The 72,089-nt window shown below is 39.2% G+C and overlaps 3 protein-coding genes and 1 long non-coding RNA gene across 14 annotated transcripts in view; 2 read left to right on the top strand and 2 right to left on the bottom strand.

Annotated features, from left to right (window-relative positions):
* The first annotated feature begins 9,649 nt into the window (after positions 1 to 9,649).
* On the top strand, positions 9,650 to 19,830 carry LOC131137094 (carbohydrate sulfotransferase 11-like). 2 transcript variants are annotated; one of them, XM_058084636.2, is made up of 4 exons: positions 9,650 to 10,152; positions 16,997 to 17,073; positions 17,163 to 17,327; positions 17,828 to 19,830. In XM_058084636.2, the coding sequence occupies exons 1-4, from the start codon at positions 9,954 to 9,956 to the stop codon at positions 18,506 to 18,508; spliced, it is 1,122 nt and encodes a 373-aa protein (XP_057940619.2). In that variant the 5' UTR covers positions 9,650 to 9,953; the 3' UTR covers positions 18,509 to 19,830. The 2 variants fall into 2 exon arrangements, with proteins under 2 accessions (XP_057940619.2, XP_057940620.2); XM_058084637.2 differs by having other exon boundaries at positions 17,166 to 17,327.
* Positions 19,831 to 20,050: 220 nt separating this feature from the next.
* Positions 20,051 to 29,539, top strand: LOC131137096 (uncharacterized). 7 transcript variants are annotated; one of them, XR_013630088.1, is made up of 9 exons: positions 20,051 to 20,207; positions 20,426 to 20,586; positions 22,856 to 22,961; positions 23,056 to 23,842; positions 24,375 to 24,468; positions 24,617 to 24,683; positions 26,006 to 26,120; positions 26,270 to 26,406; positions 28,376 to 29,539. It is a non-coding gene; the product is annotated as an uncharacterized LOC131137096 (long non-coding RNA). The 7 variants fall into 7 exon arrangements; XR_013630091.1 differs by having other exon boundaries at positions 23,709 to 23,842; XR_013630089.1 differs by having other exon boundaries at positions 22,856 to 23,842; positions 24,267 to 24,468.
* On the bottom strand, positions 20,820 to 50,305 carry LOC131137091 (solute carrier family 41 member 3-like). 3 transcript variants are annotated; one of them, XM_078797626.1, is made up of 11 exons: positions 50,178 to 50,305; positions 28,937 to 29,284; positions 25,210 to 25,317; positions 24,771 to 24,842; positions 23,937 to 24,081; positions 23,693 to 23,839; positions 22,828 to 22,972; positions 22,608 to 22,687; positions 22,201 to 22,335; positions 21,840 to 21,988; positions 20,820 to 21,539 (listed from the first exon to the last, which is right to left on the bottom strand). In XM_078797626.1, exons 2-11 carry the CDS (start codon positions 29,246 to 29,248, stop codon positions 21,366 to 21,368), a joined length of 1,467 nt encoding a protein of 488 aa, XP_078653752.1. In that variant the 5' UTR covers positions 29,249 to 29,284; positions 50,178 to 50,305; the 3' UTR covers positions 20,820 to 21,365. The 3 variants fall into 3 exon arrangements, with proteins under 3 accessions (XP_078653752.1, XP_057940615.2, XP_078653753.1); XM_058084632.2 differs by lacking the exon at positions 50,178 to 50,305 and adding an exon at positions 43,403 to 43,522; XM_078797627.1 differs by lacking the exons at positions 28,937 to 29,284; positions 50,178 to 50,305 and adding an exon at positions 26,309 to 27,790.
* An 18,471-nt stretch (positions 50,306 to 68,776) lies between these two features.
* Positions 68,777 to 72,089, bottom strand: part of klf15 (Kruppel like factor 15) — a 12,248-nt gene continuing 8,935 nt past the window's right edge. For both annotated transcript variants that reach the window (XM_078797874.1, XM_058084635.2), the window contains one exon: positions 68,777 to 71,342. In XM_078797874.1, coding sequence (XP_078654000.1) covers positions 71,174 to 71,342 — 169 coding nt within the window. In that variant the 3' untranslated portion in view covers positions 68,777 to 71,173. The remainder of the gene's footprint in view (positions 71,343 to 72,089) is intronic.

Below are 72,089 nucleotides of genomic sequence, written 5' to 3' on the forward strand. Positions count from 1 at the left end.
TAAGGAGTCAAACTCTTATTTTCAGTTGTTTTAGACGCCCGACTCATGAGACAAGCCATTGCACAAGACGAATTTTTAACATTAATTTTAAGAAAAATTGGCTGTAGCCCGTACCCCACCTCTCGCCCGAAGATAGCTGGGATAGGCTACCACTTTGCGGGTTCAAACTTTTTTTCAAAATGTTTGGTGAGACACACAAATGCCAGACTTGGCCGACGGAGCAACATACTTTTATTGCAGTTCCAAATAAAAAAATACAGGCTACTGTCGCTTAGCTCATGGCAAGATTAAACTCACTTCCTGTCCGCCCAACATTCAGCTTCCCTACAAAACACATTCATTGCAACACACATTATTTCATACTTAAATGACTGATTATTGCTTATAATGTCTACTATATTGGGTAATACAAATGTAAATGTGACTATAGGGGTGTTAGTTTATGTCTAGAGAGCTCTATTTTGTAATGTAAGATCTGTATGTAGAAGGTCATAAACAGGTTTTTGGCTGCACGGCGGTTGAGCGGTTAGACCAGAGTTCAATTCCACCCTCAGCCATCTCTGTGTGGAGTTTGCATGTTCTCCCCGTGCATGCGTGGGTTTTCTCCGGGTACCTCCCACATTCCAAAAACATGCTAGGTTAATTGTCGACTCCAAATTGTCCATAGGTATGAATGTGAGTGTGAATGGTTGTTTGTCTGTATGTGCCCTGTAATTGGCTGGCCTCTCGCCCAAAGACAGCTGGTATAGGCTCCCGCGACCCTTGTGAGGATACGCAGTAGAGAATGAATGAATTTTAAGAAAAGTACAATGATTATATGAAAATACAACTGGACAAACACTTTTTTAATTTTATTTTTATTTATTTTACTTTTATTGAGTCACCAAACAATGATACAATGATAATATCAGTTTTTCCCTTATCTACTTGTATTTATCTATTGATATTAGGGCTATCCAGTTGTCCTTTGGTATTTATAATTTAAAAGAAACTATAATACACTAGTCAGCTGATTTTGGTCGAGATGTGGGGGAAAAAAACACAACTTAATTGTGGTTTATCACACCTGAGTGAAAAAGGTTTTAAAGCCATTTCCATGCTTTGTGTTTCCAGAAAACCACAGTAAGAGCCATTATCCACGAACCTCGCCAGGGATGGCCAGCCAACTAAACTAAACTACCCAAGATCGCAGCAACGACTCATCCAAGAGGTCACAAAAGACCCCACAACAACATCCAAAGAACCGCAGTCCTCTCTTGCCTCAGTTAAGGTCAGTGATCATAACCCCCGTGTCTTCACAGGAAGACAATGGGCAGAAACAGCTTGTGTGTCAGAGTTCCAAGATATCAGGGCACCAACTTCCCAGAAAGCTTCCCACGATTCCGTGACTGCAATAGGTTAAATGCAGATACAAGTACTACAACAATAAAAAAGTGTGTTGATCTTAAATCCCAACGTTCAACCACTGCTAACATCACTGTTGTAAGTATAGTGCTCCCCTGGCCCCGACGCCCCCCACTCACCCCCCACCTCCGCCCCTGCTCTCTTGTGATCTGACAGACAGCTGTTGAATGGCAGCAACAGAGGAAATGTGGACTTTCCCACTGTTATGATATTAGACACCTTCTTCCTGCTGTCAGGACTACAACAGCAAATAGATTGCTTTACACTGCACTTCACACGTTCCAATGGTTTTTCACGCTCTCTTTTTCGCTTTCATATCCCTGGAGCTTCTCTTTCTTTGTTTTCTCTCCCATGTCATCTCTGCAAATGTTACTTTTTTTTTTTTTGGGACTTTTGAACATCAACGATTAATTTGTCAATGCACTGTACATCCCGTGTTATTGCCTGGGAGAGACTTGTAATCATGAACATATCGATCCACAGTGTAATTTTCCTGCTTGCTTTGAGTGTTGGAACAATGTCACATAATAACACATGATGAATGGCAGAGGTATCTATAGGCCGCTACCACCACATTATCTCTGATCGTCATTGCTCCATTCACATGCACTCATATTTCACATACAATGCATATAAATATATATAGTACAGAAAATAACCCATTCGTTTATACATGTTAACATGTCTATCCATTCACATACACACATACTGAGACATCAGTCTACTCATTTGCATACAGTACACTCAATCTGTTCATTTGTATACACATAATGTCACATGATATCTGGCTATCCATTTTCACATGCAGTACAAATATCAATCTTCCATATCATATTTTCAATTTTCGTACACTACTGTGCTAACACGGTGAAATCAGAGCAGTGAAACAGTGCAGCAAAGTGGGGGGGGAAAGTATACATACAGCTTGTATCCGGGAACGCCCATATAAGGAAGTCCTGGTTCACTGTGACCTCACAATGAGCCAGAGTTAGAAAAAACTGTGAAAACCTCACTAAACATTGTTTAACTCAAGAATACAAAATATTTATTAGTCAGAAAAGTAAAAAAAGCATAAAAGCCCCCTTTGAACTGAAATGGACCATAGACTGGTGGCCAGCCAATCACAGGGCACATATAGACAAACAACCATTCACACTCACATTCATACCTATGGACAATTTGGAGTCGCCAATTAACCTAGCATGTTTTTGGAATGTGGGAGGAAACCGGAGTACCCGGAGAAAACCCACGTATGCACGGGGAGAACATGCAAACTCCACACAGAGATGGCTGAGGGTGGAATCGAACCCTGGTCTCCTAGCTGTGAGGTCTGCGCGCTAACCACTCCAACACTGTGCAGCCCGGCCAAAGACCACCACTCCAAAAAAAAAAAAAAAACTCCCCTAGAATAGAAAAAAAAGACAGGAAGTAAGCAGTAGCTGTGCTATGCTTGTTAATCCCCTCAAATATTGGTTTGGGCATGTTTGATGCCAGTGTTGCCAGGGGATTAGTGGGAATGTTGCTCCAGGTGGTGAAGATCGCTTCCAGGAGGGCATTCACTGTCTGGAACTGACGTCCATTTTTGTAAACCTACCTTGCAGTCCATCCCCAAATGATCAGGGGAAACATGTAGGATGGTCCAAAAACGTTGCGTTATCCATCTGGTCCTTTGGTCAGGTGGGTATTGTGAACTGCAGTCCAAACCCAGTCATCACTACACAGACGAGGACCTTCATTTTGTGCTCTTAATTTAATGTCACCGGACGTTATTACGTTTTGCTTGTTTTTGTTTTATATATGGGCTGCACGTCGGATGAGTGGTTAGCACGCAGGTCTCGCAGTTAGGAGATCGGGGTTCAATTCCACTGTCGGCCATTTCTGTGTGGAGTTTGCACGCTCTCCCCGTGCATGTGTGGGTTTTCTCCGGGTACTCTAGTTTCCTCCCACTGCCATCCTCCTCTCTTACAGCATGTTTTCTTCTTTATATGTCTGTTTTGGGTCTGCACAGCGGTACTATATAGTGGTTAGCATGCAAGCCTCACAGCTAGGAGACATGTGTTCAATTCCACTGTCGGCCATTTCTGTGTGGAGTTTGCATGTTCTCCCCGTGCATGCGTGGGTTTTCTCCGGGTACTCCGGTTTCCTCCCACATTCCAAAAACATGCTAGGTTAATTGGCGACTCCAAATTGTCCATAGGTATGAATGTGAGTGTGAATGGTTGTTTGTCTATATGTGCCCTGTGATTGGCTGGCTGGCGACCAGTCCAGGGTGTACCCCGCCTCTCGCCCAAAGACAGCTGGGATAGGCTCCAGCACCCCCCACGATCCTTGTGAGGATAAGCGGTAGACAATTAATGAATAATGATGTCAAGGCTGCATGGTGGACGAGGGGTTAGCACGCAGGTCTCACAGCTAGGTAACCCATGTTCAATTCCACCCTCGGCGATCTCTGTGTGGAGTTTGCACGCTCTCCCCGTGCATGCGTGGGTTTTCTCCGTCTTCAGTCATTAGGGATGACCTCAGATCGTGTTGGGGTGTCTCAATGTAAAATCTTTGATTTTCATCAGTTGTGTGTCTTTAAATAGTGTAAATAATCACTGATCTGTACAGACGTAATTTCACAGCAGACTCAAGTTCAGAACCACCTAAAGAAACACAACTAGCAGGTTCAGGATTCAAGCAAGCATCCATCAGGGCACTAATGGAGCGTGTGCCGGATTCATATTTACATGGGGGATCATTTAATTCCTTCGTTTCCACGTAATTGTGTCTCTAAGGACTTGCATGGATGTGGATGCATGTGCACCTCAGCATGACGGGTTTGTTTGTTCCCTGGCGGCTGCTATCACAGTGGAGTTGTGTACACACAACACACTTTGGATACTTCCTTCAGTCTCGTTATTGCAGTATCCATGTACCCACAATCCAGGCGTCTTACTTGTTTTCCACCAGCATTCCTGCTCTATATCATCAAGAGAACTTTTGATGGTATATTCGCAGTATCTCCTCCTCATCCTCCTTGAGAAAAAATGAACAGTAAAAAAAAAATATCCTACAGCCAGATTTTAACAAGCAACTTTGTATTAATCTTTGTTTTTAGTTGTTTTAGTTCTCTGTTTCAGTAAAGTCTGCGCCGCATGTTAGCTCATTTGTGATTGGGTATTGAGCACTGTAAAATAATTTACTGTCAATTTACAGTATTTTACTGGCAGCAGGTGCCAGTAAAAATACTTTAATATATTTCACAGTATGTTTACTGGGATTAATTTACAGAAATAAAAATAGTACTGTAAATGTCATAATAAAATAATTATTATTAATAATAATTTCATAGCAAAATAGTACTTTACATTTAATACTGTGATTTAATTTACAGTAATAAAATAGTACTGTAAATTTCATAATTATTAATAATAATCAATAATTACAATTAATAATTATTAATAATTAAACAGTATTTTTACTGTGATTTAAAATAAAAATAGTACTGTAAATGTCATAATAAAATTATTAATAATTATAATTAATACATAATTATTAATAATCATTATTTTATAATAAAAAATTTACTCTACATTTAATCACAGTAAACAGTATGTTTAGTGTGATTTAATTTACAGTAATAACAATAGTACTGTAAATTTCATAACAGTAAACATACTGTGAAATATATTGCAGTATTTTACTGGCAGTACGAAAATAGTAATAGTAAAATACCGTAATATATTTCATTGTTTATAGTAATATACTGTAAATATCATTCACAGTAACTCATTGGATAATAATAATAATGGATTTCATTTTATTTTCATTTTCACAGTAATCACCGCTCATAATACAGTAACTATTGTTAAAGTGCAGTAATATATTGTAATACGATTCACAGTAAATTACTTATTATTTACAGACTGGTGTTACTGTGACAGTGTGTGTAATTTGCTGTACTCGAATATGAAAACATTTACAGTAAATTAGTGACAATACTACAATAGTGCATAGTAGAATCACAATACTTTTATTGTAAATAATGATCACATTCACAAACTGTCCATAATACAGTACCATACTGTGGAAATCACAAAGTTACACTGAGTGTATTGAGTTGTGGACTCCTATAGAGCAGCCACACACAATAACCAGCACACAAAGCTTTTTAGTTCTTCCAGAATCTGCACCTATTCATATTTGTTAGGATTTTGTGGTTCTCATGAAAATTGTTTGTTTTAATATTACGTGAATTCATTATCGTCACAAACCACAGCCGTGCAGCAAAGGCAATGCACTGCTTGATGAAACCAAATATTTAAATAAATACAATGTTACCTCTCCGGAACATCTCTGGAGGGACGCGGACGCATCTTGCTGTAGCTGTCAACTAAAATACGAAGTACAAATATAATACAAGACCTTTCACCATTACAGCTGCACTATTTCAGGATTATATGTTAGCATACGTCAGTCTATTTTGCATCTTTTCTTGCCATCCTTTGCTTAGACCTCGTTGACACATTACCACCTTTTCTTTCCCCTTCATTTTAAAGTGTTTGTCCGTTGCACCAATCCATCTTTGGCCTCTTCTACCGTGGGCAAACACCTTTTTTGTGCCATTCAGAGTAAACCTAAAAGCCAGCACTTGCAGCAGTTAAAGTGTGAGTATCTGTCAAAGTGAAAGCATACTCCTTGTCAGCCTTGAGTCTAATGAATAACATTAAAAAAAAAACACGATTTCAATAGCAGCCAATTGATTGACATTTAAATGGTTGGCTTTTGACAGACTGGGTTACCTTTAAAGAAAAAGCATCTCAAGAAGGACACACAAATTAAAGCAACATTTAGCATGTCCACAAACACAACCTCAGTAAATGTACCGGACGCCACATTTTGTTTGAAGCGTTCAATTCAAAGCTCCGAGCATCCACTTCACATAGAAAAAGATTTAAGGACAAGACCAACTCACAGAGCGTTTTTATAATCTTCCCCCATGAGAGCAGCAGCAGAAGCGTTTGGGAAGTATTGATTTATATAAACCTCAATGTTCCCTGTGCTGCTCAAAAGATGAGTGTTTGATAAGAGGTCGCAAGTGAAAAGCAATCGGGTAAGATGACCTGAAGGTTCCAATTCTTTACGGATGTACGTTTTTATCTTCTTTTCTCATTTTTTTTTTTATCTTGTTGGATACGAGTATGAACAATTGGGTTCTCCCAGACCCATCGAAGCCTTTCACACCAAACATTGTATGTAGAAAAACTGTAAGTGATTTTTTTTTGTAATAGGAAACATAACTAATATAGCTGAAATCACAGGAGTATGATATGTATTTATTGATCATAGTAACTAATGTAAGCATGACATGAATACAGCTCAGTATTTCTAAAAAATACCTGTGTCAGGCAGATCAAAAAGAACAACAAGTATCCACTCCCACAGTGTAAACCTGCTTATGGAAGCATATGAAGAGGAAACTCCCATATTATCCTTCTCAGGTCAGGAGATTGGCTTTTCTGCAAAAACGTTACACTAATTGGACCCCGGGTTGTTTGTAAAACGTGACAATGGCGGCATCTTGTGGAGAAAAACGGTACAACAATGGAATTGATGAAATCTAACACAATGTGATATGGTAATACAACATTGTAACAATATTTATTGGGTTTTATTGCGTCTCTGTTCATGTGTCACAAAAAGCTGGAATTACAATCGTTTGCTCAGTATTAAATTAAATGTTTTATAAATAAAACCAATCATTAACTAAATTCTAGCACTTAAACCAAAATCGAACTGAAGCAAAACGTGATTTAACACAAATGAAATTCTTGTTAAATTATTAAAAATCTAAGAAAAAAATATTTTATAAAAAACAGACTAAGACAATAAGACAAATACTTTTTCCCACAATGTTTTGTCGTGGAAATAACTTATCTATAAAATTAATGTTAATGGTTTTATTTCATTTGAACATGCATCAGATTACAATTGAATGCATCACATAATCAGTTCACAGTTCCACATGTCCAAAAGGAGTAGGAAGAAGCAAAGCTTATTAAATCCTACCCCTCCATCTGGTACTTTTACAATCAGTAACTGTTACATTTGTTCACTTCCTGCTTTCCTAATATAGTTTACGTTTTTTTTGTTTTTTTTTTTGTCACGTACCGAAGTACGAGGAGATATGACTATCCAATGACATAATGTGTACCATAGTAAGTGTCACTATAGTGATATATATAGCACATCATGACTGGTTCAAGACTCTTCATCCTTGTATTTAGCAAACATCAACTGCTTGTATTGTTTCTTGAATTGGCTCATCGTTGTGCATTGTTTGACTTCCTTACTCAATCCATTCCATAGTTTGAAGATGAACTATATCAGCAAGTTGAAGTATTTGTGGTTTTTAAAAATAAGGATTTAGTATGTTCTCCGTAGGTGGCATTATTAATTATCCTTACTGACCTTTTTTGCAGTACATTTAGCGAGTGAAGATTGCTTTTATAGTTATTAGCCCATATTTCCACACAATAAGTAAGATATGGTAGAACCAGAGAGCAATAAAGAGTGTGGAGTGATTTTTGATTTAAAACAAATTTTGTTTTGTTCAATATTGAAATGTTTCTTGCCACCTTATGTTGTATATTTGTAATATGAGGCTTCCCGCTCATATTTTCATCTATTGTGATCCCCAGAAATGTATTTTCCTTCACCCTTTCAATGTCTACACCGTCTATTTGTATTTGCACACCATCCATATTATATTGAATTGAATGGTATATAAAGCATGGGTCATCAAATACTGCATATAGTTGTATTCAATCTACATGGAATCACAGTCATTACACAGTGAACATTAAAGTCATGTTTTTTTTTTGCTTTTTCTTCTTATTTGATAGAAGGAGGAGAGGGATTATTGGCAGTTCCTTTTCATTTTGAATGTCACTTTACAAATACACAATTTTCTTGTTCGAAGCTCCTTGATATTACTCAGATCATTACAGCCTGGAGTCACAGGCTTGTGATTAAACACTTTCAGAGATGTAAATATAGAATCCAGCTTCATGTCCGGGAAAGTGTCCCTTCATGTTGCGCAGCATGTTTGGAAGGCCCTATCATTGTCTTTTTAGCTTTGCCGGGTTCTGTCTAAACACTGCGCCAGCCATCCCAGGCCCGTCCCGGAACCACAAATAGAAACCCAGAGGAGATCAGAGGGTTGCGTTCAAGCGAACCACTAACAGCAACCTGCACATCCCCGAGGGGAAACTACACATTATTACCTCCCTAAAGTTTGCATCACTTTCAAATAGGTTGGAGACTGCTCATTAAAAGTTCTAAATCCTTACAGAATCAAACAACCAATTGGGACACTGTATCATTCAAAACATCACGATAGCTCAGTAAACGAACGCTTCGTAAAATCTGGAATTCTGACCTACATTTTTATGAAATATAATATTTTTTTAAGTTGCAGAGTGGAAACCTTTTGGATATACGGAGGAACATCTAGTAAAGACAAATGTTAGTAGAAAAAAAAGCTACTTATATATCACTTATATATTACTTGTGGAGTGCCCCAGGGGTCAATACTGGAACCAAAACTGTTCAACTTGTACATCAATGACAACTGCAATTTACTACTGCTTTTTGTTCCGGAAGAAGCACAGAAGAAATCATTAAAAAGGTCAGAGATGAGATGAAATGGTCATATTAAAAGGATGGTTTAATAATAATAATAATAATAATAATAATAATAATAATAATAATAATAATAATAATAATAATAATAATAAATAATTGTTCTTGAACCGAAGTAAAACTAAAAATCGCTAAAAAGTAAAAACTAAAAAGACACGTGGCAAAAAAAATAAACAAACAAAAAATTATACCAGGAAGGCATTTATAGATCGTAAAATAATATATGGGGGGATAGGATTTAATAAGCTTTGCTTCTTATTGTTCTTTTTAAACATGTGGAACTGTGAATTGATTTATGATTTACCAGGAATAAAAATTATAATTTTTTCCTATATAGAAAAACGGACAACTCAATCATGTGCATATCATTAGCATAGCTAGCTAATGAACCAAGGAAGGTTCAGATTAATCTGATTAATTTTATTAGTTACTTCTGAAAACAGTCAATAATAATAATAATACAGATGAGTATATATATTGACTTTGGAGCATCATAATTATAAAGTAATAATGAAAAAAAAAAGTTTCCAAGAGCTGAGGGGGGCTGTTGTGGGAGTTGGTGTGACGTCATTGCTTGTAGCCACGTCCATGTTGGGTGAAAACTTGGACAAAGTGGGCACTTCGGTACACTTTCTTACTTTATATGTGATTTAGTTAGCATTGGCGACTAATGTGTTCCGAAAATCTTGACGTCTTTTTAAAGCACACTTTGGCAGTGAGTCACCAATGTCTCACCGTGGAGTCTTAACGGTTAAAAAGCGCAGCCCACACTTGTTTCGGATGGCCGCTTACAGCCACTCTTCGGCCAGTTTCTTCCACGGAAAACCTCCCCGTTCCTCCATAGCGAGTCGCGTCCGTATTGTATGAACCGTGCTGGAGGAGGACAGCGGCAAGAGGTCGCTTGGCCGGGGGGCTTCGCCGCCAACATCACTACTAACAACAGTGGAGCCGGTCGGCGGGGCGTCACCATGAGGATGCCCCGAGGAGGACGCCTGTTTCTGGCGACGTGCCTCGGCTCACTCGTGGTCCTGGTGCTTTACTACCAGAGTATCAGCAAGCCCGGTAAGTCACTAGTTAAAACCTTAATATGAGTTATGTATATAATTTCCAATATACTTTACCTAGAGGGCAATATTACTGTTGCAATTACAATATAGGTCACGTTTAAGCTACCCTACAAACTTCTGTAATAGAAAACAAACAGTAGTATTAAAGTTACTCTTTTCTCCATTAAAAATGGCAGACATACCTGTGTACCATACGAACTATCATATGAATTCACGTAATTAAGTGGCTTTATGTGACTATATAGATGCATGCGTCCATGTATAATAATGTATATAATGCCATGCATTTAGTACTGAATATGTCTTATTACTGTATTTAATTCACTGTGGTTGTACAGTAGATAATACTTCTGAATACTTCCAAATATCGTTTCTCATAATAAAACTCAGTAGTGATCAAACTCCAAGGCCAAGGCCATACAATCCAAATTTATGTCAATATTCATGCACTATATAGTGTTGAAAACCTTTATCTCTGACCTTGAAAACCTTGGAAATACTATGACTTATGAACCATTTTTTGCCTCATATATGGGAGCCAGAGAGTATGAATAAGTGCACTGTGGAAATGGGAAGGTTTTGAACTCCCCCCAATCCAAGAGACCCCCTGCATTCCTCGCCTTCAACCCCCACCCCGCTTTCCTTTTGTTTACTGGGTTTAGCCCCCTTGTGGACTTTGGAGGGCAGATATTGGTCCCCTGGGGGACAAGCAGACTTCTCTCTCAGAGGGAGAGTCTTAATCCTCAGAGAAAGAATGAGTGAGGAAGTATAGCCTTAATTGATTAGTGTTAAAATAGTTTTTTTTTTCCTCCAAGGAGAGCTTGGAGACGTTGTAGGGCCAATTAAATAAGTTCCAGCGATATTCCCGGAGGATGGAATAAATTAAAACAGACCGTTTTGGCGGGAATCACAATTCCAAGGGAATACAGCGGGAATAGGTGAAGATTCTGGAAGATCTAAAATGTTTTCTGTGTGGGTTATTGTGTGTAGCTGCTCTATAGGAGACCACAATACATCCCCTTTAACTACGAAATTTTGTATTTTTCAACTATTTCAAAATTTAATTATCATTTTTCGTATCATTTTTACGTAAGAAGTCAGATGCACACGTTAGCGTCAACAGTCAACGTGCTACTGTATACTTGCAGAAAACACTGTGATCAGATCGAAATCAGTGACAGTTTTGTTTACAATAATCATTATGTGAAAATTATGACTGTGACAAATAACATGTTAATGGCGATTCATTAAATTATTTAATAATAATATTAACACTTGGTGGGTCGGATGTGCCCACATAGTGTGCCCACCCATTGCCTAAACAAGGTGCCTAAATGTCCAATCACATTGCTAGTCAGCAATTAATTACTCGATTAATTGATTGTTAAGAAGAATTTGGTATATTTTCATATCAATTGAGTAGGCAACAACAACAGCTGGAATATGTGAAGATTCTGGAAGATCTAAAATGTTTTCTGTGTGGGTTATTGTGTGTAGCTGCTCTAGAAGACCACAATACATTTCCTTTAAGTAAGAAATTTTGTATTGCTACAAATTTTTTTTTCAACAATTTTAAAATGTAATTATCATTTTTCGTATCATTTTGACGTAAGAAGTCAGATGCACACGTTAGCGTCAACAGTCAACGTGCTACTGTATACTTTCAGAAAACACTGTGATCAGATTGATAACAGTGACAGTTTTGGTTACAATAATCATTATATCAAAATTATGACTGTGACAAATAACATGTTAATGGTGATCAATTAAATTATTAAACAATAATATTAACACTTGGTGCCTAAACAAGTTGCCAAAATGTCCAATCACATTGATAGCCAGCAATTTGATTAATTGATTGTTAAGAAGAATTTGGTAGATTTTCCATAATCAATTGTTGAGTAGCCATGTTTTTTAACATAGAATAGGAAGTCAGCTCAGGTATAATGCAATATAGAAAGAAATGAAATCCTAATGAGAGCTGAGAAGCCAGTACAAGGTGTAACGCCACATTAACATTTATCACACATGACAAACAGCACCTGAATAGCCGCAAGGGCAGCGGTTCAATACCACATGTTGAACTGTTTTGTCTTGTCCTGGCTTGTCTGCTCTACAGACTCGCCAGTAGCCACTTCAGGCCCCAGTGAAGCTCATGACGGATGTCAACATACAGGATGTCATCTTTGTCTTCTTTTGATTTGACTAGTGCAGAAGTAGGGGAAACAGCTTGTCAGCAAATATGAAATGGGAAGAATCTATACACCACAGTGTTGACATTGCTTATTGCTTCCAAATACTGGACAGGAAGCTTGTTGAGTATTATGGTTGTGAACCATTGTCTGACATCCTGAACCAACACCCTGGTGATGGTGCCTAGGAAAGAAATAGCTCCGTACAGAATCAAAAATCAAAACCCGAAGGTCTTCTATGTAAGAGAAATATAAGGACCTACTGCAAAAAATGCTTGTCAAAGATCCTCTTGATAAGCCAGCTCTTTTTAAGGACCGGACCAGTGAGCCGCTATTTGATCAACCCCAAACAATCAGTTCAGTGATGCTGGTCACGCTTTAATTGGTTCAGCTTTTGAAAGACCATTTCTCGTAGGAAATTGTTTTTACTTTCCACTCTACAATGTGTTGTCCACCATGTCAACAAGAAATGTTGTGGTTGTGGTTGTTCAGCCATAGTGTATGAATGCAATGGCACACCCTGCAAAATCAATATCAGATGGATAATTGCATATTAAATGTACAGCATGGTTTACTAGACAACACCATTCATGTATACATGTAAAGACCTACAGTGTTTCTCACAAGTCTGATGTTTAGATGATGTCATTGCCTAATTTGCATAATTGGGTATGGGGATGAGCGATACGGCACTTTTTTGGAATCGTCCACAATTCTGTATGTATAGAAAACACTGACTTTAATCATAAATAAATCACACATGAAGCCCACAATGCACTTGTGTGTCACATAGTAATGTAGTATGTTGTTTGAAGTATTCCAGCATAGTGTGAGAGGGGGGGTTGGTGTGCAAATATGCACTTATTCAAGTGAACTGTTTACGAGTGAAAAACCACCACCACCCACGTGCTAATTAGCTAACGGCTCCTCCAAAAAATCAACCAGAAGTCAACACTGTCGGAGTAAGTCACGACTAGACAAGTTTCTTACTGATGCTCCACAGAGGCAAATACATTAAGAACTTTTCTGAGTGAGTCAGCTCACCAATGCCGATTTTAGCCCAAACTTACTGTTGGCATAAGAACACACGCATGCACACACACACGCAGTGTAGTCTTCTAAACTGTGTATAAATGTATTTACCCCGAAAAATGCACGGTAGACACCCTTTTACGCTTTATGCGCATGACTGGTCAAGTCAAAACAATACGTGTATTTGTATCGAACTGTTTGATACAGTGGTCACGATTCGTACGCCTGGGTATCGAACAAACATATGTCGACAGTATGTTCAGGCATCAAAAGCTACTTATATATATTACTTGTGGAGTGCCCCAGGGGTCAACACTGGAACCAAATCTGTTCAACTTGTACATCAATGACAACTGCAATCTACTACTGCCTTTTGTTCTGGAAGAAGCACTGAAGAAATCAGGGGTGGTGGTGGTGGTGGGGGGGGTGCTGGAGCTTATCCCAGCTGTCTTCAGGCGAGAGGCGGGGTACACCCGGCACATATAGACAAACAACCATTCATACTCACATTCATACCTATGGAAAATTTGGAGTCGCCAATTAACCTAGCATTTTTTGGAATGTGGGAGGAAATCGGAGTACCACACAGAGATGGCCAAGGATGGAATTGAACTGGGGTCTCCTAGCTGTGAGGCCTGCATGCTAACCACTCGACCAACGTGCAGATAAATTGCATATTTTGGCTAAATCTCTTGCGCTTTTTAGCCATTTGAATGTACAAGTAGCCGTCTAAGGCCATCCAAGCACTCGAATGTCATAAACATTCATGCAACCATGGTGAAGCATGGTATACTTCCCTGACCCCAACATTATTGACTGTTTATAGCCTGATGCTTATGTATGGTTAATGCACCTCTAATTAGTCCCTTTTTGGTTGCTCCAACCTTTTAACCTCTCCAAGTAAATATTTACGTAATTGATGTCACGCTGTGTTCTCAGCTCTTAATCATGATCATAGAGGGGAAGAGGTTTTTAAACAGGGGAAGCTAATTTGGCCACAAAGTAGGACAGAGATTTGGTGATTACGAAAAAAATTAAAACCCCCCCTCCCCTATTTCCACCCATTTTATTGTAGTGTTGTCATTTTTATAACATTGATACCATCTTACTGGCTTAATGGAACATTGTTTATTTGGGAGTTAAAACACCACTTGACAGACCCCCATGTTGGAACACTGACCTTTTGTGTGTGTGTGTGTGTGTGTGTGTTGGGGCAGCTCTGCTTCAACCGTCTGCCTTGCATCACTTCCTGTGTTTAAGGAAGTGGTGGTTTTCTGGTGTGACAGAATACATGACACAGAAAATGATATGGTTCATAAAAATAACGTAGCATATTCAACCTGAAACTCTTATTATTTCCTGTGAACCAGGAAGAGACCAGATACTATTTAATTAGGTGGTTCTCCACTTGTGAAGAGAATTTATTAAGGCTGGTTAAACCAAAACTGGCCACTTAAATGGTATCAAGCTGTAAAGGGCAGCAGTGCAGGAAATCAGACACAGGAATGGCATGTTGCGTCTGGAATTTAGTGCCGGAGGAGGTGGCAAGAAAGCAAGTTAGAATGAAGAGCGACGACAGGGATAGATGAACAGATGCTAAGACTGAAGAAGGGAGGGAGGGAGGGATCAAGGTAAAAGTGACAGTAGGGATAAAACATTCAAGGACTATCACTTCAATTCTGAACATCAGTCTAATACTTGGATGGGAGTACTAACAATTAAAAGGCCATTAATGTCAGAATGACGACAATATAAATTGTAATGTCTGTCTGTAAACTCTAAAAGCTCCCGCAGTCAGCCAGGAAGAAGCTTTGCAAATGGAACTCACTGTGGAATCTTTAACGATGAACATCGCTGAGGTTGTATGATTCTGGCTTTGACCACAACTTTTTAGTAAAACATGCCTCTCTAACTTGGATTCCCTGCCTTAATTAGTTTATTTTCTCAGATTATATCTACTATATTTGGTAATATTAGTGTAATGGTGGCTATAGGGTTGCTATTGTATGTCAACAAGGCTCTAATAATATTAAAACCATGTCATAACTATGAAAATATTTTATTTATGAATAAGGACTCCAAATTGTCCATAGGTATGAATGTGAGTGTGAATGGTTGTTTGTCTATACTTATGTGCACTGTGATTGGCTGGTGACCAGTCCAGGGTGTACCCCGCCTCTTGCCCAAAGACAGCTGGGATAGGCTCCATGGATGCCCTCAACTCTAAAACAGGTTTCGATGTACTGATGTACTTGTTTCTGATCCTGTCCATCCTGGTCACTCCCAATGACAAATGAAACGTTCATAACGCTCCATAATAATTACTTGCTCCTCTTGTGGTCTTTGTTTTTGATTCAAACAATCTCAACTATAAGCAGTTTAATTACTCTGTTCACAGTACCAGACAACAAAGGTGCCACAAGGCATTTTAATGAAATCCTGCAACGATGAACACTTAAGGAAGTGCCCTGGAAATGAGGTAGTGGGTACTGCCAGCTAACAACGAGACACATCTGGTGGACCGTCATTCTCTCACCTTTAGACTTGCTCACCAGCTGTAAAACCCCACTCTTCTTCTTGTGGAGTGGATTTGTTTTTCACTCAAAATTGTAAAAAAATCATTTAATATTTCACTTTTTTCCATTTTATTTTATATATTTTTAAATATTTATTTTATTCCAACAATGTGGAAAAAAAACATAAAACTTTTATGAGGTTACGTTTTAATAAATTACCACGCATAAACCTCCAAAATATGGACATCTAACATGGACACTCCTTTTGCCAGTAATGGTGCATTGATACACTGGTGTTCTCACCTATTTTAGTATTTTCATGTGATTTACTCAGTCTCAGTTCCTCATATCAAGAATTGAATCACATCATGACAGGAACTGACTTATATTGACTTAAAGGTGACGCATTATACTAATTTTCCAACATTTTGCTCACGTTTACGCACGTAGACAGCACGCACTTCCATGTATGGTGGGTTGTGACCGTCGCTTTAGTGTACCAAGGCATGCCACTGTGATCAACACCCTGACAAACGATTTGGAACAGATACTTTCACAACTCCCTACAATGGAAACTATGAAATATACACTGAGCTATGTTGCTTGATGGAAGCAAGGCATAAATGCCAAACCAATTTAAGGTTGTCTATGTCAATCACTACACACTTTCTTTCTCTATGATCATATGTGCAGTAATAGATGCCCTTATCCTTTTGTAGCTTTGTGTATAGTTGTGAAGTAAACATTCTTCAGGCAACATGTGCTAAAGAAATCCCTTCTCTTGCTCAGCACCATTAATTTCTTTCAGCATCCTCGGGCCTGCAAGGGGGGGGGGGCAGGAGAATGGAATAAGCACTTGAGGAAAAAGCAAGTAAAGTTCACATCTTTCCAGTCTGTTGTTCTATGCTGGGACCACTGGGACATATTTTCTTACATTATGGAGTGTAAAAGAAAAAGAGGACACACTTAAGCTTTGTCATTATTCACAGGATCATAATGTTCTTATGGAATATGAACAAATGGAAACCACAGCAGGGGTTCACCCAATAGGATTGGCTTCTTATCAATGTGGATTATTAATATGTATTTGAATCTACAGAAGCCAGTGTTGGGGCAGTCAACAGACCAGGCAAAAGCAGGAGAAGCCCCCTGCAGGCCCTCTACAGTGGAGACCAGGTGAGAACTCCTCCTCCTCATGGTCAAGATACTGTTCCTACACTGCTTACAGTATGTTTCATCAACCTTTACCTTCCTTGTCCTACAAGCAGCTTGAGGTGTTGGCTGCTCAGGGGTCACTACAAGGTCGCAGGGAGTTATTGGAGCAAGCCTGTCTGAGTCATTCTACGAAGCGTCGGGTGCTCTCTCCAGAGGATCTCAAACACCTCATAGTGGACGACAACCATAGTCTGATTTACTGCTACGTACCCAAGGTTGGTGCCGATGACCTTTATGAGGACAGCTGGAGTACAGCCATCTCTCGCTACATTGCTTGCTGCAGCACGGTTTTCCAAAAATATATTAATAAATGGTTGCTGTAGCATGGATAGCAATGGCTGATTATTAGTCAAAAAACATAAAAAGACAAGTTGTAAGCAGTATTTTGTCCAGTAGGTGTCAGTAATGTTACATGCATGATACATTTCTTTACCTTAGCTCGCAGCCATGGATCTTTGCAATCCAATATGGCATAGTGAAAAAAGATCTCCTCCCATTCAGTGTGGAAGTGGTACATTTTTCAGCGATAACAGCGTAACAGGTCCACTTTAAAGTAGATATATGATTATCAGTCAGGAGAAATATGATGTTGACCAGCATTCAAAAGATTAAAATAACCTCCTGAAGTTGCATTTTAGCGTATTTGAAATATGTTCTTAATTTTTTGGTTTTAATTCCATGGGATGTGTTTCAAAGGAAAAACTCTCACTTCCAGGTCGCCTGCACCAATTGGAAGCGCGTCCTCATGGTCCTCACCAGCAACGGCCGCTACACCGACCCCCTGTCCATCCCCGCCAACGAGGCCCACATAGCGGGCAACCTGCGTGCGCTGTCCGAGTTCTCTGTCCCAGAGATCAACCGCCGCCTCCGCACCTACCTCAAGTTCGTCTTTGTGAGGGAGCCTTTCGAGCGCCTGGTGTCAGCCTACCGCAACAAGTTCACACGCAGCTACAACACAGCTTTCCACAAACGCTACGGAACTAAAATCATCCGGCGCCATCGGACTAAACCCGACCCAGAAGCCCTGGAGAAAGGGAATGACGTCTCTTTCCAGGAGTTTGTACGATATCTTGTGGACCCTCAGACTCAACGCGAGGAGCCTTTCAATGAGCACTGGGAGAGGGTACACTCCCTCTGCCAACCGTGTCTCATTCATTACGACATTGTGGGCAAGTATGAGACTCTGGAGCCAGATGCCCAAGCTGTGCTTTCCTTGGCAGGAGTGGAGGACAAGCTTCAGTTCCCCACGTCTGGTAAAATCACCAGGACTGACGGCAACATGGCGGCACGCTTCTTTAAGCACATTAGTCCCTTTTATCAGAAAAAACTCTTCAATCTCTATCGTATGGACTTCTTGCTGTTCAACTACTCCACACCGGAGTATCTCAGAACTTGATGATAGGCTAAATTTAATCAATTAGGCTGTTTTATGATGTGAGCAATTGTGAATTTGCACTTTTTCATCACCATGGACTCCTCTTCCATGCGGGATGACGAGCCTTCTCTGCAGAGAGTCACGTGATGGTTCTGAACTGAGCCATATCACTTTCTGACGACCACCACAAGGGATCAAACATGAGGAGTTATTTATGAGGAGCAGGTTCTCCTCTTGTGAACTTTCAGCTGGATTTCCACTCGGGGTCTTAGTACCCATTACCCATTTAATGGCTTTAAATGATGCTTCTATTTACATGCATTTTCAAGTGAGCCATACTGTTTAGTTGGCATGGGATGATTCTCCTCATTGATTTCACTATTTACCATGCTTGGGTTGTTTGGGTAGACATGCGTATATTTCAACTACGTGCATCGACAGATATCTGATGTGTTGTTTTGACATTTCAAAGAGGCCTGATTGCGACATTTTTTTTTTCTCAGAAATGTGTCACTTGAACCTTGTAGTGCAAATCCAGCCTAAATTAAAGGCCTTAAATTATACGTGTTGGTGAATGAGGAATTTTGTTTTGTGCAGAAATGAGTGTCGTTCTTATTACTTAGGGATGGGAATTGCAGCTTTTCACCACATTAAGCATGCACAAAACTAAAAACAATAAATTACGGATTGGCATAATAATCGATACATTATTCAGTTGAGCTTTCTGTTAATTGTTTGGAATCGGTTGTTCATGAATATCATTTTGAAGCAGAGGCAGTGTCCTAAAGAAGGAAACTTGTTCAGTCAGCATTATTGTGCTTGGTAAAAGGCATTCAGAACATTCAGAGAGAGATTGTCACCAATATTTTTAAAAATTGCAAACTCATTTTATGCTCTAACTGCAGCTCACTTGTTCGTAGTGTCTTACAGTGTATTGGCCGACTGTATATCTGAGATATTTCCATACAGCTTACACTCACTGCCTAACTTCCAGTAAAAGCCTGCCATCCCACCGCCTCTATCGCTGCCTGTTCGGCACTGAGAAGCCTTGCTGAATAAACAAGTGCATGACTGTGGTGGGAGCTCCAGTGAAACCCAGCTCAGGTCAGAGCTTCCCTTGTTGGCTTCAACCACATGGAGCGATTGAATGCACCTTTAGCAACAGCACCACTGCATAGCAATGTAGCCATGGAATGCAAATATACCAGTCTTTACAAAAGTGCTAGTAAGGCTTTCTGTTTTTGTGTAGCTTTTTTCAACACAACTACAATGGTCTTAATTGGCAGAGAAATGTTGTGTATTTTATTCTACAGTTTATGACAATACCTAACAGACGTCTTAATTTCCAGGTATCAGTTTAATGAGTTAAGCTATTTACAGTCTAATGGTTGAATAAATAACGTTTTATAGTTGTTTACAATATGTTTATTTGAAAGTGTGGTTGATGTGCAACAGTTATTTGTCAATCTAACATGTTGGTAGCAGTCTGTCAAGTAATTTCATGTTTGTATTGTCATTGGGTCTCTGAAAATGTAACAGCCAATCCAAAGGGCTGGGGGCGGGACTAAGAGCAAGAGTTTGACAGAGAGGAGCGGGAAGGAGATAGACGCTATCGCCGGGAGAGTGCACAGTAAGACATCATTAAGTAGTAACACAGAAGTGTATCACCGAAGGTCGACTATTCGTGGTCCTGATATTGACTTCTTGTGAACTTCAAAAGGTGAATATATGCTGTGACTACTTGTTGTAGCTGTAGAATTATGAAACTGTAATGCTATTTAGAAGTAGTAGCTACTAGCCTAGTAGCCTAGCAATGCACATATGATTAGGCCTTGGTATCATAATTTAGCATTGTCATGTGTATCCAGCTAAGGCTAATGCTAACTCGACATGACATAGTGTTTCATAGTAGCTAAATGGAGTTTATGTGCTTAAAAGAAGATGATGTTCTCCCGATGGATGGGCCCTGTTGTATCCTGCTGCCCTGCTGTGTGGCAGTTGTGTTCCGGCCGACGACCCTGCTGAGTGACGCCACCATGCCATGTTATTGGATGATAATTGTGCTGACATCAAGAGATCAGGAAACTGCATATCCACAGGTGAGCAGGTTTCCTTAGCTACTTGTGAAGCGGCCATTTTGTTTGTAGGCCTCACTGCACACAAGCAAAGACACAGGCCTGCACAAACCAAAGTTGAACTAAACTGAACTAAGGTTTAAACTGAGAAACTAAATAGTGGTACTGTTTGGGCAATTGAAGTTATTGTGTTTATTGTTTTGCTCGTTTTATGAGAGTGAGGAACAGAATTAGAACACACAAACAAGATCTGGTATTTTGAGAACTTTTATTTGATTATTAAATTTGGAATTCATTCTTTTTGTCAAAAGGTTATTTTGATTTTGGGTATCTATATTCTGTATATTTTGTAAATTTTATATTTATTTTGTATATTTAACATTCAGTTGTGGAGGTCATTTTTAGAAAAGAAACAATTTTTACAGTTTGCAGTATACAGTATATTTTATACAGTCACAATGGAGGCAGAATTTACAGTCAAGTTGATGTGTAGTCATGTGGGCACACATGTAACTTGGCTTGAAATTTTCTAAACCAAAAAACCCAGGTGGAAGACATGGTGAGAATCCCACCATTCCACCTGTGTTTCTTGTTAAAGGCAGAGGAATGGTTGACAACGCAAGATACCTTTAAACGATGGGAAGACCCTATGGCAATGATAGCTGACAAATGTGTTACCTCTGCAGTCTGTCCACCTGATACAAGTCATGACTTTGATTGGAGGCAATGCTTATTGTCCGTCTGTGCGTATAGAGGGTAACGAGACTGTCTCCGTCAGAGTTTGGTGCCAAAAAGGAGATGATTTAGAGCTCTTGAGCGTGAACCAGTGACACGCAACGGTAGCACAAGGCCAGAAAGCCTGTGCCCAGCAGGTCCCCCAGTGCCGTTAGGTAAGGGATGGAGAAGTTGTCAGGGTCCAGCGATCGCCGCCACATCATACGGACGATGAGGTCAGCCGCATAAAGCAAGATGGCCACCTGTGATCACAATCAATCAGAAAGTGTGCAATAATTATTTAAACAAAAGTAGACAGGTGCACCAAATTTGAGCACCATAACAGAAAAATATTAGTACATCCTAGGAGATATTTAGTAGATCTATAAACACTCCTTAAAGTGGAACCCCACAGCAAATCTCTGACCTCGCTTTTATATCCTGCCCCTAAACCATGATGTTGAACAATCTTTGCTTTCAGGTTATTTAACAGAAAATCCCATTCTGGATATACTGAAAACATCCTGTTATGTACAATGAAGAAGGAATTTTGTGGATGTTACCTGGAGCACAGCAGCACACAGGTAGCAAGCGGCAAAGGTCAAAGTGATTGGCACTTCATCACCTTGCAACAGAGAAATGGCGTAGAGGAAGACCAGGTGACCCGGCATGACCAACATCAGCAGCACACGCGCTGATTTCGAGTTCAAACCTTCCGGACCAGATAGAGTAGAGTTGTAGTGAACACATGGCCTCAATTCAAAAGATCAATGAGTTAATTCTGTGATTTGCTTTTTATTTAGCTTTTTCTGTACCTCCATCATGCATGATGTCTTTACATCATGCATGACTACAGTTGAGCAGGTAGCAAAGGATTAACTCTGCTTTTCTGATTTGATTTTCCTTTGAATTTTTAATATTTACCTGAGGAAAAGAATGTAATGTAGGGATTGGGCCAATGCTGCCTCATCTTATAGGGTAAAACCCCGGGGATGCTCCAGAGGTGCATGTAGGTGGAGAGTCTGCTGGCCTGGATGGCCACCAAGTTGCCACCGACACCTAAAAAAACACTGAGTAAATTAGTCACTTTCAGGTGGTATGATGTTCTTTTGCTGAAATGCAGCGTTACTGCAAATGTACAGTGGCCGGGAAGTATAAAACAAAAAGAAAAATAATCAAGAGGGGGATTGTACCCGTTATACTCATCAAATTATTTGATGGGACTCCTGTTATATGTTAAATGCTTCTCAAATATGAGGGTTGCACGGTATACACTTTCGTGAGGTATGAAATTGCTTTTCCTTGTTAGTAATTCTACTTGGTCATCTTACCATTTATAACTGGCGTAAAAACAGCCATCCCCTCAAAGTTGGGATTACTGACCGTCTTGTCCAGAATCAAGCCTCCAAGACTGAAAATAAGCAAAATGATGGCAATTAATAATGTTGAATATCACCCATCATGAATTGCAGTGAATTACTTGTATGGTGTTACAGCAACACTTAAAAACTGGTATCATAATTAACATTGACATTGAGTGTGTGCATATACCTGCTAATACACATGGCTATTAAAACAGGCTGCCACCCCGAGGAGAGGACCTCCTTGCTTTGAGGGTTCTGCCGGGCCACCACCACCCAGAGCGGAATCAGAGCCAGGAAAACCACACACACCAGGGGAGATAGGTACCATGTATCTATATGAAGAACGGCTAACAATTAATTGAATGAAATATTACATTATGAAACAATATATGGCTGATGTGTTGTTTGATTCCAGGATGTACTCCGCATCTCACCCAAAGTCAACTGGGGTAGTTTCCAGCATAATACCCATTAAAAGTGACGCTTCTCTTGGAGGGCATGATGGGAAGTCATGTGACTGGAGATCATAAACTTGGGTTTTGCTGCCATCTTGTGCACTATGATCATAATAGGCACATCCAAACTCTGTTCATCAACTGTTACATCAATTTAAAGATTGAAAGATAACTATTTAAATATTTTTCCTAGAGCTGTGAAATGTTTACAATTTTTAAGCACATATTAATCAGGTTTTTTTTTAATTAATTAATCCTGACTAATCACCCACCATGTGAAAGTATGTCTGAAATATGCCTGTCTTTACTGTATTTTATTGAAGGAAATATATAAAACGGGCAGGCTTACATATATTTGTATGTATTAACTGAAAATCTTAATCAAGTTAAGAGATGGCACACAATCTATTTACCTAGCACTGTTTTTTTAATAACAGAATATTTTAATCAGACTTTAATGTTAGTATGAGCGATGAGGAGCTGCGTCATTGTTATGGGTGAAATATCGTAAGTTGCACTAGACACCTATGCACATAACAGAGATGCTTAATAACAAAAAGTGACCAATGTTGTACCAATGTAGATGTACATTCTCACCTATGTGTCCATAAAGGGTATTGCTGACTCCAGCCAGCAGTGACAGTGTGATCAAATCACCCAAACTGGCAGCTATAGGGGTGGCCACATTGTCTGGGTTGATTCCTACCTTCCTGGAGCCGATGATCACGCCAACCATCAACAAGCCTGGTAGGGAGAAGATACCAACAGGAAATTAAAGAAACAATGCAACTGGTTGTCCGCTCTTAAACTTATACAATGATCGAGTCCAGGGGTCACTCACCTAAAGAGAGAGCAGCCACAAAGGCCGTGACTATGCTACTGGCACACAGAACAGCCGCCTGATCCAGTTCAATTCCCCCTCTGGAAATTGATCCTAAAGAAACAGCTGCAACAGCAGCAAGGAAGCCTACGACAGTCGCTTGTACCTGCAGAAAGTGTTTCATCAATAAAAATAGATTAATTTTATCTGTAAACTGACAACATTACTTGTGGACCAAGTATTACTGCTTGGTCAAGTGGGGCAAAAAAGTATTGTCAGTCAGCAATCGTGCATGTCTTAACAAGGTTTTCACACACTGTTGATGGTATTTTGACCCATTCCTCCATGCAGATATATTTTGGGGCTGTCACTGGGCAACACAGATTTTCAACTCCCTTGAAAGATTTTCTACGGGGTTGAGATCTGGCCTCTTGTTCTGGTCACTCCTCCTTTGCCCAGGCGGTGTGTTTGGGATCATGCTGAAAGACCCAGCGACGTTTCATCTTCAATGGTGTATACTGATGACGAGTTCACACAGATACCATTAATACAGGTAAGACAGAGTTGACTCTTAAAGAAGTTACAGGTGAGAGACAGAAAATTGTTTTTTTTTTTTTATAGGTGACCAAATACTTATTTTTCACCAGAAATTGCAAATACATTTTTCAAAAATGTGTTTTTTGTTTTTTAATCTCTCATAGATGAGGTATGCTGTGTTGTATGCTGTGGCGAAACCTGAATGGAAAAGCCGAAAAAGAAAAAGTTGAGGTATACCCGTGATGAAAATGGGAGGTTGGTGACTGCCTAATACTTTTTTTGCCCCACTGTAATCACACAAGTTTGTGTGTACAGTACCTGTATCAGTGCTAGATTGCTGCACACCATGGTCCATTGTTTGTGTGGGTCATCCATTTGTCCCGTGTTAGCCTAAAAAAAAATGTAATTCACTTCAGACCTAACAAGATAACTAAGACGCACAAATGGACAATATATAGTGTTATGTGTACATATGTTGTATGACATGCATGTACTTGTCAAGTTCAGTTGAGTTAAAATGAACTGGCGCGTTAGCTCTGTTCATACGGTGTGAACGCTTAAATCTAAACAGACCAAAGCCTCGGGCTAGTAATGCGGACCTATTATGCTTTTTCCACTTTTCTGACCTGTAAATGTAGTTAGAATGTTGTATTCTTGTGTTAATCGATGCCAAAGTTCCAGATAATGAGGTTTGTGTATTTGGGAGTGAGTTTTTCCTATATGGGCTTCCGGCGTCAACATCAGGTGTCAATCTTACAGCAGTGGAGAGGCGGGCAGCTAGGGTCATCTCTAGGTTTCCTTTGAGTCCAACCAGTGCAGGTACCAGAATAAAGACCTCAGTGATCACCTTGAACACATCCCAGTGCTGAAAGACACATAAAATTTATTTTTTATTTTTAGAAACAATTATAATTACTCCTAAGAAATATTTAAAATCAATTCCAAATCCTGTGACACTAATTAGGATAAGCGGTATAGAAAATAGATGGATTCAAAATAAACCCCATGAACCTCCCGGTCTTGCAGACATAATTTTTAAATAAGCACATCACATATTCAAAAGTAACCACTAGCCTACTTTTTCCTCATTCCACCTCTCTGGTCACCATGTGACAGCAGAAGGTTCATCGGGTACACGGGAGGTACGGCTTGGCTCCAAGTCTACTTGGCAGGTCCATGGGGTTTCGAGCTTTAAATAGATGCACATAGAACAGAGGACGTCAGCTGGTAAGAGACAAGTGATGTGGAGGAGAGGTGGAGGGAGGGTGGGCAGGAGGCAAAGGAGGATGCAGTGAAAGAGTAATCTATCTGATGCAATAGTAGACAAAAAGAATTAAAGGTTTCTGTATGTTTTGAAGATGAATTAATTTAATTGGAGGTATTGTAATTTTGTGAAGCTAAGTATCAGAGAAATGAGATGTGAATTATACACATCGCACAAGGAATGGTGACGAGTAGGCGACTGCAAGGTTATGTTGGGTCATGGCCCACTTCTGCAGCAACATTGCTCCTGATGATGCTGGTGTATTCATTCATTCATTCATTTTCTACAGCTTTTTCCTCACGAGGGGCGCGGGGGTGCTGGAGCCTATCCCAACTGTCTTTGGGCGAGAGGCAGGGTACACCCTAGACTGGTGGCCAGCCAATCACAGGATGCTGGTGTAATGGGTAAGGTATTTATTTTTTGATAATCCATCCTTACCTAAAAGTAAACAAAAGCATATTTTCTAAATCAAACATATTTAGTTCGGTAATATTAAAAACTACTTTATCAAATATAAATACTGCAATTAAAATACCCGTTTTTTTTTTTCCAGTTTCAACGTCATCAATACAACATAGAATTCATGACATACTTGTATGATGTCCATGATGACACCAGCGAAAACCAGTCCAAGACCTGACACCAGAAAGGGTACCAAGACCTGCAGAGCGATGAGCCATGAGCTCTCTGGTAAAAATCCATGTTCCGAGCGTGTTAGCTTCCACGTCACGCCGCGTAACTTATTTCCCTGGTAGTAAAGCTCCAGCTCAAGATGAGTCACCGCCATGTTTGAGTTGAAAGGGTTACGTCAATTTAAACGTGTCATCACGGGAAATGTAAAGATGTGAGCTCAGGCAGTGGAGGACTGAAATCAGCCAGTCAAAGTTTAAAGTAATGAGAGGAAAAAGAACAAAAACATTAATAGATGCTGTACTGAACTCTACCTGATCACAGTCAAAAGACCTTGTGGTCTGTCCGTAAATAAAGCACTACATAATTAAAGGTCCAAAAGGAGCAGCTTTATTACTTGCCCTGTCACACTGAAATGTGTTTTAAGTCAATGTTTTTAGGTTAGTTCCTATCAACTCCTGTTATACTTAAGTGTTTAGTAAGACATTTTGAGGTTATGCTGTAACTGAACTTGTAAACACTGACTTAGAATGTTTTAGGTTTTGCTATTCAAACCTCTATTGTACAGTCAATTTAATCAGTGAGTTTAACTCAAGAGTAAACACAAGTTATAATGACTGTTTTGAGGTTAATTGTATGTCCATCCTCCATACAATGATGCATAGCATGTCTGACCCACTATTGAGTCAGCAGTGATGAGGTGATCTACTTATCAGCACCGACTTGAGAACATTAACACCATTTTTGCCTACGTCGGTCACTTCTGTTGCTTTGCTCTCACTGTCAAAAAGTTAGTAAAAAAGTAATTCTAATGAAAAATACAAATTAAGACAATAGCACGAGTACTGGTTCCCCACAAGCTTCAGTTGCTGTTAAGTCTTTGTTGTAGAAGTCCTCAATCTCTTTGTTCCCATCAGTAATAAACTTGACCTCCTGAGCGATAACATCATCCACAAAAAAAACCCCAAAACAAACTGATGGTGTGACTGAAGAGTCAGTCGAATGAGATGTTGTTTGTCCTGTGGTCCAACCAGTGCCAGGCAAACAAGAGAGGCAATAAGATATCCCAAAAGATCCTGTAGTAAGATGCAGCAGCTGGCGTCTGGCAGTGAAGCGTTCCTCTTGTGCTGATGCTGTCAGCATCAGGATAGTCCTGCTCTGCTATGCTCTGTTCTGCTCTGCTCTGCTCTGCTGTGACGTAGCAGATAAAGAGGCAGGACCGTTTCCACTGCACGTCATGCTCTTCCAGATGGGAAATGACAAGCTTACTGGCATACATTATCACTCTTCCCACATAGTCCTACTGAAAAACTGTTTGCCCCCTTCCTGATTGGTCATACTTAATGGTTCAGATCATCAAATGAAATTAAATATTAGTCAATGACAACACACCTGAACACGAAATGGAGACATTGTACTATCAAAGGAGAAAGAAAAAGTGATGCCCCCACCCCCATTTTGTTCATGAAAAAATTGTATCTTTCACCCATCTAAATGATCTGTGTCCGTATCTGTACTCTGAGTGGGTGGGGCATAAACCGGAAGTGGGTGTGGTTTAATCTGTACATTATTTTAACTCTGAAATTTACACGAATTGATCAGAAGATGCTATGTGGATTGTTTATTATTCAGCTATATGTGTGTAAGTCACCCTTGAGACTTTATTTTTATTTTTAATGAGCAGACAAAAAAATATCCTCCCGTACCATGTGGAAGTGGTAAGTTTTTGGTTTCTTACTTTGGCATTCTTTTCTACTCCACTGAAAACCATTCCTTCAGTTTACAATAAAGAAATTAGAGGCCAACTATTTAGCTCACTAGCATGATATGCAATGATCCAGTAGCCTGTGCATTAGAATTGTTGTGTAAACAAAGAATAACAGGAGTAAAAGTGGCTTGACAAAGTTCCAATAATGGTAAAATAATCACATTACAAAAATATTCTATTTATTAATAATGAATCCTACATCGTGGAAATGTATTGTATGTGCTTTTCCATTCAGACTGCTCTGTTCTTCTCTCCCTGCAGACACAACATGCATTCGGCCAAAGCGACTACACATTGTCCTCTGTCAGTCACAGCCGGCAGACTGATGAGCGACTGATGAAAAGTGTTAAACAGAAGTGGAAAGAGGACGGTAACTCAGATCAGCAATCAGCTCATTGCAAAAGGAGACAGCAAATTTAGATAAATTTTATGGGATTTCCCTGCATCCTTAAATGCAGCTAATTGTACTTCTGTGAGTTACAAAATGAGTGATAAGAATATACACGCATAATGAGGATGTTATGATGCTCGGGATGCCTGTGAATGCATCTTGCCATATGTCTTGCAAGGAAGCGCCGTTGCAATGACGAATGGACTAGAGACGTGTTTCTTGGAGCATACACGGTGTTTAAATCACACTCGTTGAATAAAGTTATTAGAGCAAGGCTTAATTACACAAAAAAATGTACATAATTAATTAGATAAATTAGGTTCGGCCAATGACATGCAATTTTTGACAGACCTCGTGAAAAAATGTCCCCCAAAACCTCAGTTGACATTGGCATTTGTAGGTTCCACTGTATCACTCACTACTCAACTCACCTGTACACTATCCAGCACCATCCCAGCCATCACCATTCCCATCCCAGCCAGTAGATAAGGGAAAAGAACCTGCAGACATATCGCTAGGGATGATTCCTCCGCCAATTTAGCAACAGATGCTTTCGGCCTCGCCTCTGATGGCTTTTTAGAAAGTGGCTGAAGGGTGGGCGGTATTGTGAGCTCATCATGTCCATTGAGGCTATCTGCCCGACCAGCACTGGGACTAGCGCCGGGGCTTTTCCCTTTGGTCCGCGACTTTTTGGTCTTTTTCCTCTGGCGGGTTAGTGGTGGTGGTTTGTCATCGCCTGGCATGACGGCTGTGTGCAAAGAGTCTGGCGCAGGATTAATCTAGACAAGGACAAATTGTATGATTAGGAATCATAGAATACAATGGTGCAGTGCGTTTTCTACAAGAATAAGTCTCAATGTTACCATACTAGCAAGCAGGATTGTGCAAAGCTATTGAAGCAATCACCATCAACTGTAGAGGATAGGAATGTACCAAAGAAGAACCAATTGCATTCAGCAAAATAATAAAATTCTGGAATATGCAATCAAAATCCCACGCATACTTAATGAATTGCAGACGAATAAAGCATATCAAAGACCATCAAGACTCCCTCTTTTATGAACAAATGCCAGGAGACAATGCAGAGGAAAGAAAGGTGAGTTACACATACATACGTACATACATACATACATACATACACTTTTCTGGTAAAAAAAGAAAAACAAAAAAAAAAACATTTTTTTTTGGTGTGTTTTTATCAACATGCTTCTAACGCACTTTTCTGGTCAAAAAAAGAGCGGCAACCTCACACACACTCAACAGGGGCCCCAGGAGTATCCAAAAATGGCATAAAATGCCAGAGTTTGAGGGCGGTGATTTTTGACAAAAAACGTAAGGGTTAGTATGTCATTTTTTTGTTTTTTTCAACTTGCTTCTAACGAACTTTTCTGGTCAAAAAAACACGGGAAACGTCACACACACTCAACAGGGGCCTCAAAAGCTTCCAAAAATGGCATAAAATGCCAGAGTTTGACGGCTGTAATTTTTGACAAAAAACGTAAGGGGCTAGTATGTCGTTTTTTTTCAGTTTTTTCAACTTGCTGAAAATGCACTTTTCTGGTCAAAAAGACAGTGGAAACCTCACACACACTCAACAGGGGGTCCAGAAGAGGCCATAAATGGCATAAAATGCCAAAGTTTGAGGGTGTCGATTTTTGAAAAAAACATAAGGGGTTAGTATGTCGTTTTTTTTCAGTTTTTTCAACTTGTTGAAAATGCACTTTTCTGGTCAAAAAGACAGCGGAAACCTCACACACACTCAACAGGGGGCCCAGAAGAGCCCAAAAATGGCATAAAATGCCAAAGTTTGAGGGTGTCAATTTTTGAAAAAAACGTAAGGGGTTAGTATGTCGTTTTTTTCAATTTTTTCAACTTGCTGAAAATGCACTTTTCTGGTCAAAAAGACAGCGGAAACCTCACACACACTCAACAGGGGGCCCAGAAGAGCCCAAAAATGGCATAAAATGCCAAAGTTTGAGGGTGTCGATTTTTGAAAAAAACGTAAGGGGTTAGTATGTCATTTTTTCAATTTTTTCAACTTGCTGAAAATGCACTTTTCTGGTCAAAAAGACAGTGGAAACCTCACACACACTCAACAGGGGGCTCAGAAGAGCCCAAAAATGGCATAAAATGCCAGTATTCCATTTTGTGATTTTTGAAAAAAACGTAAGGGGTTAGTATGTCGTTTTTTTTCAATTTTTTCAACTTGCTGAAAATGTACTTTTCTGGTCAAAAAGATAGCGGAAACCTCACACACACTCAACAGGGGGCTCAAAAGAACCCAAAAATGGCATGAAATGCCAAAGTTTGAGGGTGTTGATTATTGAAAAAAACGTAAGGGGTTAGTTAGTATGTCGTTTTTTTCAATTTTTTCAACTTGCTGAAAATGCACTTTTCTGGTCAAAAAGACAGCGGAAACCTCACACACACTCAACAGGGGGCTCAGAAGAGCCCAAAAATGGCATAAAATGCCAAAGTTTGAGGGTGTCAATTTTTGAAAAAAACGTAAGGGGTTAGTATGTCGTTTTTTTCAATTTTTTCAACTTGCTGAAAATGCACTTTTCTGGTCAAAAAGACAGCGGAAACCTCACACACACTCAACAGGGGGCCCAGAAGAGCCCAAAAATGGCATAAAATGCCAAAGTTTGAGGGTGTCGATTTTTGAAAAAAACGTAAGGGGTTAGTATGTCGTTTTTTTCAATTTTTTCAACTTGCTGAAAATGCACTTTTCTGGTCAAAAAGACAGTGGAAACCTCACACACACTCAACAGGGGGCTCAGAAGAGCCCAAAAATGGCATAAAATGCCAGTATTCCATTTTGTGATTTTTGAAAAAAACGTAAGGGGTTAGTATGTCGTTTTTTTTCAATTTTTTCAACTTGCTGAAAATGTACTTTTCTGGTCAAAAAGATAGCGGAAACCTCACACACACTCAACAGGGGGCTCAAAAGAACCCAAAAATGGCATGAAATGCCAAAGTTTGAGGGTGTTGATTATTGAAAAAAACGTAAGGGGTTAGTTAGTATGTCGTTTTTTTCAATTTTTTCAACTTGCTGAAAATGCACTTTTCTGGTCAAAAAGACAGCGGAAACCTCACACACACTCAACAGGGGGCTCAGAAGAGCCCAAAAATGGCATAAAATGCCAGTATTCCATTTTGTGATTTTTGAAAAAAACGTAAGGGGTTAGTATGTCGTTTTTTTCAATTTTTTCAACTTGCTGAAAATGCACTTTTCTGGTCAAAAAGACAGCGGAAACCTCACACACACTCAACAGGGGGCCCAGAAGAGCCCAAAAATGGCATAAAATGCCAAAGTTTGAGGGTGTTGATTTTTGAAAAAAACGTAAGGGGTTAGCATGTCGTTTTTTTTCAATTTTTTCAACTTGCTGAAAATGCACTTTTCTGGTCAAAAAGACAGCGGAAACCTCACACACACTCAACAGGGGGCCCAGAAGAGCCCAAAAATGGCATAAAATGCCAAAGTTTGAGGGTGTCAATTTTTGAAAAAAACGTAAGGGGTTAGTATGTCGTTTTTTTCAATTTTTTCAACTTGCTGAAAATGCACTTTTCTGGTCAAAAAGACAGCGGAAACCTCACACACACTCAACAGGGGGCTCAGAAGAGCCCAAAAATGGCATAAAATGCCAAAGTTTGAGGGTGTTGATTATTGAAAAAAACGTAAGGGGTTAGTTAGTATGTCGTTTTTTTCAATTTTTTCAACTTGCTGAAAATGCACTTTTCTGGTCAAAAAGACAGCGGAAACCTCACACACACTCAACAGGGGGCTCAGAAGAGCCCAAAAATGGCATAAAATGCCAGTATTCCATTTTGTGATTTTTGAAAAAAACGTAAGGGGTTAGTATGTCGTTTTTTTCAATTTTTTCAACTTGCTGAAAATGCACTTTTCTGGTCAAAAAGACAGCGGAAACCTCACACACACTCAACAGGGGGCCCAGAAGAGCCCAAAAATGGCATAAAATGCCAAAGTTTGAGGGTGTTGATTTTTGAAAAAAACGTAAGGGGTTAGCATGTCGTTTTTTTTCAATTTTTTCAACTTGCTGAAAATGCACTTTTCTGGTCAAAAAGACAGCGGAAACCTCACACACACTCAACAGGGGGCCCAGAAGAGCCCAAAAATGGCATAAAATGCCAAAGTTTGAGGGTGTCAATTTTTGAAAAAAACGTAAGGGGTTAGTATGTCGTTTTTTTCAATTTTTTCAACTTGCTGAAAATGCACTTTTCTGGTCAAAAAGACAGCGGAAACCTCACACACACTCAACAGGGGGCTCAGAAGAGCCCAAAAATGGCATAAAATGCCAAAGTTTGAGGTGGTGATTTTTGAAAAAAACGTAAGGGGTTAGTATGTCGTTTTTTTCAATTTTTTCAACTTGCTGAAAATGCACTTTTCTGGTAAAAAAGACAGCGGAAACCTCACACACACTCAACAGGGGGCCCAGAAGAGCCCAAAAATGGCATAAAATGCCAAAGTTTGAGGGTGTCGATTTTTGAAAAAAACGTAAGGGGTTAGTATGTCGTTTTTTTTCAATTTTTTCAACTTGCTGAAAATGCACTTTTCTGGTCAAAAAGATAGCGGAAACCTCACACACACTCAACAGGGGGCTCAAAAGAACCCAAAAATGGCATAAAATGCCAAAGTTTGAGGGTGTTGATTATTGAAAAAAACGTAAGGGGTTAGTATGTCGTTTTTTTAAATTTTTTCAACTTGCTGAAAATGCACTTTTCTGGTCAAAAAGACAGCAGAAACCTCACACACACTCAACAGGGGGCCCAGAAGAGCCCAAAAATGGCATAAAATGCCAAAGTTTGAGGGTGTCAATTTTTGAAAAAAACGTAAGGGGTTAGTATGTCGTTTTTTTAAATTTTTTCAACTTGCTGAAAATGCACTTTTCTGGTCAAAAAGACAGCGGAAACCTCACACACACTCAACAGGGGGCCCAGAAGAGGCCAAAAATGGCATAAAATGACAAAGTTTGAGGGTGTCAATTTTTGAAAAAAACGTAAGGGGTTAGTATGTCGTTTTTTTTCAATTTTTTCAACTTGCTGAAAATGCACTTTTCTGGTAAAAAAGATAGCGGAAACCTCACACACACTCAACAGGGGGCTCAAAAGAACTCAAAAATGGCATAAAATGCCAAAGTTTGAGGGTGTTGATTATTGAAAAAAACGTAAGGGGTTAGTATGTCGTTTTTTTTAATTTTTTCAACTTGCTGAAAATGCACTTTTCTGGTCAAAAAGACAGCGGAAACCTCACACACACTCAACAGGGGGCCCAGAAGAGCCCAAAAATGGCATAAAATGCCAAAGTTTGAGGGTGTCAATTTTTGAAAAAAACGTAAGGGGTTAGTATGTCGTTTTTTTCAATTTTTTCAACTTGCTGAAAATGCACTTTTCTGGTCAAAAAGATAGCGGAAACCTCACACACACTCAACAGGGGGCTCAAAAGAACCCAAAAATGGCATAAAATGCCAAAGTTTGAGGGTGTCAATTTTTGAAAAAAACGTAAGGGGTTAGTATGTCGTTTTTTTCAATTTTTTCAACTTGCTGAAAATGCACTTTTCTGGTCAAAAAGACAGCGGAAACCTCACACACACTCAACAGGGGGCCCAGAAGAGGCCAAAAATGGCATAAAATGCCAGTATTCAATTTTGTGATTTTTGAAAAAAACGTAAGGGGTTAGTATGTCGTTTTTTTCAATTTTTTCAACTTGCTGAAAATGCACTTTTCTTGTCAAAAAGATAGCGGAAACCTCACACACACTCAACAGGGGGCTCAAAAGAACCCAAAAATGGCATAAAATGCCAAAGTTTGAGGGTGTTGATTATTGAAAAAAACGTAAGGGGTTAGTATGTCGTTTTTTTTAATTTTTTCAACTTGCTGAAAATGCACTTTTCTGGTCAAAAAGATAGCGGAAACCTCACACACACTCAACAGGGGGCCCAGAAGAGCCCAAAAATGGCATAAAATGCCAAAGTTTGAGGGTGTCAATTTTTGAAAAAAACGTAAGGGGTTAGTATGTCGTTTTTTTCAATTTTTTCAACTTGCTGAAAATGCACTTTTCTGGTCAAAAAGACAGCGGAAACCTCACACACACTCAACAGGGGGCCCAGAAGAGGCCAAAAATGGCATAAAATGCCAGTATTCAATTTTGTGATTTTTGAAAAAAACGTAAGGGGTTAGTATGTCGTTTTTTTTAATTTTTTTAACTTGCTGAAAATGCACTTTTCTGGTCAAAAAGATAGCAGAAACCTCACACACACTCAACAGGGGGCTCAAAAGAACCCAAAAATGGCATAAAATGCCAAAGTTTAAGGGTGTTGATTTTTGAAAAAAACGTAAGGGGTTAGTATGTCGTTTTTTTTAATTTTTTCAACTTGCTGAAAATGCACTTTTCTGGTCAAAAAGACAGCGGAAACCTCACACACACTCAACAGGGGGCCCAGAAGAGCCCAAAAATGGCATAAAATGCCAAAGTTTGAGGGTGTTGATTTTTGAAAAAAACGTAAGGGGTTAGTATGTCGTTTTTTTCCATTTTTTCAACTTGTTGAAAATGCACTTTTCTGATCAAAAAACAGCGGAAACCTCACACACACTCAACAGGGGGCCCATAAGAGCCCAAAAATGGCATAAAATGCCAAAGTTTGAGGGTGTCAATTTTTGAAAAAAACGTAAGGGGTTAGTATGTCGTTTTTTTCCATTTTTTCAACTTGCTGAAAATGCACTTTTCTGGTCAAAAAGACAGCGGAAACCTCACACACACTCAACAGGGGGCCCAGAAGAGGCCAAAAATGGCATAAAATGCCAGTATTCAATTTTGTGATTTTTGAAAAAAACGTAAGGGGTTAGTATGTCGTTTTTTTTAATTTTTTTAACTTGCTGAAAATGCACTTTTCTGGTCAAAAAGATAGCGGAAACCTCACACACACTCAACAGGGGGCTCAAAAGAACCCAAAAATGGCATAAAATGCCAAAGTTTAAGGGTGTTGATTTTTGAAAAAAACGTAAGGGGTTAGTATGTCGTTTTTTTTAATTTTTTCAACTTGCTGAAAATGCACTTTTCTGGTCAAAAAGACAGCGGAAACCTCACACACACTCAACAGGGGGCCCAGAAGAGCCCAAAAATGGCATAAAATGCCAAAGTTTGAGGGTGTTGATTTTTGAAAAAAACGTAAGGGGTTAGTATGTCGTTTTTTTCCATTTTTTCAACTTGTTGAAAATGCACTTTTCTGATCAAAAAACAGCGGAAACCTCACACACACTCAACAGGGGGCCCATAAGAGCCCAAAAATGGCATAAAATGCCAAAGTTTGAGGGTGTCAATTTTTGAAAAAAACGTAAGGGGTTAGTATGTCGTTTTTTTCCATTTTTTCAACTTGCTGAAAATGCACTTTTCTGGTCAAAAAGACAGCGGAAACCTCACACACACTCAACAGGGGGCCCAGAAGAGGCCAAAAATGGCATAAAATGCCAGTATTCAATTTTGTGATTTTTGAAAAAAACGTAAGGGGTTAGTATGTCGTTTTTTTCAATTTTTTCAACTTGCTGAAAATGCACTTTTCTGGTCAAAAAGATAGCGGAAACCTCACACACACTCAACAGGGGGCTCAAAAGAACCCAAAAATGGCATAAAATGCCAAAGTTTGAGGGTGTCAATTTTTGAAAAAAACGTAAGGGGTTAGTATGTCGTTTTTTTCAATTTTTTCAACTTGCTGAAAATGCACTTTTCTGGTCAAAAAGACAGCGGAAACCTCACACACACTCAACAGGGGGCCCAGAAGAGGCCAAAAATGGCATAAAATGCTAGTATTCAATTTTGTGATTTTTGAAAAAAACGTAAGGGGTTAGTATGTCGTTTTTTTTAATTTTTTTAACTTGCTGAAAATGCACTTTTCTGGTCAAAAAGATAGCGGAAACCTCACACACACTCAACAGGGGGCTCAAAAGAACCCAAAAATGGCATAAAATGCCAAAGTTTAAGGGTGTTGATTTTTGAAAAAAACGTAAGGGGTTAGTATGTCGTTTTTTTTAATTTTTTCAACTTGCTGAAAATGCACTTTTCTGGTCAAAAAGACAGCGGAAACCTCACACACACTCAACAGGGGGCCCAGAAGAGCCCAAAAATGGCATAAAATGCCAAAGTTTGAGGGTGTTGATTTTTGAAAAAAACGTAAGGGGTTAGTATGTCGTTTTTTTCCATTTTTTCAACTTGTTGAAAATGCACTTTTCTGATCAAAAAACAGCGGAAACCTCACACACACTCAACAGGGGGCCCATAAGAGCCCAAAAATGGCATAAAATGCCAAAGTTTGAGGGTGTCAATTTTTGAAAAAAACGTAAGGGGTTAGTATGTCGTTTTTTTCCATTTTTTCAACTTGCTGAAAATGCACTTTTCTGGTCAAAAAGACAGCGGAAACCTCACACACACTCAACAGGGGGCCCAGAAGAGGCCAAAAATGGCATAAAATGCCAGTATTCAATTTTGTGATTTTTGAAAAAAACGTAAGGGGTTAGTATGTCGTTTTTTTCAATTTTTTCAACTTGCTGAAAATGCACTTTTCTGGTCAAAAAGATAGCGGAAACCTCACACACACTCAACAGGGGGCTCAAAAGAACCCAAAAATGGCATAAAATGCCAAAGTTTGAGGGTGTTGATTATTGAAAAAAACGTAAGGGGTTAGTATGTCATTTTTTTAAATTTTTTCAACTTGCTGAAAATGCACTTTTCTGGTCAAAAAGATAGCGGAAACCTCACACACACTCAACAGGGGGCTCAAAAGAACCCAAAAATGGCATAAAATGCCAAAGTTTAAGGGTGTTGATTTTTGAAAAAAACGTAAGGGGTTAGTATGTCGTTTTTTTCAATTTTTTCAACTTGCTGAAAATGCACTTTTCTGGTCAAAAAGACAGCGGAAACCTCACACACACTCAACAGGGGGCCCAGAAGAGCCCAAAAATGGCATAAAATGCCAAAGTTTGAGGGTGTTGATTTTTGAAAAAAACGTAAGGGGTTAGTATGTCGTTTTTTTTCATTTTTTCAACTTGCTGAAAATGCACTTTTCTGGTCAAAAAGACAGCGGAAACCTCACACACACTCAACAGGGGGCCCAGAAGAGCCCAAAAATGGCATAAAATGCCAAAGTTTGAGGGTGTCAATTTTTGAAAAAAACGTAAGGGGTTAGTATGTCGTTTTTTTCAATTTTTTCAACTTGCTGAAAATGCACTTTTCTGGTCAAAAAGACAGCGGAAACCTCACACACACTCAACAGGGGGCCCAGAAGAGGCCAAAAATGGCATAAAATGCTAGTATTCAATTTTGTGATTTTTGAAAAAAACGTAAGGGGTTAGTATGTCGTTTTTTTCAATTTTTTCAACTTGCTGAAAATGCACTTTTCTGGTCAAAAAGATAGCGGAAACCTCACACACACTCAACAGGGGGCTCAAAAGAACCCAAAAATGGCATAAAATGCCAAAGTTTGAGGGTGTTGATTATTGAAAAAAACGTAAGGGGTTAGTATGTCGTTTTTTTCAATTTTTTCAACTTGCTGAAAATGCACTTTTCTGGTCAAAAAGACAGCGGAAACCTCACACACACTCAACAGGGGGCCCAGAAGAGCCCAAAAATGGCATAAAATGCCAAAGTTTGAGGGTGTTGATTTTTGAAAAAAACGTAAGGGGTTAGTATGTCGTTTTTTTCCATTTTTTCAACTTGTTGAAAATGCACTTTTCTGATCAAAAAACAGCGGAAACCTCACACACACTCAACAGGGGGCCCATAAGAGCCCAAAAATGGCATAAAATGCCAAAGTTTGAGGGTGTTGATTTTTGAAAAAAACGTAAGGGGTTAGTATGTCGTTTTTTTCCATTTTTTCAACTTGCTGAAAATGCACTTTTCTGGTCAAAAAGACAGCGGAAACCTCACACACACTCAACAGGGGGCCCAGAAGAGGCCAAAAATGGCATAAAATGCCAGTATTCAATTTTGTGATTTTTGAAAAAAACGTAAGGGGTTAGTATGTCGTTTTTTTCAATTTTTTCAACTTGCTGAAAATGCACTTTTCTGGTCAAAAAGATAGCGGAAACCTCACACACACTCAACAGGGGGCTCAAAAGAACCCAAAAATGGCATAAAATGCCAAAGTTTGAGGGTGTTGATTTTTGAAAAAAACGTAAGGGGTTAGTATGTCGTTTTTTTCAATTTTTTCAACTTGCTGAAAATGCACTTTTCTGGTCAAAAAGATAGCGGAAACCTCACACACACTCAACAGGGGGCTCAAAAGAACCCAAAAATGGCATAAAATGCCAAAGTTTAAGGGTGTTGATTTTTGAAAAAAACGTAAGGGGTTAGTATGTCGTTTTTTTCAATTTTTTCAACTTGCTGAAAATGCACTTTTCTGGTCAAAAAGACAGCGGAAACCTCACACACACTCAACAGGGGGCCCAGAAGAGCCCAAAAATGGCATAAAATGCCAAAGTTTGAGGGTGTTGATTTTTGAAAAAAACGTAAGGGGTTAGTATGTCGTTTTTTTCCATTTTTTCAACTTGCTGAAAATGCACTTTTCTGGTCAAAAAGACAGCGGAAACCTCACATACACTCAACAGGGGGCCCAGAAGAGCCCAAAAATGGCATAAAATGCCAAAGTTTGAGGGTGTCAATTTTTGAAAAAAACGTAAGGGGTTAGTATGTCGTTTTTTTCAATTTTTTCAACTTGCTGAAAATGCACTTTTCTGGTCAAAAAGACAGCGGAAACCTCACACACACTCAACAGGGGGCCCAGAAGAGGCCAAAAATGGCATAAAATGCTAGTATTCAATTTTGTGATTTTTGAAAAAAACGTAAGGGGTTAGTATGTCGTTTTTTTCAATTTTTTCAACTTGCTGAAAATGCACTTTTCTGGTCAAAAAGATAGCGGAAACCTCACACACACTCAACAGGGGGCTCAAAAGAACCCAAAAATGGCATAAAATGCCAAAGTTTGAGGGTGTTGATTATTGAAAAAAACGTAAGGGGTTAGTATGTCGTTTTTTTCAATTTTTTCAACTTGCTGAAAATGCACTTTTCTGGTCAAAAAGATAGCGGAAACCTCACACACACTCAACAGGGGGCCCAGAAGAGCCCAAAAATGGCATAAAATGCCAAAGTTTGAGGGTGTCAATTTTTGAAAAAAACGTAAGGGGTTAGTATGTCGTTTTTTTCAATTTTTTCAACTTGCTGAAAATGCACTTTTCTGGTCAAAAAGACAGCGGAAACCTCACACACACTCAACAGGGGGCCCAGAAGAGGCCAAAAATGGCATAAAATGCCAGTATTCAATTTTGTGATTTTTGAAAAAAACGTAAGGGGTTAGTATGTCGTTTTTTTTAATTTTTTTAACTTGCTGAAAATGCACTTTTCTGGTCAAAAAGATAGCGGAAACCTCACACACACTCAACAGGGGGCTCAAAAGAACCCAAAAATGGCATAAAATGCCAAAGTTTAAGGGTGTTGATTTTTGAAAAAAACGTAAGGGGTTAGTATGTCGTTTTTTTTAATTTTTTCAACTTGCTGAAAATGCACTTTTCTGGTCAAAAAGACAGCGGAAACCTCACACACACTCAACAGGGGGCCCAGAAGAGCCCAAAAATGGCATAAAATGCCAAAGTTTGAGGGTGTTGATTTTTGAAAAAAACGTAAGGGGTTAGTATGTCGTTTTTTTCCATTTTTTCAACTTGTTGAAAATGCACTTTTCTGATCAAAAAACAGCGGAAACCTCACACACACTCAACAGGGGGCCCATAAGAGCCCAAAAATGGCATAAAATGCCAAAGTTTGAGGGTGTCAATTTTTTAAAAAAACGTAAGGGGTTAGTATGTCGTTTTTTTCCATTTTTTCAACTTGCTGAAAATGCACTTTTCTGGTCAAAAAGACAGCGGAAACCTCACACACACTCAACAGGGGGCCCAGAAGAGGCCAAAAATGGCATAAAATGCCAGTATTCAATTTTGTGATTTTTGAAAAAAACGTAAGGGGTTAGTATGTCGTTTTTTTCAATTTTTTCAACTTGCTGAAAATGCACTTTTCTGGTCAAAAAGATAGCGGAAACCTCACACACACTCAACAGGGGGCTCAAAAGAACCCAAAAATGGCATAAAATGCCAAAGTTTGAGGGTGTTGATTATTGAAAAAAACGTAAGGGGTTAGTATGTCATTTTTTTAAATTTTTTCAACTTGCTGAAAATGCACTTTTCTGGTCAAAAAGATAGCGGAAACCTCACACACACTCAACAGGGGGCTCAAAAGAACCCAAAAATGGCATAAAATGCCAAAGTTTAAGGGTGTTGATTTTTGAAAAAAACGTAAGGGGTTAGTATGTCGTTTTTTTCAATTTTTTCAACTTGCTGAAAATGCACTTTTCTGGTCAAAAAGACAGCGGAAACCTCACACACACTCAACAGGGGGCCCAGAAGAGCCCAAAAATGGCATAAAATGCCAAAGTTTGAGGGTGTTGATTTTTGAAAAAAACGTAAGGGGTTAGTATGTCGTTTTTTTTCATTTTTTCAACTTGCTGAAAATGCACTTTTCTGGTCAAAAAGACAGCGGAAACCTCACACACACTCAACAGGGGGCCCAGAAGAGCCCAAAAATGGCATAAAATGCCAAAGTTTGAGGGTGTCAATTTTTGAAAAAAACGTAAGGGGTTAGTATGTCGTTTTTTTCAATTTTTTCAACTTGCTGAAAATGCACTTTTCTGGTCAAAAAGACAGCGGAAACCTCACACACACTCAACAGGGGGCCCAGAAGAGGCCAAAAATGGCATAAAATGCTAGTATTCAATTTTGTGATTTTTGAAAAAAACGTAAGGGGTTAGTATGTCGTTTTTTTCAATTTTTTCAACTTGCTGAAAATGCACTTTTCTGGTCAAAAAGATAGCGGAAACCTCACACACACTCAACAGGGGGCTCAAAAGAACCCAAAAATGGCATAAAATGCCAAAGTTTAAGGGTGTTGATTTTTGAAAAAAACGTAAGGGGTTAGTATGTCGTTTTTTTCAATTTTTTCAACTTGCTGAAAATGCACTTTTCTGGTCAAAAAGACAGCGGAAACCTCACACACACTCAACAGGGGGCCCAGAAGAGCCCAAAAATGGCATAAAATGCCAAAGTTTGAGGGTGTTGATTTTTGAAAAAAACGTAAGGGGTTAGTATGTCGTTTTTTTCCATTTTTTCAACTTGCTGAAAATGCACTTTTCTGGTCAAAAAGACAGCGGAAACCTCACATACACTCAACAGGGGGCCCAGAAGAGCCCAAAAATGGCATAAAATGCCAAAGTTTGAGGGTGTCAATTTTTGAAAAAAACGTAAGGGGTTAGTATGTCGTTTTTTTTCAATTTTTTCAACTTGCTGAAAATGCACTTTTCTGGTCAAAAAGACAGCGGAAACCTCACACACACTCAACAGGGGGCCCAGAAGAGGCCAAAAATGGCATAAAATGCTAGTATTCAATTTTGTGATTTTTGAAAAAAACGTAAGGGGTTAGTATGTCGTTTTTTTCAATTTTTTCAACTTGCTGAAAATGCACTTTTCTGGTCAAAAAGATAGCGGAAACCTCACACACACTCAACAGGGGGCTCAAAAGAACCCAAAAATGGCATAAAATGCCAAAGTTTGAGGGTGTTGATTATTGAAAAAAACGTAAGGGGTTAGTATGTCGTTTTTTTCAATTTTTTCAACTTGCTGAAAATGCACTTTTCTGGTCAAAAAGACAGCGGAAACCTCACACACACTCAACAGGGGGCCCAGAAGAGCCCAAAAATGGCATAAAATGCCAAAGTTTGAGGGTGTTGATTTTTGAAAAAAACGTAAGGGGTTAGTGTGTCGTTTTTTTCAATTTTTTCAACTTGCTGAAAATGCACTTTTCTGATCAAAAAGACAGCGGAAACCTCACACACACTCAACAGGGGGCCCAAAAGAGCCCAAAAATGGCATAAAATGCCAAAGTTTGAGGGTGTCGATTTTTGAAAAAAACGTAAGGGGTTAGTATGTCGTTTTTTTCAATCTTTTCAACTTGCTGAAAATGCACTTTTCTGGTCAAAAAGACAGCGGAAACCTCACACACACTCAACAGGGGCCCCAGAAACATCCATTAATGGCATAAAATGCCAGAGTTTGAGGGCGGTGACTTTTAGAAAAAACGTAAGGGGTTAGTATGTCGTTTTGTTTGTGTGTTTTTTTTCAACTTGCTTCTAACACACTTTTCTGGTAAAAAAAAACAGCAGAAACCTCACACACACTCAACACAATATATGTCATACTATTACAAGGTTGCTATATTTTCAAAAAATATATATATTGTTTTTACATACATTCACACATACATACATCCATAGAGCTGGCTTCCACTTGCTGGCTATTGTCACATATTTGTGCAGTAAACATTGGCGTAAACTCTCATCAAACAACAATATTACATATAATAAAACAGACACAGCTCAACAATCATTCCACGCAACTTTCAAAAAGAGACCAAACTTCGTGTCTTACCTCATCGGCAACATGTGTGGACGAGAGCGCGCGCGTACCGTGACGCAATGACGTCACCACACGTCCCACACACGCGTCAAAAAACACTCTTGTACATCATTTTTAACTCGTTACATATGTCTGTCTGTCTGTCTGTCTGTCTGTATGTATGTATTATGAAATTGTTTTATTTAGATGTATCTTTATAACACTGGTTGTTGTGGCGTGTATCTGCTTCCTAAAAGTACGCCTATGTAGGCTGCATGACGTCATTGTGCTGCGCGAAGACTGCCCGAATTTTAAAGAACACGAAGGCGCCTCAAAATGCGTCCGATAAATGTGTCCTTCTTCTCTATTGAGAAGAAGTCTGCATTCAAACCAACCTTTGTGGCGATCGAAGACAGGTGCCATTCTTTAAGGAAGTGTAAACATTTAGATCACGTGACACAACCAGGAAGTGTGACGAAAACGAGACCGTCTGAATTCACAAGGCTGGTTCGCGGCTGGAGGAGGAGCCTCCGAAAATCTGGCCTACGTAGAACGGGTATAGTAGAGTGAAACACTGCCCCCATGCGGATATATCTAGTAACACAACCTTATACTCTAATTCTAAAGCATGTGTATTTTACTCAAAAAGAAACTTTTGTTTAGTATAATAAAAAAAATACACAAAAAGGAATCTACTGTAAAAAATCTATGGTAAAAACACTTAATGACACAATGAGGTTATAAAATTGTTTGTGTTTTTCCCAGGACAAAAATGTTTTCCACTTGACTAACATAATCTCTATGCTCAGTCTACATACTCATTAGGTTGTTGTGGCTTGGAAAAAATGCTGTTGTCCTCATACAATGCCACATGCATATTGTAAACATCTATAACACACACAGTGCATAACAAACTTTAATGTGATTTAATATATCGCCCTTACCTTTTGACTGCAAAGCTAGCCACACGTTCCCAAGAATAACTACACTTTTGCTGTGTGTCAATTTAGCATAAAAGTCTATCTACATTACGCCTTTTTTCTTCCCTTCAGCACACACTTGTGTACTTTAAGAAGTTCATGAAGCAATGTGAATGCATCATGGGGCACCGGCTTGAATTTCATTGTATTAGCAGTTTAGGACCCCCCCCCCCCCTCCCGACGTCCATTCCTCCTGTCTTGTTCCATCATGGCTGGCAGCAGCCAACACAACCCAACCAATTGAATGAGCCTTACAACAGTTTACTTCCATGAATGAGTTGTAGTTTAGTGTAAATAAGAGACTTGTGTTGCAAATGTGCAGCTTTGCTCTCTTTTCTGGCTCTAAAAAGGTCGCATGTAACCTTCCGCATGTGTTGAATTGGTGGCATTCAGTGTTGCATGTAACACGACTCCAACGTCGTGTGAAAGCTGGATGTAATAATAGTTATGTCATGGAGAGGCTGCAAATAACATCTTATATTTATGCAAACCTTAAGTTGATGTTATTTAAAAAAAAATGCCACATATGGAGTCAAGTCAATTTTTGTGGCAAATCCATATGGTTAACATGTGCATTGCGGTACTTATGTCATGAGAAAACAATGCATCTCTATGATGTGATGTGCTTTTATGGACACTTAATTAGGAACAGTGGTGCAATGTCCAAACTCAAACGTAACGAAAAGTGGTAACAGTTACTGGAAAAATTGGAACTGCAACAATTAATTAATGATTAATTGATTATCCAATTAATCAGCAATTTTTTTGGCATTTGGGACATTCATTTTGAAATGAGCTACACATACTTTTACAGGAATTGTGTCATTTTACTTGCATTTAATGACTTGTCATAGTGTTGTATGTTATATTGAATCATTCAAGCGTCAAATGATTATGGGCAGTTCATAATACATCCACTAGGTGGCAGCATAAAGCAGACAGTGCAAAGACAAGCAGCGTGTCCTTTTTATAGCCTTCTTATACATTTTTTCTAAAGACATGAAAAATGCATATTATGGGAACAAAAGAGAAGAAAGACCTTACTAATGTTGAGCCTGAGAGGGGACGTAGTTAGGTCCCAATCTTTGTTTTATGTGTTTTTATGGGTTAAAGAATTGTCCAGTGCAATCCAAATTTATGGCCATGTTTCCATCGACAAGCAGGGATTACCACCACCAAAAGTACCATTTTTCATTTTTAATTTCACTGCTAGCTGTCATTTTTCTTGTCATTTTTCAGTGTCCTTGAATAAAATCTATTCCCTAACAATCATATGCTAAGAATAAACACAGGAGAACCTCACTCTCTTCTATTGTTTGATACCTTGTCCTGTTCCAAATGATGTGTTCAATGTAGCAAGGTTTTTCTAGCTTCCTGTCATTCTATTTACAAATGAAAAACTGACACAAAAGATTCCAATATACTCTTCTTCTTTCTCTTTCGGCTTTCGGTATAGTATATATATGGATTCTGTTATTCTCACCACCTCGTTAGCACCTTATTGCAGAGATGTTGCACACACATGCACAGAGTGATGACTGCACCGTGACATAGACTAGAGTACGTATACAAACATGTACCAACTATTATAAGCAGGACAGTGTGCGTCTTTCTCCAGTTTACGAGCTGCCACTGACAGAGCACTTGTGTGTTGATAAGCATGGTGCTTGATAGATAGGTGGTCATGTGTTTCCACAGTGTCTGGCATGTGTGGTGGAAACTAGCATGGAAAAGTTGCAATGTGGCTATAAATAAATGTTGGGAGTCTCGTGTTGCCAGCTGTGATATCAGGATAGCCCCTGGTTGAGTATCGTTGCAGATCTATATAGTTCTACTATAAATTTGTTTAGAAATATTACATTTTTGTATTGGATAGATATCAGATCCAATACTTTTGTTTCTGAAAAGCTGATTTCTTTTCCACTTTTATTCCACGTTTTAGAGTCAGAAGAGCAAGCAGTAAGTAACAATTTATTTTGTCCTAACTGTTTATTTTGTATAAGTGCTTGTCTGTGTAGCATTATAGAGTGCGCATTGCTAATAGCCGCTTCCCACCTCAATCACGATTGGTAGTCCCGCAAAAAACGTGTACTGTAAAACGGTGTTATAAGAGACAGCGGGGTAATAAGGGACAATTTTCGGGAAAATGTTTTTTGAAGATTTGTTCAAGAATATATTCTTCTTTGAAAAAAAACAACACAAAGCAGTTTCCTGTTTAACATGAAAAGGCAGAATTACATTTAAAACAAATATAAACAAAAAATACACGGTGTAGACATTGAAAGGGTGAAGGAAAATACATTTCTGGGGATCACAATAGATGAAAATATGAGCTGGAAACCTCATATTACAAATATACAACATAAGGTGGCCAGAAATATTTCAATATTGAACAAAGCAAAAATTTGTTCTCAATCTGAAATCACTCCACACTCTTTATTGCTCTCTGGTTTTACCATATCTTACTTATTGTGTGGAAATATGAGCTAATAACTATAAAAGCAATCTTCACTCGCTAAATGTACTGCAAAAAAAGGTCAGTAAGGATAATTCATAATGCCACCTACAGAGAACATACTAACTCCTTATTTCTAAAATCACAAATACTTCAACTTGCTGATATAGTTCATCTTCAAACAGCTAAAATAATGCATAAGGCTAAAAATAACCAATTCCCTAAAAATGTAATCCAATACTTCTCTACAAGAGAGGAGAAATATGATCTCAGGGAAGAACTACATTTGAAACACTTATTTGCTAGGACTACGTTAAAAAGCCATAGCATTTCAGTATGTGGAATCAAACTATGGAATGGATTGAGTAAGGAAGTCAAACAATGCACAACGATGAGCCAATTCAAGAAACAATACAAGCAGTTGATGTTTGCTAAATACAAGGATGAAGAGTCTTGAACCAGTCATGATGTGCTATATATATCACTATATTGACACTTACTATGGTACCCATTATGTCATTGGATGGTCATATCCCCTCGTCCCTTGGTATGTGACAAAAAATTAAATAAAAGTAAAATAAAGTAAAAAAAAAACAACTTAAATTATATTAGGAAAGCAGGAAGTGAACAAATGTAACAGTTACTGATTGTAAAAGTACCAGATGGAGGGGTAGGATTTAATAAGCTTTGCTTCTTCCTACTCCTTTTGGACATGTTGAACTGTGAACTGATTATGTGATGCATTCAGTTGTAATCTGATGCATGCATACATGATTTACAGTATAGACGAGTACTGTAAGGGAGGTTAATTTACACATTGAATGCTTGAGAGTGACTGTGTTTTAGTAGTATCTCTAGTTTACCTTTGAGCACCTGCTGCTGATCACACCAGCTGTTGTTGGTCTTGTGATACTTTACTCACTTTATCTACCCCCCCCCCCCAGTCCCTCTCCCAACACACACACACAGTTACTGTATTTCACCCACTTTTGCAACCATAAAAACTCTCTTCCGTCATCATCTTCACTGTGTTAGAGTTGAGTTTGTTTCTTAATTTAGTGGCCCACTTAAACCGGATGAGAGACTCCATTATCTCACTTTTCCACACTCAGCATCCAGCAGCTTTAATTACCTCTACATGCGCTTTAAAATGTCAGTAAGTCAAACATGTTACATTTACTGATGTGCTGTTGTTTCAGTGAATTCATCAGCGCTGTCAATGCTGGCAGTTTGTTCCTTACAATGTTAAATTACAACATTGGTTCTGTTTTGGGATAGTAAAAAGCCTTCCATTTATTTACATTCTATATAGAACACCCACTCGTACTGATATTTAATAACTTGACAGTTACAGCACACACCCACACAAACTACCTTGATCTAATGTTCTTGTCTGTACATTATGTGCATGTGTAGTAAGTGTATGTATGTCAGCTGTCTGCGTGTACGAGCCAATGGGAACACGTGTTGATGCGCTGTAGCGTGTGTGCACACACAGAGATCCAATGCCGGTACATGTTGCATAATAAGGCTGAGGTTTTGCAGCATGATGAATGACTGAAGCTACTTTCACCCTTGTTTGCATGCCAACACCTTTGGTCAAGGATGTTGTGTCATCATACGCAGACACACACACACACACACACTGGTGTGTGTTTCTAAATGAGACCAGTGTAGCATGTGTTAGGAAAGCTGCTATGGCAACGTTCATATTTCGTCTGCTCTGCGCTGTTAATTCTAAGCAGTTGTTTTTGATTAATGAAAGGAAACAGAGAGTAATTGTTCATATTAATCACAGAAGGGAGTTTTTTTTCCCGAGATTGACATTGATTGACACTGTATCTAATGTTCATTTCTACCGTTTTTTCCTCACGAGGGTCGCGGGGGTCCTGGAGCCTATTCCAGCTGTCTTTGAGCGGCCAGCCAATCACAGGGCATATATAGACAAACAACCATTCACACTCACATTCATACCTACGGACAATTTGGAGTCGCTAATTAACCTAGCATGTTTTTGGAATGTGGGAGGAAACCGGAGTACCCGGAGAAAACCCACGCCATGCAAACTCCACACAGAGATGGCGGAGGGTGGGACCGAACCTTGATCTCCCAGCTGTGAGGTCTGTGCGCTAACCACTCAACCGCCATGCAGCCTGTATCTAATGTTATACATTTGAAAATGAAGCTCAATGCGTCAATAATGCATGCTGCACTTCAAGTGATTGTGCATGCCACTGAAGGCATCTCAGGACAGACTCCCAGGGTTAGAGTCTTCCAGATTGTGAAGCAGCCAATTGCAACACACACACACACACACACACACACACATATTTCTACAGGCTGACACTGATAACTTGTGTTTGCTTTGCTTGCCTGCTCGCCACTTCTTGCTTTCAACACTGGATGGTGCTGGACAGGGAAAAGTCATTCAAGGTAAAACGGGCAGCAACAATTACTTCCAACACAATAGACCAGGAAAAGCGATGTCAATGGTGCCAAATCTGGTAGCGGGTTATCTTCACTTAGCATGCATGTGGTCCAGCATCCGTTCACTATAAATCTCAGACGCCTGAACAGTTGCTGACTCCGCCACAGGTGGTGTGATGACACCAGCTCATGTCACTCACATATCATATTTAAGTTTACAAACGCCATAAGAACTACTGATGAGATTAATTCTGTCTACCAGTATTACCAAAGTACCATAATAAGGCTACTTCATGTCACTTTTCTATGAGGAAATTTGTTTTATTGCCTTAAAAATCTTAGGAAATGAATAGCCCAAACTGTGTGACACACTACATACTCTAAGTGGCGCAATACAAGCCATAACATATTCAATTTCCTGGGAATGATAATTAAATATACTCCAAGTACAGTAGTATAAAAAAGTTTGGGCACCCCTGGAAATTAGTGTGCAATAATTATTGAAATAAAAGTAGGCAGGTGCCTAAATTTGGGCGGTAATAGTTCATTCATTCATTCATTCATTTTCTACTGCTTACCCTCATGAGGGTCGCAGAGGGTGCTGGAGCCTATCCCAGCTGTACACCCTGGACTGGTCGCCAACCAATCACAGTGCACATATAGACAAACAACCTATTTTGTATAAGCCATGGAGCAAAAGCGCTTTTCTGTGTAGCAATATAGAGTGCGCATTTCTAATAGCTAATCTAATTTTATGAAGATTTGTTCAAGACTATACGCTTCTTTGAAAAAAACAACACAAAGCAGCTTCCTGTTTAACATAAAAAGGCAGAATTACATTTAAAAAATGTTCCTGAAAATTGTCTCTTATAACCCCGTTTTACGGTAATGACCACATTACATTCATTTTCTACTGGTTATCCTCACAAGGGTCGCGGGGGGTGCTGGAACCTATCCCAGCTGTCTTCGGGCAAGATTCAGGGTAAACCCTGGACTGGTGGCCAGCCAATCACAGGGCACATATAGACAAACAACCATTCACACTCACATTCATACCTATGGACAATTTGGAGTCGCCAATTAACCTAGCATGTTTTTGGAATGTGGGAGGAAACCGGAGTACCCGGAGAAAACCCACGCATGCACGGGGAGAACATGCAAACTCCACACAGAGATGGCTGAGGGTGGGATTGAATTTGGGTCTCTTAGCTGTGCTTGCGCGCTAACCACTTGACCGCTGTGCAGCCGGCGCTAATAATTGGAACACAAAATTTATTTCAATCATAAAAAAAGGGGTATTTAACTTACCAACTGTAAGTTGCATCTTCTCTGAAGAGTAGCACCATGGTAGCCTCAAAACAACTGTCAAATGACCTGAAAACAAAGATTGTTCAACATCATGGTTTAGGGGAAGGATACAAAAAGCTAGCTCAGAGATTTCAGCTGTAAGGTTCCACTCTGAGGAACATAGTGAGGAAGTAGAAGCCCACATTCACAAGTTCTACTTAAAGCCTGGAGAGGCAGGCTAACAAAAATATCAGATAAGCAGAGTGAAAGGATGGTGAGAAGATTCAAACTCAACCCACAGACCATCTCCAAAGACCTACCACACAATCTTGCTGTGTCACTGTGGACTGATGAAACTAAAATGGAGTTATTTGGATATAACATGGAGCGGTATGCATGGCGGATGAAGAACACAGCATTACAAGACAAACACTTGCTACCCACAGTAACATTTGGTGGTGGTTCCTTCCAAGTTGCAAGTCATGGATTCCAATTTTTTTTCAGATTAATTGTGCTAAAATGTATGTATCTTATGATATGTTTTTATTATAATACTAGCTCCTATGATCTGTTAGCTTGTGTGGCCCAAAGGTGGCGGTTTAAAGGTTTAAAATGGAGACATTATTAAGTGTTGACAATCAGGCAGTGGTGCAGTTATATAACGAAGCAGGGAGAGTCTTTGATTCCACTTATAGAGCTGATTGCCTGCTGTGAGTAAAGGGAAGCAGCCAGAACGCTGCTACGCTAGGTTGTAAAAAACAGCGGAAAGCGGACAAAAAAACAAAACAAAAACGAAAACATACATCCACTTGTGTGTCAATGTGTTGTCAATGTTTTTGCATTGTTCTATATTAAGTCTTCATCAATGGGTGTTATTATTTTTATTTGGTACAGTGTGAAAATTTGTACTGAGATTTCATTGTAAGGCTCACATGGAATGTATGTCATTGCTTCAAGTGCAAACTTGAATAGGATTTCTTAGAATCAATCACTGAGCCGCCTTTATTGCATCATTTTGGTTTTTTTTTTGCCTGCAGAGTCTCACACATTGGAAATCCATGAAAGTGAATGCGTCATGAGATAAAAAGTGAGATGAGAGACAGAAGGTTTTTATCGCTTGTCCGCAACAGAAATTGCTTTTCTTCTTCTTCCAAGCAGCATTGAGAGCTGCAGCAGAAGACTTGGCTGGAGTAGACCTCGAAAAGTTAAAACAGATTTTTAGCAAGTTTAAAAACCTATAATCAATATTAACCCTCCTCTTGTGTTAGGGTCGGCACCGACCTGTTTTACATTTTAATGCATGAAAAAAAAACACATGATATTTGTTTATTGCATTGAGGCTTTTTGACTTTGTCAGGAAACTCTATTTCAACAAAATAAAACCAAAAAAATAATTCTACTACATTTTAAAATGGTCTGGTTGAAATTATGACCACTGTATTATTATGGTCGGTTTCGACCCGGTTATAATAATATGATTATAAAGCAGTATTTTGAGCCACAACTGAAGTCATAAGTGTACAATTAGCTAACACAATGACAACAAGCTCCTTTTCTCATCATGTAAGCTTCAGGGGATTCTTATTTTGACCGTTTTTTCAGTGTCCAGACATGTGAGGTGAATTCACTCATTTGATTGGCTGATTTCAAATTTATAATTTGGATCATGGAAAGAATGGCATGTTTTGCTTTTTGATTTCAGTTTATACTAAAGGTCTGTAACTGAAAACAATCACTTTTTTTTTTTACCTTTTCTTGACATTAATATATATGGGTCAACACCATGGATGTTTCTTTAGTGATTAATACTAAAATGAGAAAATAAATACAACTAATTGATTTAAGTGATATGTTCTATAGCTCTCAGTAATAGCCAGGTAACAAAAGAACCTTCAATTTATTAATATGATTCTTTTGAGGTTCATTTTACCATTTTTGGAAATTAAAATTGAGGGGTATAGTGACAAAAAATGCCCACACCAAAAGTATTAAAACCAACATTTTCATGGATAAGGAAGCCTAAGAAGATAACTAATACATGAGAAGCAAATTTGATGGTAACTTATTGTTTTTAGTGTATTTTATAGCTGATTTAATACATGGGTCAAAACCGACTCATTAACATAAGAGATGATGCCAGAAAGCTAAAAGAAATTTGATTTTGTGCTGTTTTGCAGCTTTAGTGATATGCAGTGAGGTTCATGGCTGCTGAGGCACTGACTCCTTTGGAGTTTTCGGATTGTCAATACAGGTTGCTCATTAACAGATAACCAAAAAGACATAGAGTAACTCACTTAACTCACAAAAAAAAAAAAATTAAATTGTTTTCAGATACTTCTTGGTCCATTTCTTGGATTTTTGCTAATGTAAACGGAAGCCGGAGTGTTGACGATGTTGATTGTGATGGTTTAATTCACACCCAAAAAGTCCCTTATAGTGCAAAGCAGTACAATAATAATAACACTGCATCACACACATTAAAACTGAAAAAAACGGAAGTGTTTTTTGCTTCATGTAAGTATCCGTCGCACAGGTGAGCGGCAATGGAGCTCCACTTGCAAAAGTAATGCTGTTCTAAAAGCTGCATAAACCCCTCCACAATGCAATCCAACCCCTCACCAGCAACAAAGCCAAGAAAAAAGGAGTTGGACACATTCCTTCATTGGCTGGCACCACCTCGACTTACTAACAAAACACATATAGGTGTCCAAAAGTGTGGCCCTGGGGCCATTTGTGGGACATTACGGAAATGAAATTGTACAATTGGAGATATACCATATTTCTGTAATGTTTATTATATAATATGCAGGCTTTAACAAAAATCACCAAACCAAATGTGACAAGTGTTAATGCAGCTTTAAAATGATCTTTTTGTTGAACACATTTTGTTCTTTTTTGTAACACCATCTGTGCAAAAAAAAAAAAAAAAGACGCCTCGAATGGCACAAAATCCTTCTTCCAAATATGCTGCTTGTGATTTTCTCATCTCATTGTGGTTCTGGAAGCGTGATGTTGGATCATTTTACAAGATGAATGTTTCTCTTGGAAAGCTGGTCTTGCAGTCGTATGAAAACAGTGTGTGAAATTGACTGCAAGAGTACACACTTGCACATAAACACCGACACGTGTGAAGACAATAGTGGGACCGCTGAGCAGAAAGTGGAGTATTAACCAGGAAATATTGGCACCCGATTGCAAGTTGATGGAAAAAACATTTTCAGAATGGGCCATGTATCTCTTATATAATCCCGTGGTGTGTTCTTATGTGTGTGTGCTTCGATGTAGTCTTATATTTGGCTACAGTCTCCACAATGAATAATAAAGCGACATTATCCAACACATACACAAACACAACCATGTGAGCATGACTAGGAAAAGCACACACACAAACATAAATACAGTACGTCTTTCAGTCAGTGTTCGTCTCCAAGCATGTGGTAACGTTTAAACCCTTGTCTCCAAGACAAAAATCAGACCCATGCTGTGTGTGTGTGTGTGTGTGTGTGTGTGTGTGTGTGATGTACCTATCTTCCTTCACAAAGCAGGGAGTCTTCACACAAGGTCACAATTTCTGCACATTCCCGTCTGACAGAGAAAAAGCAAATAGGAAAAAGTTCTGTTTTATAGCACAGTGAATACTACTCAATGCAGCGATATTTAAAAATACTGCTTAAAAATGGCGTATGGGCAGATGCAAGAAAATGTCAAATACAAGACATTTCTGATAGTTTACCTTTCTTTAAGTCACATGGACATTGTGAACAGGGATGAGCCGGATACGTTATGCTAGGAGTCCACTGGGCCGGCGCCAATTGGTGCCAGTTCGCGGCAAAGATGTGTGATTGGCACATAGTGGCACGCTGTGGCACCGAATAACGCCAACATGGCAACTTGACGAGTGAACATTAATTCGGCGCCACAGTGAGCCACTACGTGCCAATCATATAATCTTTGGCGTGAATTGGCACCGGCGCAGTGGACTCCTAGCAACATTGGCACAACTTGGCTCGCGCCATTACACTCCGGTAGATTCCAATAGGCGGATTGTTTGGGACATTTGGTTCCACTTGGCGGAAACTTTCGTGCCGAAGATTTTAAACATTTTGAAATTTTCTTGCCACCAAACTAAATTTTGCGGGCCACCACGAGCCAGTTGGGAGGCAGTTTGAGCCACTGCACGCCACTAGGCACCTTATTTAGCGACACTAGGCACCACAGCAAATTGATTTGGCGCGAACTGGCACCAACTGGTGTCGGCCCAGTGGACTCCTAGCATCATTGCCGCAACTTGGCTCGCGCCATTACATTCCGGTGGATTCCAATAGGCGGATTGTTTGTGACATTTGGTTCCACTTGGCGGACACTTCGCACCAAAGATTTTAAACATTTTGAAATTTTCTTGCCACCAAACTCAATTTTTGTCGCTGTTACGGGCCACCACGAGCCAGTTGGGAGGCAGTTTGAGACACTGCACACCACTAGGCACCTTATTGGCGACACGAGGCACCACAGCAAATTGATTTGGCGCGAACTAGCACCAACTGGTGTCGGCCCAGTGGACTCCTAGCATCATTGCCGCAACTTGGCTCGCGCCATTACATTCCGGTGGATTCCAATAGGCGGATTGTTTGTGACATTTGGTTCCACTTGGTGGACACTTCGCACCAAAGATTTTAAACATTTTGAAATTTTCTTGCCACCAAACTCAATTTTTGTCGCTGTTACGGGCCACCACGAGCCAGTTGGGAGGCAGTTTGAGACACTGCACACCACTAGGCACCTTATTGGTGACACAAGGCGCCACAGCAAATTGCTTTGGCGCGAACTGGCACCAACTGGCACTGGCCCAGTGGACTCCTAGCATCATTGGCGCAACTTGGCTCACGCCATTACATTCCAGTGGATTCCAATTGGCGGATTGTTTGTGACATTTGATTCCACTTGGTGGACACTTTGCACCGAAGATTTTAAACATTTTGAAATGTTCTTGCCACCAAACTCAATTTTTGCCGCCGTTACGGGCCGCCATGTGCCAGTTGGGAGGCAGTTTGAGTCACTGCACGCCACTAGGCACCTTATTGGTGACACTAGGCGCCACAGCAAATTGCATTGGCGTGAACTGGCACCAATTGGCGCTAGGCCAGTGGACTCTTAGCATCACTGGGGCAACTTGGCAACTTGGAATACGAGTACGAAACAAGTACATTTCGTCATTATCAATAGTCGTGTTTTAACAAAATGCTCATTATGTATTTGCTCAGGGCTGCACGGTGGTCGAGTGGTTAGCGCGCAGATCTCACAGCTAGGAGACTCGAGTTCAATCCCACCATCTCGGTCATCTCTGTGTGGAGTTTGCATGTTCTCCCCGTGCATGCGTGGGTTTTTTCCGGGTACTCCGGTTTCCTCCCACATTCCAAAAACATGCTAGGTTAATTAGCGACTCCAAATTGTCCATAGGTATGAATGTGAGTGTGAATGGTTGTTTGTCTATATGTGTCCTGTGATTGGCTGGCCACCAGTCCAGGAAGGTATGGTTTGGTACTATCCTGTACTTGTTGTGTTTCTATTATCAAAAAGGGTAAAGCATAGAAGAATACAATATATACTGTAGGTACAATGCCACCACTTTTCAGCATATATTTGTCATTTGCTGAAAACGTGGCTAATATATACGTATATATATTTTTTATCGCTTGCAGGATGTCACTCGGCAGTCTGAATTGTCCATCTCATGAATGGCAATCAACTCAGAATGCTGAGATTCAGTCCTAGGAGAAGACAGAATGTTCTTATTACGATAATGTGCCTTTTGTGAGGCAAATCTCATTTCCCATTTTGTCAGTTGAATAAGATGAAGCTATCAAACACAATCTAGCAGGGAGATGCTCCGAAAGATGGAATAAAGCCTTTCAGCATGAATACAGAGTAGTACATTTCATGGTGTGTAGTTTAATGCTTCCTTTTCAACTACTTTCGACAAAGTCTTGATCATTTGTTGAGTATTGTTGTTCACCGCTACAAATTGTGACATCCTGAAATGCTCATTGTGGGAAAATCACACTTTTTACTCTTAAAGGGATGGGTTGGATTTTTTTGACATAAGCAGTGATGCCCGTCAACAGCGAATTCCTACTCTGAGCCGAATTCTGGTTGGATTTCGGTGCTGAGGAAAGTAATCCCAGCTAGTTAAGTAAAGATTTTGGCCATCTGTCTAACAAAATCTAAAAACTAAAAAAAAATTATTTCCAAGGTTGTGGTTTTTCTGAGGTTTAACATTTAATTGAAACACAGACACAATAGATCATAAATCTCTACAGCTTTATATATCTGGATTGAACACTATCTATGGATACACTGCAAGCTTAGATTGTCTATGCTTGTGCTGGTGCAAGGAATGCAGCGGTTGTTTTAACATTACAATGGCTTGGCCCAACTTTGCTGTGGTCGCAGACACCCACAGACTTTTCCCGCAGGATGCATCCACTAGTGGGACAGAGAATGTGGACGCTACTGGAAATATGGAGGATTGAAAAACTTTTTTTTTTTTTTTTTTAAGTTATGAGCACTTTAAGTATTTATGGTTTTAATGGTACAGAACCAAAAACCTCAAGTTTGGACCTTAATACTCCAAACTGCATTTAACAACTCCATCTTTATGTCCCGTATGTTATTCCATACTGTATTCTGATATAATATACTGCATACTGAGGCAGCCATTTAACACGCCTCATACAGGAAATGTGCTGCCAATAATCAACCCCTGTCTATTTCTACGCTACACTGTAATTTATGGTGAAGAATATTGTTTGTGTTAAACCTTTAAACTGTGGATATTTGCAAAAATTTCACACCCCATACATGTTTATGCAATATATAATTGATTCGGCTTTGAGATAAACACATTTTTAATGCACAGTACGACACAACATCTCATTGTGAAGCCTTATTGTAAGGTCATATCACCTCGTACTTTGGTACGTGACGAAAAAATAAAAATAAAAAAATAAAAAAATAAAAAAATTAAAAAATTAAAAAATTAAAAAATTAAAAAATTAAAAAATTAAAAAATTAAAAAATTAAAAAATTAAAAAATTAAAAAATTAAATTAAACTAAATTAAATTAAATTAAATTAAATTAAATTAAATTATAACAACAACAAAAAATGTAAACTATATTAGGAAAGCAGGAAGTGAAAAAAAATTATATTATATTATATTATATTATATTATATTATATTATATTATGTTATATTATATTATATTATATTATATTATATTATATTATATTATATTATATTATATTATATTATATTATATTATATTATATTATATTATATTATATTATATTATATTATATTATATTATATATAATAAAAACAACAACAACCCCCCCCCCCAAAAAAAACCTTATACTATATTAGGAAAGCAGGAAGTGAACAAATGTAACAGTTACTGATTGTAAAAGTACCAGATGGAGGGGTAGGATTTAATAAGCTTTGCTTCTTCCTACTCCTTTTGGACATGTGGAACTGTGAACTGATTATGTGATGCATTCAATTGTAATCTGATGCATGTTCAAATGAAATTAAACCATTACCATTATTGTTATCAATAATATTTTTAATGTTTTGTGCACTTTGTTACAGTCCGACTGCAGCTATAAATAAAATATAGCATGGAGTCCGAGTCTATGAAAGGCTTCCTTTCCAGACTTTCCACTTCAGTTAAATATCTTGCAAGAGATGATGGGTTGGGTGTTGTTAGAAATGACATTAAATACAAGCCAAAAACTATTAGATGAATTCAAAGAGATTCCGAGTGAGCATAAACGTTATCTTAACGTTTCCATTTCCTGTCTTTTATGATGAGCTAGATTATATACTGTAGTAAATTTAACGAGCTAAAATAAGCTGAGTAAAGTGATCCAGTATTGGCAACCTTCTTACAATAAATGTAGTTTTATTTATTTATTTTATTTTTTTTATTTTACAGGCTCTACCTCCCAGGGCCTGGCTGGATTCCTGGCTGGCTTTCGGCTCCCTAGATTACAAAGTCATTGACAAGCTGGAAACACTGCTGAGCTTGTCAGCCTGACACACACACACACACACACACACAGTCAAGCACACACTCTTCCCCAGTCCCCTCTTTCCCAATCACTCTCATGTACACACACACAAGTTCATATGTTGAATCATTTGCAAGTATCTTTCATTGTTTGCATAATAAGATTATTTTATCATATAGTGTTTATAGTAAGCCCGACTTGGAGTACATTGTTTAGTGTGTCTGTACCTTCAATGCTAATGAGCGATGGGTTTGTCCATGCATGTCTTCCACGGAGTGTTTCCAAAAAGTACTATGTGCACTTCATCCATTTTTTTACATAACAGTTGTCCCTCGTCGCATTGTGTTTAGACTTCTTTGGTTTTACGTTTTTTCAAAATATATTAATTTGTAAATAATCGCTGTTGAGAATGGACTATAATTAGTCGAAATAGATGCTTGTTTAAGCAAATTTGTCAGTATTTTGGCCCAAATTACTTACTTTGGTACGAGGTACATTATAAAAAAAATATTATTCATTATTATTCATTATTTTAAAAAAAACAACTTTAAACTGTATTTTGAAAGCAGGAAGTGAACAAATGTAACAGTTACTGATTGTAAAAGTACCAGATGGAGGGGTAGGATTTAATAAGCTTTGCTTCTTCCTACTCCTTTTGGACATGTGGAACTGTGAACTGATTATGTGATGCATTCAATTGTAATCTGATGCATGTTCAAATGAAATAAAACCATTACCATTACCAAATTAAGCATAAAAATGACTAAGGGCTTATCAAGACGGACAACAGGAGTTAAACACAAAAGGAATATCAGGAGAATGTCACCAGGGTGAGTCATGACAGTCGGAATATTCAATACTTTCCTGTTTCGAGCTGAAAACATTCCCTAAATGCCCTGAATGAACTAAAATAGGAATATAACAGAGAAAACGTATTGAATGTCGATGTTGATGTGTAGTATTCTTTACTGGTCACTAGGGAGCAGCGATGTTACATTATCCGGAATTCCTTGAAAATTAAAAAAAAGAAATAACATTGTGTTGTTGGAAGTATCCAGCCCCGATACAACTTCAACTTTGTCACTGATCCTTGAGCAGTTTTGGCAAAGATCTGTTGATACTCACTGGAATCCAGAACAAATCCACTAAATTGGCTGCGCACAATGGTGCGCCACGCTTCGCCACCCTGCGCCGCGCCATAAAATTATTAATTCATTCATTCATTTTCTATCGCTTATTCTCATGAGGGTTGTGGGGGTGCTGGAGCCTATCCCAGCTGTCTTTGGGCGAGAGGTAGGGTACACCCTGGACTGGAAAAAATCTGCTGATACTGACTGGTATCCAGAAAAAAATCCACCAAATTGGCTGCGCACAATGGTGCGCCACGCTTGCGCCGCGCCATGAAATTATTCATTAATTCATTCATTTTCTATGATTTTCCTCATGAAGGTCTCGGGGGTGCTGGAGCCTATCCCAGCTGTCTTCGGGCGAGAAGCGGGGTACACCCTGGACTGGTGGCCAGCCAATCACAGGGCAGATATAGACAAACAACCATTCACACTCACATTCAGTCGCCAATTAACCTAGCATGTTTTTTGGAATGTGGGAGGAAAACCGGAAACTGGGAGCAAACTGCCCGAGGGTGGAATCGATCTCGGGTCGCCTTGCTGTGTGGCCTGTGCGCTAACCACTCATCCATCGTCTTAATCTTTTTTTTGCTGAGTGCTATAAGATATATTGTTGAAACAATTGACTTCTCGAAATCTCGAAAACCATGAGTTTGATTATTAGTTTGCATGTTTTATGTTGACTGAACATGAAATGGACCCAAGAGGTAATTGGTAAACAGTATATCCATCCATAGACTTTTGGAGACCACAGGTCTTTCTCATTTTCGGCGAGTACTTCAGGTTTATCCTTTTTATTTATGGAGAAACCACATCTAAATGACTGAGCCAATAACAAGGAGGGTAATCTAGGTACCATAGCAAATATGAAACAGTGAAAACACTTGCTTCCTTTCACTTCCATGCGCGTATGAGTATGTATGTTGTCAACTGAGTATTTAAACCACAACCTTCAGTGCACTCGTGCACATACACACACACACACACACACACACAGGAAAAGTAAACTTCCTAATGTGTCCTATGAAAGAAACTTGTGTTTCAAGTGTATTTTCCGCCACACGAGGTCTCAGTGAAAACCGAGCCAACTCATGGAAAACAAGGCCGTCAGGTAATTGAAACTGAAAATCCAGCTCTAAAATTGATTCCTGAAGGAAAAGCTTCTCTGCCGGGGATCATGCTGGTGGGGGTGGCCTCCCACAGTCTTGACTAACTTACATACAGAGGCGAGGTCTACATGCACGGTGTTTTCTAAAGCTGACAAACAAGTCATTTATTAGCTATCTGTTATTTTATCTATTAGGAAAACAATTTGCAGGGGTATGTCTTACGCATGCTAATTAGATCAAAGCAGATGAACTATTATGAGCAAACTTTAAAGCTCTAGTGTCGAGATGTGTGTGTGTGTGTGAGGGCTTCTGCATACTCATTACCTTGTTTGCACACACTTTTATGTCACAAGTGTGTATACTGCATGCACACAACACTGGCAACAGAGCTGCCAAGCACCTCTCGCTCTCCTCCACCCCTTGCTGCGAATTCCTTATATTCACAAGACCTGGGGGCAACTCAAAATGAGAGCGCTCCTCTCTTCCCTTTGCAAAAAAGTACCCCCCCTCCCCTCTTTTTATGGCACCTATTTCACCAAAAACATGTGGGTCTTTTATACCTCTTCCCTTCTATCAGTAAAGCGTGTAGCTAGGTAGAATGTAGCTGCAGAGCTCCCATGCTGTAAATAACAAGCTTTTAAATGGCAGTGAGGGGGGGGGGTGCAGGGGGAGGAGGGCCTTGCCATTTATATGGCTCCCATGTGCTGGAATATGCACATAGTACGTACGTAAGCCAAGCCACACACACTTAAATAGCACGTGTGATTACATAAGAGAGAATGTTTTAAGGCTTTTCACTGTATTTTTTTTTGCTACTTGATACACTGAACATATACAATTCTGTTTGCAAAAATGAGCCCAGTAGTAGCTTTTAGCTAGAAGCACCCAGATTGCATCCTACCACTACAAATACATTGGGTAGATTATAATAAACTCATCCTAATCCTGCAAATTAAAGGTAAATATTCACTTCAAGATTCTGTGTGTTACTCGGTGCACACTTGCTGGATGTTAGCGTGCAAGTCGTGTGACTTTAATGATTGCAGCACACAAAGAGTATTCCCAAAAGTCTGGGAAAGGCATGGAATGCGCCAAAAACACCTGTTTGGGATATTAGCAGGTCAATGGAAAGTAGGTGATGGTATTGAAGGGGAACTGCACTTTTTTGGAATCATTCACAATCCTTATGTGAAACATGAAGACATATTTATTTCCCTTTTTTGAGTCAATATGAGCTAGCTTACAATGCTGTCATTGGGACACACCTATTTTGACTATGAAGCCCTCTAAAAAAACCTCTAATAACATTGCATCATTTGATGTATATGCTGTGATCATGCATTAACACGTACACTGATGATAACATGTAATATTTGCAATATTGTGCCGTATTTTGATTATTTCAAACACTACCGAAACAGTGGCATTATTTTCCATACTCTCACATCAAACTTCGGTGGATACTTCGGTGGTACCGATTATGTCATTGCATGGTCATATTACCTCGTACTTCAGTACGTGACAAAAAACAAACAAAAAAAAAAAACTTAAACTATATTAGGAAAGCAGGAAGTGAACAAATGTAACAGTTACTGATTGTAAAAGTACCAGATGGAGGGGCAGGATTTAATAAGCTTTGCTTCTTCCTACTCCTTTTGGACATGTGGAACTGTGAACTGATTATGTGATGCATTCAATTGTAATCTGATACATGTTCAAATGAAATAAAACCATTACCATTACCATTAATACCATTACCATTAATTAATTAATGTTCCATTTTCTGGAGCATTTTATGAGCAAAATATGATTCTCTCATTCACTTCTTGGCAAGTAAACAATTTCAATGACTCATTTTGAGTGACATCGCATGCAAACGATTATTATATGTTATCATTATATTTCACATTCACTTTCATTACTTTTAGTCTTGTTGGAGGTTTGCGCTTCGAGCCATCAGTACGCCCACAAGCATGACTGTGCTTGTACAATTATTACAGTACATTGTTTTGAAAACTACTTCAAAAATACACACCCTCTGTAATACCAAGACAGCGCAAACAGACATAATGTCTGTCTTTGTAGTTGAGCATTGATAACATTCACCGCTGCCTTCACCTGTAGAAAGTGAGTCATTACATAAACACAGCATGCCTTACTGCAGAAGGAAGGACAACGTACGGCATACCATAGCAACACTTCGATTCCATACAAATATACCCACTTTAGTTTCCAAGCGTAACGGCATTAGATACATTATTATTACTTGGAATCAAGTGAACAATAGTGCTGATAAAATTAATTGATGCAAGGCCCTCCATTTTGGAAGTTGTGGTCATAATCTCATCTTAAATGCACAACGATGAGTGAATTCAAGAAACAATACAAGCAGAGTCTTGAACCAGTCATGATGTGCTATATATATCACTATATTGACACTTACTATGGTACCCATTATGTCATTGGATGACCATATAAAAAATAAAAAAAAAAAATTAAATAAAAAATTAAATAAAAAATTAAATAAAAAATTAAATAAAAATTTAAATAAAACATTAAATTAAAAATTAAATTAAAAATTAAATTAAAAATTTAATTAAATTAAAAAATTTTAACCATGGTGTAATGGTTAAAAAAAACCTTAAAACTATATTAGGAAAGCAGGAAGTGAACAAATGTAACAGTTACTGATTGTAAAAGTACCAGATGGAGGGGTAGGATTTAATAACCTTTGCTTCTTCCTACTCCTTTTGGACATGTGGAACTGTGAACTGATTATGTGATGCACTCAATTCTAATATGATGCATGTTCAAATGAAATAAAACCATTACCATTACCATAAATATTCTTATATTTTGGAAATGATGCATGTTTGAGGTCAGAACAGCAATAGCAGCAATAGCAGACTTAATAAAATTAAGCAGTAGCAATGTATGGAGTTTTTGCATAATGTCATACTGTGTTTTAGTACATTTTGGGTCTTATTTGTCGTGAAAATTTGGTATAAATTCAGATCAATAATGCACAAACGTAGTAATAGGTTAACCATACCAACCTACAGTACTCACAGTAGGAGACTACTGTTCTTCTGTGATCAGAACAGGAAACTTGCAAATCATAAATCAAAGCAAGGGAAAGGCTGAGTTCACGGACGTAACTTGAGTTCCATAAGCAGGATCATTGTCCACTGTCTGCAGTGACAGACTCCATCCCAGTCAGGAAGGTACTTAGTTTCCACCTATTGCAAAAAGTCCACAGGGGATTATGTAAGACATGTGGACTCATTCCAAGAGTGTGGACTCCATATTCTCACACTTGGCCAGCGAGCGTCCCCCATTGTTGACACAACTGTGTTTATGTGTGCGTCTGACGTGCCCAATTTGCAAATTTGATGCGATATAGATTATACTGACCTCGTAGCGCTCCGGTGTGTCAGTAAAGTATCCACTGTTTTAGTGTCCTGACATGAATGAACCAATCAGATTCTTATATACAGCTTTACAGATGCCGTGTCTACTCTGTGCTCTGGTAAATCATAAAACGGTATTTGTATGATGGGATTAAATGTATAGTAAAAATAATTACAGCGTTTATTTGTTACTATTTGAGAGAAAACTGAACCAAAACTCTCAGTTATTATGTTCCATTGTTTTTTTTTGTTGTTGTTGAAAAAAATAATAGCTAAGTGTGCAGACAACAAGCATACTGTATGAAGTATATACAGTATAGTACATACTACATATGTTGCATATGTTTCTTTCTTTGGGGTTTTAATGTATTCTCTACGCCTCTCCTCAAAGACGCAAAAAAGCGCTCACGCAGCGTTCCCATCGTGTCTGAGGGTGGTTACATAACGGTCATCATCTGAGCCCCCCAATGTCGAATCAGCACACGGGCTGTTGTCGTTTGACCTTCAGCTTTGTGTACACTGTTCTCTTCGGAGCGCTTTGTGACAAGCGTACACAGCTGTCGCTCACTTGCAGGAAAAAGTCAATACATAGACATATTGTATAATATTCACTTTCAGTTGACTTTTTCATGACGTTCTAAAAGTAATAATGCTTGTTAACTAGCACCAAACATGAGAAAAATCATCTCTCTGACATCTTTGCTCTACTTTTAAGAGCCAAATTTAAAGTTTCAGGTTTCGACATGACACCAGGATGAAAAAACGTCCATCCTAAGAGACATGATACTGCTTCTGAACCACCCTTATTCTTAACTTAAAGGGTTTTAAACCGAGTGGGAAAGGAAAAAGATATAATCAATCTAATCTAATATCATGTCTCATCACTAGCCACGTATACATGGACCCAAATATTCCATTGCATTCAATTTATTTGCTCAAATGTAAAGAATTTAACCTTTATGTACACCTCATTCCGAAAGAAAAGTGCCAATCCGAATGAATATATAATCGGATTCACAGGGGTGGAATATTCCTTTCCCCAATCCGATTGAGGTATCTTGTACCCGCTCAAATGGAAAGTTGTCAGGGTGCAGACTTGTACACAAGCAAAGCTGTTTTAAAGTCTATTTTTCTTCTCTCTCTCGGAATGCTGCTGCTCGAGTCCCGACTAGAAGCAATATCAGGTACAACTGCAGTCGGCGACATCTAGGCAAAACGTGTTAACAAAGATACCAGAAAAGTTGAACGTCTGAGTGAGTAGCCACGTATACATGGACCCAAAAATTCCAATTCCATTCGGTTTATTTGCTCAAACATAAAGAATGTAACCTTTGTATACACCTCATTCCGAAAGAAAAGTGCCAATCCGAATGAATATATAATGGGATTCCCAGGGGTGGAATATTCCTTTCCCCAATCCGATTGAGGTATCTTGTACCCGCTCAAACGGAAAGTTGTCAGACTGCGTTCTTCATCGTGGTGTTTTTCTTCTTCTGTTGTTTATTGGCGGTTGGCAAGCAGCTTTCGTGTGCATTACCGCCATCTTGGAACAGAATCTAAACCCTTCTATACGCCATTCACAAGTCCAGTTTTTATTAAAAAAGAAAATATATATCTATATAAAACATGTGCCGAGTTTAATTATAAAATATTAGCAAGATTGAACTTTATCTTTTCCTGTTCCCGGGTGCGTTCTTTCAGCGAATGCTGAGATATGACGTAACACGCAGCTCCAGACGTTCTTCCATTTTAAAAATGGAGGCCAGCAATCGGCACTGGACTGCTGCGGAAAGTTTGTTTTTGATTCAAACTAAATTTCAAGACTGGAACAAAAAACTGGCAATACGGAGTTATTCCAACAAGTGAAAGAAAAACTCGGGGAAGTCGGTATCACGTGATGTTGATGTTTACGTTTTACTGCGTATGCCCCATTGACTATTCTGGTTGATTATAGCGGCGCATGAAGACAAGAGATTGGAATATTCCTTTCCATGGATACCATTGTTTTTGGAAAAGTCATTTGGAAAGAGGAAAAACTCCTCATGTAAACGTGGCTAATGTAACATTACTGACACCTAGTGACGAGAACCTTACATATAACTCCTCTTTCAGTATTATTTGAAAACTAATAGTCAAATTATTAATGCGATAAAAAACTGATCAGATCGAGGGAGTGATGTTTGAACCATGATCCCATTCAAAACCTACTTTAACCAAGCCCGATTCGAGCAGCCATTAGGGAGCTTGCTCAGCTCCAGATGTGTTGCATTAAAACCGTCTGTCGTATCCTTGACTTCACTTGCTCATAAATCAAAAATAATCCATAGAACGAACAGACATCACAGAGTCAAACGCAGAGTGCTTTTCACTGCTACTCCTTTGAGCTTCGACACAGTGACTCGGCACACAACATAACAACAAGAAAAAAAAAAACATCAACGGCTTTAATTTTTCCAAAGGAAATGAAAGAGCGAGCATAAAGGAAGAGTAAAATAGCAGGCTGGGAGGTATAATTTCAATGTAAATTTGCCATGTGGTACAAATCCTGCATTGACATTCCTGATGTTTGCCAGCTTTATGTTCGTGAAACGTTTTTTTTTCCTTTCGCCCGGAGCTTCACATTGAGGGTGATAAAAAAAAAAACATATGCAATGGAAGTGGAAATGAAAACAATATTATTATTCTAACCTTTGATGTGTCATGCTTTACCAGACAAGTCGTTGTACAAGTAAATGATGATCATTTGGTACCAGTAGGAAGACATGTGGGTTTTGTACATGGATTATGTTTGGAAATTTGATGAAAAGTGTCATATTTTGAAAATATTGTTCATTTTTGTTACCGTAAAACAGGGTTATTAGGGACGATGGGGACAATTTTCGGGAAAATGTTTTTTGAACCATTTATTCAAGAATATATGCTTTTTTGAAAAAACAACACAAAGCAACTTCCTGTTTAACATGATATTTTTATTTTTATTTTTCCCTAAAATTCTTTTATTTCCCTTATAACCCCTTTTTACGGTAACTTTAATGTTTTATTAATGTTAAAGAACATAATTGACCTGCATGTCTCCTTACTTTTGTTATACTTTAGACACCATTTTAGCAACGTGGTAGTAAAGTTAAATGAAGTAAGTACTATGAACTGTTGTTTTTATATGTGATGGGTTTTCTTTCTGCCATGAAAAAAATGCGCCAAACAATAGTGAATACATTTGTCAAGACTGGGATAGAATTATCCCCCATGGATGCAAGCAAGCTGGTATTTACCTCCCCCCCTGTCCGCAATTACAGGAAAATGAAATATGTGTATGCATTTTACACCACTGCTCTGCTGAGTTGACAACTTGTGGTTCAAATATTTTTGGTATCTCCCAAGAGAGGGACCACTCTAAAACAGTCCTTCACACTGTCCATCCATTCTTTTGCAATAGTGCTTAAATGTAGTCCTGTTTAGTTTCCTGGCTGTTTGAATATGTAAGAAAACAAGATGGTTTGACTTCTGGAACTACTTTCAAAATTCCATGTGCAGTTGAAAAATTGTTAAGTGGTGCTTAAAGTACATCACCCATCCTCTAAATATCTGTATATACTGGAAAATGCTCAGCTCAAAACAACATAACTGTAAATAATATTTCTTTACATAACACTATATGGTTTTGCTTTGGGTTGTTGTCCGTAGTCTGTAAGGCCAACTATTTTGTGAGGTCGATAGGCGGATCGGTAATGCGGTCATGAAAAATGTTCCCACCCTATTGTCATGAGCTTTTGGTTCAAGACCGAAAGAATGAAATTGATATGAGTTTCGTTCGTAGGGTGGCAGGACTCACCCGAAGATGTAGTAGGTCATCAGCACCTCAGTCATCCAGGACGGGGCTCAGAGATCCAGTTGAGGTGGCTTGGGGGATCTTGTCCGGTTGCCTCGCTGGTGAGGTGTTATGGGCATGCCCAGCCGGGAGAAGGCCCCAGGGTAGACCTAGGACACACTGGAAGTATTATGACTGGGAATGTTGCTGGTGGTCGAAGACCTGTAAGTCTGGAGACTGCTTCCCCCACGACCCAGACACAAGAAAATGGATGGATGGATGGACATTGAATTTTTTTTATACGGAACATAGGCATCAGTCATCCGGGAGGGGGTCAGAGTAGAGTCGTTTCTCCTTCACATCGAGAGGAGTCAGTTGAGGCATCTAGTCCGGATGCCTCCTGGATGCCACTCCGGGAATGCCCAGCCGGGAAAAGTCCCCGGGGCATACCTAGGACATGCTGGAAGGATTATGTCTCACAGCTGGCCTGGGAAGGCCTTGGTGTCCTCCCGATGGAACTGGAGGAGGTGGCCGGGGACCGGGAAGTCTGGGCTTCCCTACTGAGATTGCTGCCCCCGCGACCCGGACCCGGATAAGCGGAGGAAAATGGATGGATGGATGGATGGACATTTAATTTTTTTGATACAGAACATAGGCATCAGTCATCCGGGAGGGGCTCAGAGTAGAGTCGTTTCTCCTTCACATCCAGAAGAGTCAGTTGAGGTGGCTTTGGCATCTAGTCCGGATGACTCCTGGATGCCTCCCTGGTGAGGTGTTCCGGGAATGCCCAGCCGGGAAAAGGCCCCGGGGCATACCTAGGACACGCTGGAAGGATTATGTCTCACAGCTGGCCTGGGAACGCCATGGTGTCCTCCCGATGGAACTAAAGGAGGTGGCCGGGGACCGGGAAGTCTGGGCGTCCCTACTGAGGTTTCTGCCCCCACGACCCGAACCCGGATAAGCAAAGGAAAATGGATGGATGGATGTACGGAACATAGGCATAACTTCATCAAAATCATCTTTGGTGATGATGACTATCATTATTATTATTTTTGCTTAATGGTCTGTAACTAATTAGTATGGATGAAGTAACAGCAAAACATAACCAAAAAATAAGGCCATCAAAATCTTATAAAATCATTTATTTTTATTTAAAATATAAAATATCGAATCTGTGTTGAAATTAAAGTGTTGTGAAGTAGAAATAAGAACAGATAGTTGATGTATAGTTACTTGGCACGTCCGCTAATGTTCCACATGTTGTTTACAAATGAAGTTATTTACGAATAAATGGCTCACTTCTAACAATTACAAAAAAAAAGCAGCATCCACATTTCATTTAATTTGCCATCGACATGACAAACATTCTTCCCAATGAGTCAAAGAAGGTATTTGAGAACTCTCGAGTCAAGTCGAACCGCAATACAACACAAACAGTCCCAAAATACTCAGTGAGGGCAGACAAGCAGAAATGTCATGGATGCCGGTGCAAATTACACAGTGACATGATCTTGGCACTAGAAGCATCTTCTTTTTTGGGGGGGATTTCATTTGATTTGATTTCACACATCTTTAAAGCTTAAAGGAATGTTGATACATTATTTATTCTTCCAGGTAAGAAACAGAGGTGATCACTGGTTTTGCTGGGAGGACCATCAATTGACGTAAAACCAGTATTGTTCTTGGTCTGACCAATGTTAACTAGCATGCAAAATCAATACGGTTCTTATTGTGACATTGAACAATTACTATAAATTTGAAATTGATTGATGCAACAAGGTTTTGGCTAAATCAATACTGTTCATGCTATATCATGGGCCAACACTTTGTAGCTTAAAGACGAGTTAACAACTAGTCACAATGAAACCGCAATTATTATATATTATATTATATTATATATAATTTAATTCAAAATCAACTGGGTTTTTGCTCGGGAAATCTTCTGACCGATCTAAGAACACTTTGGCTGATTTTAAACTAGCAACCAGTATTTCTAGTTTGTAGGTGATTGGTTAGAAATTTAAATTTTATTTTGATAGTGCCAATTCTCAGAGATAGCAGTTTGGTGACAGAGGCAAGGAAAAACTCCCTCAAATGAAGAATCTTGGGAAAAAACCCAAATGTGGGTAGCGTTCCAGGTTATTGTTCAACGTCATTGGTTCCTGCCTCTCACCCAGGCCAATAATATTTCCAGTTTGAAGATGATTGATTAGACGTTATGACTGGTATGTCACCAAATTAGGTCAACTTAATTTCTGTAGTGCCTACTCTCAACAAAACCTATTGCAGATTAGTGATGGAGGCAAGGAAAAACTCCCTCTAATGAAGAATCTTGGGAAAAAAAACAGGTCAAATTTGGGTAGTTTTGTCTGCCTCAGCTATTCCAGGTTATTGTTCAATGTCAATGCCCTGCCTCTCACCTAAGCCAATAATATTTCCAGTTTGAAGATGATCTTTAGACGTTATGACTGGTATGTCACCAAATTAGGTCACCTTAATTTCTGTAGTGCCTACTCTCAACAAAACCTATTGCAGATTGGTGATGGAGGCAAGGAAAAACTCCCTCTAATGAAGAATCTTGGGAAAAAAAACAAATGTGGGTCACGTTCCAGGTTATTGTTCAACGTCATTGCTTCCTGCCTCTCACCCAGGCCAATAATATTTCCAGTTTGAAGATGATCTTTAGATGTTGTGATTGGTATGTCACCAAATTAGGTCAACTTCATTTCTATAGTGCCTACTCTCAACAAAACCTATTGCAGCTTGGTGATGGAGGCAAGGAAAAACGCCCTCTAATGGAGTAACTTAAAATAAATGACTGATAGGTGAGGGTGGCTAAACCAAATACCTCAGTCATTATTCAAAACCAATAATCATTCCAGTTTGAAGATGGTTTGGTCAGTGGACTGGTATGTTGTCAAGTAAGGTCAATTCTATTTCTGTAGAGCCTTTTCTTTGGTGATTGAGGCAAGCGACACTGAAACTGAAACCTTGACTGTTTGACAGAGGGGTGATTCCCTGCCTTGAAGAAAACCCATAATAGTCCCTGGAGTTGGTGCTGTGAGCAGGGGGATGAAGGCCACAATTGTCATCCTCATTTCCAGCATATTCATCGAAGTGTCTTGTTGGGCAACATTTGGCTCCAGAAAGGCAAAAATGCTCACTTGGGTTTATTTGAAATCGAACCCTCAGTGATGCAACTGTTCTATAAGGCTTTTTAAAACATATACAATATACTGTACACACGCATGTGTGAAAAATACTTTGAATCGACAATTAGACTTATGATTAGACTGTGTGAGATGACTGTACAAGAAGCTTATTCCACTCATGAGGGTTTGTATGTCAAGTAACATTTTGTATCGTAGTCTTTTTTCCCCAAAATAATCACAGTACGTCCATCCTTTTAAAAGGGTTTCTCGTCCTCCATCTTCAAAATACAATCACCTGCCCCCTTCTCCTTTAGTCCATCAGAGCAAGGGGGGGTTGATGGGGTCAGTTTGCAGAGCGCCCTGTCCTGCTGCTTCGTGGAAAGCGGTGGACTTTGAGGTGTTTGGATAGATGATCGCTGCGGGCAAACTTTTTCTCGCAGACGATGCACTGGTATGGTTTGACTCCAGAGTGGGAGCGTCGGTGGCGGGACAGCTCGTCCGATCTGGAGAACCTGCCGGAGTGGGACACTTTTTCATTATAAAATCACTGAAATCTGTGTGTTAGCATGATTGCTTAAGGTGTTGCTTATGCTAAGAGTCCACTGGGCTGGGGCCAGTTGTTGTCAATTTGCGGCAACGCAATTTGCTGTGGCACCTAGTGTCGCCAATAAGGTGCCTAGTGGCATGCAGTGGCTCAAACTGCCTCCCAACTGGCTTGTGGTGGCGGCAAAAATTGAGATTGGCGGCAAGAAAATTTCTAAATGTTTAAAATGTTTGTTGCGGCAATTGCTTGATGCAAGTGTCCACCAAGTGGAATCAAATGTCACAAACAATCCACCTACTGGAATCCACTGGAATGTAATGGCACGAGCCAAGTTGCGCCAATGATGCTAGGAGTCCACTGGGCCGGCGCCAGTTGGTGCCAATTCGCGCCAACGCAATTTGCTGTGGCGCCTAGTGGCATGCAGTGGCTCAAACTGCCTCCCAACTGGCTCGTGGTGGCCCGTAATGGTGGCAAGAAAATTTCAAAATGTTTAAAATCTTCGTCACGCCACTTGCATCAAGCAATTGGCGCCAAGTGGAACCGAATGTCACAAACAATCCGCCCATTGGAATCCACTGGAATGTAATGGCGCGAGCCAATGATGCTAGGAGTCCATGGCAAAGATTATGCCGTGGCGCCGAATTAATGGCAACATGGCAACATGCCGAGCAAACATAATTCGACACCACAGCGAGCCACTACGCGCCAATCACAT

Source organism: Doryrhamphus excisus, linkage group LG17 (assembly GCF_037039965.1).
Source record: "Doryrhamphus excisus strain RoL-2023G ecotype Guam linkage group LG17, RoL_Dexc_Guam_v1.1, whole genome shotgun sequence".
Classification (NCBI taxonomy): domain Eukaryota; kingdom Metazoa; phylum Chordata; class Actinopteri; order Syngnathiformes; family Syngnathidae; genus Doryrhamphus; species Doryrhamphus excisus.

Excerpts from the sequence above, each read along its gene's own strand:
- LOC131137094 (XM_058084636.2), top strand. The coding sequence starts at position 9,954 with ATGAACCGTGCTGGAGGAGGACAGCGGCAAGAGGTCGCTTGGCCGGGG. Across the intron at positions 17,074-17,162 it reads CCCTCTACAGTGGAGACCAG|CAGCTTGAGGTGTTGGCTGC; the intron begins GTGAGAACTCCT and ends TTGTCCTACAAG. Across the intron at positions 17,328-17,827 it reads TTTACTGCTACGTACCCAAG|GTCGCCTGCACCAATTGGAA; the intron begins GTTGGTGCCGAT and ends TCTCACTTCCAG.
- LOC131137091 (XM_078797626.1), bottom strand. The coding sequence starts at position 29,248 with ATGCCAGGCGATGACAAACCACCACCACTAACCCGCCAGAGGAAAAAG. Across the intron at positions 25,318-28,936 it reads TGGTGCTGGATAGTGTACAG|CACTGGGATGTGTTCAAGGT; the intron begins GTGAGTTGAGTA and ends TGTGTCTTTCAG. Across the intron at positions 24,082-24,770 it reads GCAATCTAGCACTGATACAG|GTACAAGCGACTGTCGTAGG; the intron begins GTACTGTACACA and ends CACTTTCTGCAG.